At 35.5% G+C, this 72089-nt stretch overlaps 2 protein-coding genes and 1 long non-coding RNA gene across 3 annotated transcripts; all 3 read left to right on the top strand.

The window, feature by feature from the left end:
* Positions 1–11922: 11922 nt before the first annotated feature.
* LOC102801828 (uncharacterized) lies at positions 11923–38178 on the top strand. Its single transcript, XM_085495038.1, has 15 exons — positions 11923–11932; positions 12812–12844; positions 15337–15387; positions 21156–21590; positions 21980–22195; positions 22374–22553; positions 24045–24260; positions 24681–24872; positions 27306–27380; positions 28069–28251; positions 29291–29509; positions 30134–30346; positions 31951–32391; positions 34976–35176; positions 37727–38178. The coding sequence occupies exons 1-15, from the start codon at positions 11923–11925 to the stop codon at positions 38176–38178; spliced, it is 3117 nt and encodes a 1038-aa protein (XP_085351164.1).
* Positions 38179–49203: 11025 nt separating this feature from the next.
* Positions 49204–51854, top strand: LOC146729641 (uncharacterized). Its single transcript, XR_014928033.1, has 2 exons — positions 49204–49295; positions 51738–51854. It is a non-coding gene; the product is annotated as an uncharacterized LOC146729641 (long non-coding RNA).
* A 230-nt stretch (positions 51855–52084) lies between these two features.
* Positions 52085–60003, top strand: LOC146729642 (complement decay-accelerating factor-like). Its single transcript, XM_085495039.1, has 5 exons — positions 52085–52133; positions 53326–53535; positions 54802–54981; positions 59584–59631; positions 59894–60003. The coding sequence occupies exons 1-5, from the start codon at positions 52085–52087 to the stop codon at positions 60001–60003; spliced, it is 597 nt and encodes a 198-aa protein (XP_085351165.1).
* The last annotated feature ends 12086 nt before the right edge of the window (positions 60004–72089 follow it).

Genomic DNA, 72089 nt, shown 5'->3' on the forward strand with positions numbered 1-72089 from the left:
CAGGGCGACAACAGACAAGACAGACCGTCTTGGCAATGGACGGGAGGCGTGGAGACGTCGAAGATCTGGAAACCACCGGACGATGTTCCTGGAGTAGAAAAGAGAGAATCGATGTTGTTCGATTCTGAAGTCTGAAGTCTGAAGTTCGATTCTAATTCTGAGTAGAAAACTGAGATCGCAATATTTTTCTCGTTTATTTGATGTAACATTAACGTAAATTTACTTATACTAATTCTTAATACATCTACAAATTTGAATTTTTCATGGCTAAATTTTACATTCTAGACATTCAATTTACGAACATTAAGTAATGAAATTGTTGTTTTAATTACTGAGATTTTTAATTCAAAGAAAGTATTATTAATTATATAAGCATTATCCAAGTCATCTTATGTGTATATTACCTGTATTGCAATACATATTGAATACATCTTACATATGCATACTACTGTATTCCGAGTTTTTTATGGCATGGACCATTTTAGTAAAAGGTGCGGTGGTTGTCGTGCATAGCGCGTTGTCATTTCGTGTAACGAACAATGTACTTACACGCGTTGAATAAGTCACATGGGACTCATATCAAGTTCCGGCGTCAGAAAATAAAAAATAAAAAACTGTTGATGGCATTTATTACATTGTTAGCGTGGTACAAGAAATTATACGAGACTTGCTTTGCTGATGTATGGTTAAACCCACCAAGAACTGTATATTGATAAACAACCGTCGGTTTCGACTTCTGATTCCGTTCACATGACACACGACATCCTAGTGGTATCACACATTTGAGAATGAATCACTCACGTCACAACACATACACATATTGCGTTGCGTGCGCATAATCACAACCTTAGAAAAATTGCACTTCCGTCATTTCGTTTTCACAGCATTTGATATCAATGTGTTATTTAATTTTCATTACAACATGGAAGGGTTAAATTTGGCTAGAGTCGAGGTCGTGGTTCATGTTATGTATATTGTTTACTGTTGTGTGTTACATAGTTATGTGCGTTACGCAGTTAAACCTATTATTATGGCATTGTCATACAATGACATTTTGCATGTCATACAACGGTAAACGATATAGTATTCTAATTTAACGCCTTCATGTTATACAGTTTTAAAAAAAGAACGCGGAAAAAATTGTGCGATGGTACATTATTGTCGGACCAAGCAATTACTAACGTGACAATTTTTTCACCAACTCATAACACGTCCACTAAGAAAATATTTTGAACATGTGTTGCTAAAAAAAAACGTAATCATTCTGATGATTATCACATTCAATTTTAAGTGATATCAAGTGATATCGTTAATCGGTAAATGGTGTCGGGTAGAGGACAAAACAGAACAGCCACCCCCACCCTCATCGAACATAAAGAAAGTACTAGTATTTCAAATTGCCTGTGTCTATTTTTTTACACTGCAGGTTTCTAAGAAGAAGTTACTTTTTGGTTGTAATCCTCTCTATAATCGGCCTAAACGACGGGTATTAAAATTTTTCGTTTGTAAAAGATATTGGGAGTTGAGTATACCCTATATTTCAGCCCTCGTTATCCCGTATATAATATAGATTGTTAATCACAATTGACAATAATTCTTATGTACAATTCTTCATTGATAACCCCATTTACTGCTAGTCGGACACACCCAAACGCCTGTATAACATTATTGTGATTCGCAACACTGGTGGTCGACGATATACATCGCCTGCGGAATTACCAATGGCAATAATATACAGAGACTTGAAATGATTGATTTTTTTTATTTATGCTACTTTAATTCTGTTGGCAATAAAGGATCACTACGTGCGGCGGTGCTAGGTAGTAATATAAATAAGGGTCCTTATTGCGGATACGACACATACGCGGAGGCGTTAGATGAGAGACTGGAAAACATACTAGTAATCGGAATGACTGAATTATCAAATAACCGCATATTTAGGTGGAGAATCTAACTTGAAGTGGCACATGATTGAAAATGAATGATCTGATTGGACAATGTATTGGAGATGCCCAGTATGGTTCCACAACCACTAAATAAACGAAAACTAGTGAGCCTAACACACTCACGGTGTTGTGAATGACTTTGACGTGTGCTAATGTGAGACATCTCCCCGTACGCGTGTAACTCACAAGTTTTGAAAGCATTTGCAATATCTAAATGATATAGTTTCAATATCGACGCTTGTGTTTCGGTGAGAAGTATAACATCTATATGTCATGCCGAAGTTTGACAGCTGAACGCATTATAGAATAGACACGCGTATTACATCGGTCCCTGCAGCTATAGAATACTAAGCATGATGGGTGTTTTATGTTTGGGAAATAAAAAGATACATATGGGTATTATGAAACACGTGTTCGTGAAAAAAAGGTGGACAGTTTCATCGGATATAAGTAAAAAAACCTGTATACATGACAGCTAACACAGTATCCGTCAGAATGATCACGAAACTTCAAACTTGAAATCTTAGTGTAAATATCCCATTTGTTTTTATCTCTTTTTTTTTACATTCAATATCTCCCGAAATTGTATTGCGCCATCAAAAGGACTCCATAAATTAATGACGCATAATAAAAATAATATTTCTCTTCATTACTTTGTTTGCATTTACTGAATACATTCGTTTCAGATTTGATGTATAGGTAGATCTATCTTGTTCATCAACGTCGCCCTGATCAATGCCTTCACTGTTTCTGCAAGCCATCATTGTGTAAACGCATCTCGGATTCCAAAACCGAAGGTGTTCACATGAAGCAAGAGCATTCCTATATCAACCACACTATGAAAAAAGAGCAATTGTATTTGATTGGTTAAACTGCGGTAATAATAACAAAAATTGCGAAATCTATTGCTTAAATATTCGTGTTTTCTCTGCATATTTGGCGCATACGAGTTACTCAGACTTAGGACTAGATAACTTGTTTGTTTTTTTAATTAACGTATTGCTGAATACAAACCAATGTGTTTATTTGTTTGCTGACAGCTCGACATGCATTTTACCGTGACAATGGTCAGACAAGTACAAATTAACAAAGGGATTCGTAGTGCCATCGTTATAAGAACCGACGCCCTTATTGTGTTAATCTGAATAAAAAGTACAGTCTCTATTGAAAACATATGTCGCATTGGACATCGAACTATATGCATCATTATTTGCTACATAATTCATTTACTCATATAAATATGATTACGAATATTACTATGAATTGTCATCTAACGTAAACACGATTAACGGAGCTATATCGTTCTATTGTGTCGTAAATGTGTCGAATTTCCATTTTATTGCCCACTCTTCGATGTATAACTGCAGCATCATGAACTACGTCAAGATAACAATTAGATCGACCAATCCCTAAACTTCTATTATATTATGTTCGTCATGGTGATCTATCTAAATGTTTATCTCCTTGCTATTCACAGGGTTAGATGCATTGAATTCGCCGTGGAAGAATTGTTTTGCTCACTTAACCAGTTTTAACATGCCATGTATTGAGCAATAAGAAATGCGAAATGTCAGCAGAACAACGCCCAATACGTATGAGTACACGGCCAGATGAATGGCATGCAAAAAATAGTGATCCCAATTTATAATACATATGCATTGACCTGTTCAGATCAGAGCGATCGGAATAATGTAAAGCCTAGCAGTTTGAAACAACACACAGTAAATCTAGACGATAAGGATTTTAAAATCGTTCAACGAGCAAGCATTTTATTAGGACTCTCAAGGGTACAATTCTTTTTGTCGCAGTAGGAAGGACGCGGTTTACTGTAGATCGTGATACACGTTTTCACACGATGAAACGTTCGCGACTGCTGGGACTGCATCGTAAGGCTATACGAATACTTATAACTACGTATATATGTTTGATTCTGTATCACTGCAGTTCAGGTAAGGAAAACTCCTTCAATACACTTTTCAACAACCTTGAATATCTGTTGTTAGAATTCAACACAAATACATTGGTGAAATTACTTAATTTGTTTGATTTGGACTTTCAAGTTTGATATTCCGACTTTTGTTTTCCGCAGCCGTGCAGGTATTAACTTTACGTACGCTGAATTCAACTGTCACCTTTCAGAAAATATTTTAACCAAATCGTTTTTTCCTCAATTTTTCAAAAAATCGTGAGCGGAGGAATGTGAAATTATGTTCATTTGATTCAAAATTAAGATTAAAAAAAATAGAGAAATATATAAAAATGTGTAAAATCTTGACAGGAAAAATGAACATGTAACAGCCCCGTGTTTGTATCAAAATAATATCAGTGTCCAAACATAATATTTAAGTTTATTGCAGAATGTATACAATATTTGCGAATTAGTGATGATAGTCATGATATAAGTCATCGGTATTTGGAAACTGAATGAACACATAATTTTGAGCATCCAATCCTAGCTTATATAAAGGTATACATCTCGCAACTAACATCGTCGCATTCAAATTATGCTGACTCTTCTGATTGTATGTGTTAATTTCTGACATGCCGTACTCTAATCAGCCACATATTCCACGTTGCTGACTAAATGGTGGGGCATTGTGACAATCTTTACATCATAATTGCAGTATAACAATGTGATATCTCAATCTCAATCACTCGACTCGGAACATAATCACCTAATGGGCCTGGCAGAATTATTAGTCGCAGGTTTAATTGAATGAATCTTCACCAGAAATACTAGCCTTACTATTTGTACCTGGTACATTCGGGATATGAGTCGATATTCGGTGTTAAACCTATCAAAGACGTAAATGTACCGACATGCACCCGAAGGAATGACCAACTTGCTGTCGTTTAATATGCGTTTATTGTTATTATCGCTTCTTTACGGTTATACCACCTACTACATTAAGCCGTTGCGTGGTATTTGTCGCTAGTTGTGTCCGATCATAGAGACACTGTCGTGGTCCAGGCGTTAGCATCTTATGTAATCGCACATAAAATCCAAATGCATCATTATGACAGATTATCTGTCTGTTTTATTGGAAACAAAGTCTCCACCATCCTCGCATTCGATGGCCGCGGCATCTGACGATGACACCTGCTTATAGTCTATTAAACCTACGGGTCTGTAAAAACAATTAATCTATTCGTTATATTTAATGATTGTTACCAAACATATTCCCACCTTAAAGTTCTTAAAGGGGAACCGCTCAATCCCATGGATTGCACCAAAGAATCATGGGACACTATTGTTTATATTGTTACAAAGTTAATCTATCTTTTGTTATCTAATGTAATTTTAATCCAGAAAGTAAATTTGTTGTGAGATTACGCCATTACATAAATGTTGAGAAAAATATACAATTTATATTGTTGCGGAGCCTTGGGGATTAACGATTTAAGTTTATAGTGTATTGTGCACGTGTCAATGATTTCCAAAGCCGTATATTACACAGCTCATTAGTTCTGTGCGTACTAGTCTTCAACCTACTGGAGTTCAATAAATTGTTAAATCAGGGAAACTAGGTAGGGCTAGACTATTGACAACACTGAGCCAACCATGTATTCAATATTCTTGTCAATCGACACTTAAGGTAGTTGGCTATCATGGAAACAGATAGTCAGATTTCGTTCGATGACTGTCAAAATATATGATTTAATATCATACTGTTTCCCACAAAACCCAGATATAAATATATTGCCACAGAACTAATTTTAACCCAAACTATGCATCACACATGATGGGAATGGCGATTGTTTTAGCAATTTATCATTGATTTCCATGGGCAAATTTTCTGTCTGAAAATTACATTCGGTTACATATTTTAAATATGTTGTTATATTTATAGTGTTCGAGATATGTGGGAAACTTTGTGATAACTACTTTGTATTTTTAATGAAATGTTTTAACATGGTTTTCTAGGGAAATTGCCCATCTCATTTTCATGAGATATGGGTGTAGAACCCCAAATGCTGACGAATTGGGTCCAAATCAGTATCTATGAATGTATATTTTGAAGATTAAAATGTATGATGACTGTCTCGTCCCCACTTATAATGCCTGAAACGAACTTAAACATTGGTCACTCAACTTTCGTCCAACCCACACAATGCGACACTATACATTCGGTGAATGGCAGCGTTAACGCCTTATATCTAACTGTAGCTGTTCAAAAGAATATTATCACATACCACGAGAAAAAAAGATTCATAATACAAAGATAATATCAAATACACTACACGAAAACAATACAATCACACAGAGCACGGATGAATAATATCACACATCACATGAAAAGAATGTCACACAACGAACGAAATGAATATCACACGCATGAAATGAAAAGATAATCACATACAGCACACGACGAGAATGCCACGAACCGCACAACAAGAATATCACACACATGAAATGAAAAAATAACCACACACAGCACACAACGAGAATATCACACACATTACATGAAAAGAATGTCACACAACGAACGAAAGGAATACTAGTATCACACACATTACAAGAGCAAAATATATAACACATCACACGAACAGAATATTACATATCACACAAAAATGAATATCACAGACACCACATAACAATAATATTACACATCAAACGAAAAGAATATCACATATCACACACAAAAATATCACATACACCACATAACAATAATATTACACATCAAACGAAAAGAATATCACATATCACACACAAAAATATCACATACACCACATAACAATAATATTACACATCAATATCACATATCACACATCAAACGGAAAGAATATCACATATGACACACAAAATTATCTCATACACCACATAACAATAATATTACACATCAAATGAAAAGAATGTCACATATAACACACAAAAATATCACATACACCACATGACAATAATATTACACATCAAACGAAAAGAATATCACATATCACACACAACAATATCACATACGCCACATAACAATAAAATTACACATCAAACGGAAAGAATATCACATATTACACATCAAACGGAAAGAATATCACATATCACACACAAAATTATCTCATACACCACATAACAATAATATTACACATCAAATGAAAAAAATGTCACATATTACACACAAAAATATCACATACACCACATAACAATAATATTACACATCACACGGAAAGAATATCACATATAACACACAAAAATACCACATACACCACATGACAATAATATTACACATCAAACGAAAAGAATATCACATATCACACACAACAATATCACATACACCACATAACAATAAAATTACACATCAAACGAAAAGAATATCACATATCACACAAAAAAATATCACATATACCACATAACAATAATATTACACATCAAACGAAAAGAATATCACATATCACACACAAAAATATCACATACACAACACAATCATGTCACACAGCATTTAAAATGAATATCACACAGCATCACAAGACTGTCACATGAAAATGATGCACAAACTGCACAACAAGAATATCATACACATTACAAGAAAAAAATATATAACACATCACACGGAAAAAATATCACATATCAAATTATGTGATTATATGTGATTACCTTTTCATGTGATGTGTGATCATTTTTCCGTGCTGTGTCATTCACCGAATGTATAGTGTCGCATTGTGTGGGTTGAATTGTGTCGCATTGTGAAAGTTGAGTGACCAGTGTTTAGGTTTGTTACAGGCATTAAATCTTATACAACACACGCTAAATACGCAAAGGCTCATGGGTAGACGCTTGTTTGTAAACAATGACATGCTATGGCCATCTGACACATGCGAAGGTGACGACACCCCCGCTTTAAATTATGTAACCGAACGAAATCTTAGGATTGGATGGAAAGATTATTGTCCCACAAGGCTATTCGAAGAGATTTTGAAGAGTTGAGTATTACTCCACAATCACACACCCCCATTTGAGCATGTTTGTTAGAACTTTATACCTTTTTATAATCACTTATTAGCGTCTGTCATAATTACATGAATTTTCACTCCGTGGCACGCACACGCTACCGTTCTTATCTTCACAGTGATTGACGTATGTAGTCACATGATGTAATGCATTGTTGGAAAGTAGTGCATAACTTGCATTTGGAAGAATACATTAAATAGACCCATCTGGCAGTAAGCTGCCAGAGTTGATACCACGTGACGTGTTTGGTGTCTGGGCGGATTGTGCTCTGGTGTATACTGCTGCGTGAACATTTGCATAATAATCATATCCGGGTCATGACACACAATTCAATTCTTGATAGCCCATAAGTTCAAATGAAGGTATTCACTTTGCCAATTTCTAGTCGTCATTTTTAATCTCTCAGTGTCTGTCGGAGATTCAAATTTGAACTTTTCTTTAACGATTTGTCGATACTCCAAAATCATGCGCTATGTTACTTTTATATATGGTATAGTTGCATTGGGTGGTTTCCTCTCAACTAGAGTTTAAAAAGTATGTTTTGATTTACTTAATTTGCGAAATAACAAATTTAAAGTATTTCACCATTGCAAATAGCTACCATATTATAGTTAACTTTTCAGAGATTTTTGATTTGTGGTTATAGAACAAAACTAGTTACTATAAGCTCGGTGCCAATTAATGATTGGCTGCTGTGTTGTTAGTACATTGATACCAAATTGGAGTTCAGTAGACCATTTCCCGTCTTTCTCGACATCCCGCGTTATGCGTGAAATTGAACGTAGAACAGGACAACAAGGTTCATAGCGTCGTGGTAGTGTCACCAAATTGCGTAGGATTTGAAAGTAATTTTTTTTTGTATTTTCATGCTAAATAGCTTGCTATACACATTTGAAGATGGGCAATTCTGATGAAGAAACAGTACCTCAACGCTACGTCTCTCTCTCTCTCTGAAGAGATCGGTATATTGACATTGAAGTGTAAGGAAACAATTGAAGTTCAAAATCAAATCATTAGACGTTAGAGAACAGTTGAGACGAACAATATAGGCAGAATTTGATACGTCGACAAAACCTGTCAACAAGCTGCCCCCCGATTGGTCTGACTGTTAGGTGTTGGGGTTGGGTAGCCAATCAAGTAAAAAGGTAGAATTTGATACGTCGAGAACCACCTGTCGAAAAGAAGCTGCTCTCTAATTGGTCCGACTGTTGGGTGTTGGGGCTGGGTAGCCAATCTTGTAAAAAAAACTTTTAAGTAGCTTCGCAATGACTCGTTGTTCGTTCCGGCGGACAAAGTTCAGAATGAACGGAAAATTACCATTTGGTGGAGCACTCATCAAATATACTGGCTCGTCTATTCAAATTAACTGTCTACTGTCATTTGGGCCCTCGGAAAATGTAATTCTATTACATTGCGTGTGTGGTGAAATAATAGTCCGGTAAATGAGATAAAACGTGAACTATCTCAGGCTTCAGCGCTTCTATTTATGTGGGAAGGTTGTTGTTTGTTGATAACAGTGTTGTTGGGACTCCTATTAAAGGTTTTCTTTTGAATACACACACAATAAAGTTAAATAGGTGAAAAGTCCTAATGATGTTGTTAAGAAATCGCACACTGAATACCACGGCACACCCAAGGCGTGTAGATCTGCGTAGACACTAGGTTAACTGTTCCCATTACCTTATTTTTAGCATGTAAATAAGACGTCTGGCATCGCTCGCTTATAATCTTATTTCCTAATATATATATATAAATATATATGTATCATGTATGAGCATACTTGATTAGTATGCAGGACGCCCTGTCATATTATTCATGGAGAAGTTTGATTCAGACCGGGGATTCAGACAAAGAAGAAAGAAACGCAAACGATAAAGTATGTCCGTGATTGTGGAATTTTGTGTCGCGTCTCACTTAAACAAAACAAATTCTGCAACGAAACAACACATTTGGTTTCCCCAGACAAACTGTACTCCCGGGCAGCAAAAGGATATAAATTTAAAAAAGTTGGGGTCACCAACCTAATTTTCGAGAAAATGATGGTTGTATTTTATTGACTATTTACCATAAGTTCCTATGGCACAGATATTATGCCATGTCTCAAATTGTCGGATGGTGACATAAGCTGAAGAAAATCATATACTAGTCAGTAATGTGAATGATGGGGTACATTTTGTTATCAAAAATGCAATTTTTCTTCAAAATTACGTTCTATGGAATTGTTCTAAAAATCTCATGGTGCCATGGGACAACACACAGTCAGCTGGCGCACAAATGATAATAAAATAAATGCGATATTTACTATATGGGGGGGGGGAGCACCTTGAATAAGAGACAAGTTGTGGTGAAACGCGTTTTTCAGATTCCTACAAATCAGTACAAAAATGCCAATCTTTCACAGAAATATGACTCTTTGGGGTTATATTAAGCCAACTTTTTAAAGTGACGTGACTTTGCTAAATTTAATAATTGATCCAGCATTTGCTGTCATGCACACAACAAACGTGTTTGCCATGTTCGCTACCGCTGTACACATCTACGTACACACGATGACAAACCCGGAAGTGATAGTTTTAATATAAAATGTCACGTTTTGTAGATTCAATAAAAATGTTTGCATTTCATGTATTAAAAATTATATTTACTACAACAAACGTATATTGTGCGGCGATATTTTTAATATTGTGCACCAACTATCCGTCAAATCGGAAATGTCAAAATGGCAAAAGACGTGTTTGCTCTTCAGACTTCATAGTATTCGGAACATGTCAGAGAAATACAGATAAACCCTAGGATAAAAGAACGGTCCGGGATCGTTAATTTTTAGAGGAAACACTTTTTACTGCTTAAAATGGTGAGTTTTCAATATTTGGGCCTAAAAAAAAAAAAAAAAAAAAAAAAAACGGACTCGATATTTCATATTTTTCAGTCGGTCGCTGAGGGCAACAAAACTATTTTTTTGGCCTTACCGCCAGCTCCCATCCAATAACAGATTAACAGTGAACCAAAACATTTACATACTGTGACTTGGTGAGATTCGAAAGCCAACTGTTCAGTCAAAACCTAAACATTTAGCCAATTCGCTAGCGAGTTTGGCTGAGACTTGCTGTAAAATGCTTAGAAAATGATGCTAAAATATGTCAAATCTTGTCTTTTGTTGAGTACAACAATTTGCAGTAGCGGATCTTAGGGTATGCGTGTATTTGTCTGTGGATGGCGAATGGCTCAGGAACACCCTTCTCTAAAACGGTAAAATAGTAAAGATGTTAATATGTGAAATAACATAACACAAAGTAAACCAATTGCATTTAAAACTGAGAATATAAAAATGTCTGTAACAAAACTCTAAGATACCAAAGAATTCGCTCTTTTTCTATTTAAAAATTAAAAAATGCACATTTCACATCAAATGTATTATTGTTTTCGAACCCCCTATTCAAAAGCGCTGACTGCGGGCCTGAAAGTACATCGCGTACATTAGAGTTGAATGTTCAGAAGTGTCAAAAAATAAAATGAAAGTAAATTGTTTTCACTAAATATGAGACACATAAAGATGATATACACTGTAACCTGAAATATTGAAATTGAAATTGGCTGTGTCTCGACTGTATCTACTAAAATCGCCGCATCCCAGTATTGACCCTTGACCTTGTTCAAACAGTTGCCATAGAGAGGTCACGCTTCCTGACTGCGCGCGATTCACTTGAAGTTGAACACATGGCGAACTTATATATGCAGACGACACCCTAGACGTATTTTGTTTCATTCAAGTTGTCATCGTAAGTTTTAGACTTTCTTAAGTGCTCAGACCATGTTCCACTAATGGTACGAGATTAAATGTGTCTATTCTGGGTCTATTTAGCTCCGAGCACTGCCGGCACTGTTTCCAGTGACTTCTTTCGTCTGTTTACTGGTTATCGTAGATGGGGGGGGGGGGGGGGGGGGGGTCGATGAATGGCTGCATGTGCTTTATAATGGATGGCTGAATGAAAATAGTGATTGTTCAACCACACGGACTTTAAATTTATGACCGTGATGGCTGAAAGTAAAGCAGAAATGGCACAGCATGAAAGTTTTGTTCACTGATTTACCCAAACGAGCTCATGAATAAAAGGGCGCCATATTTTAAACTGCAAGAAACGAGATCGAACTACATAAATAAATTATGTATTTTGTTAAAAATTTCTCATTTCTCCTGATTTGTTGTCACTACATCGTGACATTTGTATATACTAGTGAAAATAGTTTGAGGATCAGTGATAATAATAATAATAACAATTAAACTGTAATGATAAAAAACAATGTTCAATTCATCTTAGTAATTCACCAAAGTAATAAAGAAATACTTCAAAATAATATGTATAATTATTTTAATTTTTGTTTTGAGGATATGCAGCCTACTTGGTTGTCACCGAGTGTGTGCGAAAAAGCAAGTGAACAGTATTGTTAGCTATATTAAAGTGCAAAGGTCATAGAATGGAATATGCATTTACAATCATGTTGATTATAAACTTGCTAGTAACCTGGTCTCTGTATTAGTTGTATCTTTAATGACTGCTATATTAAAGTGCAAAGGTCATAGAATGGAATATGCATTTACAATCATGTTGATTATAAATTTGCTAGTAACCTGGTCTCTGTATTAGTTGTGTCTTTAATGACTGCTATATTAAAGTGCAAAGGTCATAGAATGGAATATGCATTTACAATCATGTTGATTATAAATTTGCTAGTAACCTGGTCTCTGTATTAGTTGTATCTTTAATGACTGATATTTAGTAGTTCAGTACAAATTTATTTTAATTTTCATTTTTTGACACTACTTAACCCCCATGCTTTTGACTTAAGCTTAAAAAATCCAATCTACTGAAAACCCACAAAGTACGATTGTTTTGATATATTTTTTTTTTTTTTTTTTTTTCAGGGGTTGGTGCGCAAACAACGGTAGAAGGAGAAGGTAAGAAATGAATGACACTGGGTGCAGCTCAGACATTTTCTACTACCTTAAGAAATTTTCCAACAGCTTTGCAAATTATGTTTTTGAGGCGTTGTATACAAGATACTGTAGAACAGGTTATTTTGAAAGCAAATTTTCTCTAATTCGCACATTTTATTATTCGCATTCTCCTTGCAAACGAATTACTAGTATTTCAACTTTGAACTTTCATTTATACGTGTTTGTGAATAAATTTAAAACAGAATTTTATTATTCAATGCCTGTTACTAATTCACACTTTCACTAGCCAACACATGTCCAAGGATTATCGCTATTATTACTGCAGTTCACACTCAGCGTGACAGCCGAAAAAAATACAGAAAACAATGCATCGGTATTTAGACACTGTTATCATTCCGTATGTGACATCAACACTCCAGAAGCTGAGTCACTCAAAAAAAACAAAAACCGCTGGCAATATTTGATGTATTCAGAGCACATCGACGTGAAAATTTTTGAAAAACTACTCGACAACAACATCACTACTGTGTTTGTTTCGGCCTGTTGTACCAATCAGCTGCGACCCCTTGATCTTGCCGTCAACAAAGCTTTCAAGGAGTCGCTGAAATCTAACTTTCAAACGTGATACACTGACTGTATTTTGAAGGAACTGCAGAGGGAGAAATATTTCTGATGTCAAAGTCAATTTTTGTCTTTTGGAATTAAAACCACTTCATGCTAAATGGTTAGATGAAGCCGTGCAATCCATTGAAAATTGCCGGGAATTGTGTACACAGGGCTACCAACTTGCTGGCATTACAGATCCACTGAAGCCACTTCGCGAACTAGTGGAATAAGTTGACAGTCACATGAATATTGCTGTTGTTCTTAAAACCAGAATTCAGATGAATATGTAACAATTTCATTCATTAGTCTTGTGTTGCTAGTATAACATATTCAGATGGAAAACGGAATGTTTTTATAAATTTTACGGTGCTGTCACCTATTTTTCAGGTTTTTAACTATTACCAGATTCTGCCGTAAATTCACCCATCTGAAAAATCGCCCTTATTTGGGGTTCAAAATTTCAAGAAATTTCAAATAAAAACGAACGCAACTAGTGGTAGCGCAATTCGGTTATGCTGCGTTTCACAATTGTTAATTATTACGTAGTAATGATTATAATATATAACGAGCAAACAATAAATTCATTGAATTGTTATGAAATGCAAACAAATTCAACTTATTTCATCGCAAGCGCATCATTCCGGTCGCATTTTAAACGCTTGATGCTTGAGTTTTGACCTGGAACGATGTTCTTTGACCAGACAGGTCAAATCTCTAATTAACCAATCAAAATGATGGATGATACCAATGTGTTCAAATTACTATTAATAGCTCATTTAAATACTAGTATGTTAATGTTATTGAATGCAGCACGGAAGGGATTTGCCGATGTTGTACGATCTTTTTGCTTGGATTTTGATGGGAAAGAGGCATGATTTGTTTTTAAATAAAAAAATTGGTTGTTTTCAAAAGATAAACTGAGCATTTGAAGAATAATTTAATATTGTTTACAGTGATAACAGCTCATTGTCGAAACGAAGCTTACCCATTCATGCTAGTCAATAAACATCATACTCTTGAATAGGCGTCAATGACTACGGTACTACTTTTGGGCATCAGAAAAGCTTAAAATAACACGTTAAAAAACTGCCGAAAAATCGCCCTGGGATTTTTTGATCCCATTTTATTTTTTTTAAAACCCAAACTGCTGTTTAATGACCCAGGGCGAATTTACGGCAGATTCCAGTATTTGTGTAAAAAAAATAGTTGTTGGCTGTAAATACATTTTTTTAACAATGAAATAAAAACATTAAATGAATACTTAATGAATACTTGAATAATGAATGCAAGTGTTGTGTGGTGTGCTATGTACGTCGGCAGTAATACAAAATTAATAACCAAAATCAAAATAAATAACCACTAAACAAAATTTTCAGGCATTTTAATTTTAGCGCAGAACCATGCAAAAATTTAACTGCGCAAATAATTTCCCGTTCTACAGTAATATGCAATTGGTAATCATATGCTAACCACAGAAAACTTGGTACCTTGTATAATAATAATATGAAGTTATTACGAGGATACCGAAAAGTATACACAAAGACAGTACAGCAGGAGTGTCTACGGATGTGCACTGGAGGTCATTGCAACTGCATACTGTCTGAGTGCATACCTTGCACTAACCTTAATAATATACATCTTTTCCTCCCTTCCTTATTTGCCACTTCTGTTCTTTAACATCATTAGAAATATCAACACACCAAACATCCTGATTCTCCCAAACTTTGTCCATATCGCCTGATATCAAAAATTGCCTCCTATCATAAGCTCAGCAATATTAAAAAACATGTAAACGTAAGGTATGAATTGCCCTGTAATGTATCAGTAGATATGTTTGTCAGAGAAATAAATCCACAAACTCTAATCAAACATAATTTTTCCAACAGGAACAACATCCGAGGAGTTAACTGCAGTCACGCTGGTAGTCGACCCTTCAGGTGAGTACAGGGGTTAATATTCATGTTAGCAGGATGATATATTAGCATTACACACCAGGACATTTTGTTTTTTCCAAGGGGTTTTCGGTCACCTTTTGCCTGAGCTAAAATATTTGTTTTCGGTGACCCACTTCAGAGGGATGCAGACGTTTTGATTTTGCTACATTCAGGCCATGGGTTACAGCGAGACTCTATTCAGCTTGACAATTCAACATGAGCAGCGTACAGCATTTTGTTTGGATGATGATTCACTGAAACAATAATTACAATCTTGTCAGAAGTACAGCCAATATAATATTGTAATATTCAGGATCTGTCAACAAATGGATGGTATGTGTTTATCAACATTGGTCAGTGTCTAAGCAGGACTACATGTACCTCAAAAATGTTTCTAGTAATTATTGGCTACCCTTTCTTTGGAGTTCACAGATTCATACTAGCGATTATCATTTTCCAAAAAAATTATTAATATTGTTCATATTTAAAGGGTGGCAGTCGTCGTGTCTCGTCCTGTTCGATATGGGACTCATAGCGACGTATACAACACATGTAAAATACATTGTTTATTTACACGAAATTCGAACACAAGATGCGCAAAGAGCATCGTGCTTTAAATTTCATTGCAACACCTATCACATCCTGAATGTCATGCTACGTCACTTTTCTGATGATATAAAAAAAATACATATGTCAAATTTATTTCTAACATACAATTTGCTTTTCAACTAAATCTTAAGTTATACTATGTATTACAGCAGCAGCATCGCAACCTTCGCTGAATACTCCAATTGACGAACCCACAAGTGAATGTAATAAGGATTCTACCTTTTGATATACTAGTAGTTTATATTGCTTCCATCTGTATTGTTTAGTACTTTGCCAAGTCATATGTCACTTATGTCCAGCAAATCAATCCAATGCCAATTTCCCATCGGTTGTGAGATTGCAACAGATGTATAAATTTGATGAAAAAGGATGTCAATTATAAAAAATTATAGAATGCCTCTAAAATGTAACAACTATAGAATGTTACGTCATTGGTTGGGAATGTTACACATAAACCTTGTTTAGAATGTCATAATTTAGTATACTGGAATGTTACTTGAATTGCACAACTACTGTATACAACGTAACAATACAGCGTCAACAAGGAGAGAATGTGACAAAACGTTAAACTTAATATATACAAGTACACAGGGCTGCAATATTGTCTAGAAAATTATGAAATGGTTTGAAAACCTACAATAACAACACAATGGGCCATTCCAGTTTATATCTGCACCCCCCCATGTTGATGTGGTCGGATTTCCAGCACTGTATGATGGGGAAAATACCCCGGAATTCCAACTGTATATGGAGAAACAGAATCTGGAAATCCAGACGAGTATGGAAAAAAAAATCCTGGAAATCCAGGCAGTTATGGCTACTAAATAAAATATGGCCTAGTTTATCTCGCCACATACCGGTTGATGAGGTTGGATTTCCAACAGTATGACTAAAAAAACTTGGAATTCTGACTGTATATGGTAAAAAAATTGGGCCAGTATGAAATAGTTATTACTGAAATTAGATAAGGATGGTGGCACGAATGAGCTCATCAATACCGTGAATCAGGACCAGTTTGGATTTCCATTATGAAATATAAAATTTTGAACTTGGTAAATTAGCATATGATGAGAGTTATATTTGGAAATCCTACTCTGTATGGTGGCACAATGAAACTCATCAACACCATAAGTAGGAACTATAGTTTTGGATTTCCATTACTGTATGGTGAATGGTGATTTGGAAATAAAACTTTGTATGACTTATACACCCATGGAAATTATACCCTGTATGAAGTAAACACACAAGCTCATCAACAGGGGGAGGGGGGTGCAGATATAAACTGGAATGGCCCAATGTCAAATATAATTTTTCACATAGGGAATGTTAAAGTGATGTAACAACTATGGAATGTTACAATAATCTAACAAGCATGAAACTGACAATAGTGTAACAAGTGTTGAAATGTTACAATAATAATGTAACACATATGGTATGGAACAATATTGTCACACATAAGAAATGTTCCAATGTAACAAGCATGGAATATTACAATAAAGTAATGAGCCATCTTCCGCAATCTGCGAAATCATGCGGGACCTTGACAACCAGTTTAGTCATGTGACACAGGTCAAGCTTTCAGTTCAATATTGTGGCAACTACATTGCCCTGCGAATTGTAAACATCATCAAGAAACAAAATCTGTGATACTTGAAGCTACGATGGGAGTTAAACAGTGCGCTTACGGCGAATGTAAGAGTGATTCTCGCTTTAAGCACAAATATTATATGAATGGTGTTTTTTTTATGATTCCCTAACCAAAAACACTGTTTGAAAAGTGTGATCGATGGATCAGTGCCTGCTCTCAGGTAGACAATTTTGTTCAACACTGAATCATCCAGAACATGTATGTTTTTTTCCTGCACCTTTTTGGAGGGAGGTACTACAGAGTTGCTATAGAATTGCATGATATTGTAATTTCAGAATTTATGTAGTTACTGTGGCTATCACATTAGCCATTTCAAATCTCCGTTAGTATATGCATAGCTCCATATGGTATGCTAAGGTGGCTAATGCAGAGTGCTAACACAGAATAGTTGAAAACATCAAACAAACCAAATTCCGGAACATTAAATCACTAGAGTAACCAGTATAAAATAACAACCAAGTTTTCTAAGACTTGTAGCGACATTGTTTCTAGGGTCGTGGTGTACTGTAAAACCATTTATTTTCACTGTCATTTAATTTCACTATTTTGATGTTTGAATATATGCACTATGTTTCTTGAATTTGTCAAGGAAACACTGAGTTTTATTGTTATTTTACATGTTCACATAGATTTAATTTAGCAGATTTTACACATACGCAAAAAATCGCAAAATTAAAACCCAGCAAATAATTAATGCATTTACATTTAACAAATCAGGTTCAACATAATGCACAGCTTTAAATTAGTGATTGCAAGAAGAATATTCTTTTTATAGTTGGACAATGAAACACTGAATTCATGGAGAAAGTCTGAGCTGTGGCACAATCATTCTATTAAAGTCAGCCATGGCCCAAAACAGATGCAAGAAATCACTCAGTCAGAAATTGAATGCATGACACTAGGTACACTCACGATTTAGCTCCATTTTGAATCAAAGCTTGACCTGTATCATGTGACTAGCAACCTGTGCTAAGCAAATTTAACAGTCTTGCGGAAAATAGGTTATTAGTATGGTATGTTACAATAATGTCACACATAAAGAATGGAACAATAATGTACATGTACAGGGTGTATGTGAAATTATTTATAGATCTAACATATAATCCAAGGGTTTATATTAATTTTTATAGCAACTGCTGCCCTGGTTACTCCTGCCGTTACTGCAGACATTGCAACATTTGAACCCATAGGCAAGTATTTGAAATTATCAGTAATTAGACCAATACAACATATTTATAAATCGTATCCTTGAGTGACAGAGACTGTTTATGACATCATATGATGTATTCAGTGAAGGCAAAGTAGCTCTTTGCCTGTAGCGGGCACAATTCATAGACAAGTTCTATTTCATGCTGTGTTGCATAAATATAACCAATATATTAGTCATGTCAAATTATTAAACAATATGACAAAATATTTTACAGGTACTGTATGGTTAATTAGTCCCCGTTCGGACGCAGTCCGAAAACGGGGACTTATGTTTTGCCCTGTGTGCGTCCGTCCGTCCGTGCGTCCGTGCGTCCGTGCGTCCGTGATCACCTGTATCTCGAACATGCATGGACCGATTAAGTTCAAACTTCACTCATACATCACACATTATATGGGACATATGCACATGCATTTTTTTCATGATCCGATTAACGATAGCCGAATAGCGGCCATTTTAAGGCCGAAAATGCATCAAAATCGCACATTTTCACCATTCCGGACCCGGATCTCAGTTATGCATGGACGGATTTTGTTCAAATTTGGTACATACATTAAACATAATAGGACCTTGATGCACGTCATTTTTTTTTTTGGATCGGGTTCGAAATGGCCGACTGGCGGCCATTTTGTTTTAAAGAATTCAGTTCTGGATCCGTATCTGAGACATGCTTGGATTGATCGAGTTCAAACTTCACACACACAAGATACATCATGTCACAAATATGTATGTGCATTTGTTTCATGATCTCATTAACGATAGCCAAATGGCAGCCGCTTTAAGGCCGAAAATGCATTGAAATCGCACATTTTCACCATTCTGGACCCGGATCTCAGTTATGCATGGACGGATTTCATTCAAATTTGGTACATACATTAAACATAATAGGACCTTGATGCACGTCTTTTTTTTTTTCGGATCAAGTTCGAAATAGCCGACTGGCGGCCATTTTGTTTTAAAGAATTCAGTTCTGGATCCGTATCCGAGACATGTCTGGATTGATCAAGTTCAAACTTCACACACACAAGGTACATCATGTCACAAATATGTATGTGCATTTGTTTCATGATCTCATTAACGATAGCCAAATGGGGGCCGCTTTAAGGCCGAAAATGCATTGAAATCGCACATTTTCACCATTCCGGACCCATATCTCAGTTATGCATGGATGGATTTTGTTCAAATTTGGTACATACATTAGACATAATAGGACCTTGATGCACGTCATTTTTTTTTTCGGATCAAGTTCGAAATAGCCGACTGGCGGCCATTTTGTTTTAAAGAATTCAGTTCTGGATCCGTATCCGAGACATGTCTGGATTGATCAAGTTCAAACTTCACACACACAAGGTACATCATGTCACAAATATGTATGTGCATTTGTTTCATGATCTCATTAACGATAGCCAAATGGGGGCCGCTTTAAGGCCGAAAATGCATTGAAATCGCACATTTTCACCATTCCGGACCCATATCTCAGTTATGCATGGATGGATTTTGTTCAAATTTGGTACATACATTTAAACATAATAGGACCTTGATGCACGTCATTTTTTTTTTTCGGATCAAGTTCGAAATAGCCGACTGGCGGCCATTTTGTTTTAAAGAATTCAGTTCTGGATCCGTATCCGAGACATGTCTGGATTGATCAAGTTCAAACTTCACACACACAAGGTACATCATGTCACAAATATGTATGTGCATTTGTTTCATGATCTCATTAACGATAGCCAAATGGGGGCCGCTTTAAGGCCGAAAATGCATTGAAATCGCACATTTTCACCATTCCGGACCCATATCTCAGTTATGCATGGATGGATTTTGTTCAAATTTGGTACATACATTAAACATAATAGGACCTTGATGCACGTCTTTTTTTTTTTTCGGATCAAGTTCGAAATGGCCGACTGGCGGCCATTTTGTTAAAGAATTCAGTTCTGGATCCGTATCCAAGACATGTCTGGATTGATCAAGTTCAAACTTCACACACACATGGTACATCATGTCACAAATAGATATGTGCATTTGTTTCATGATCTGCTTAACAATAGCGGAATGATGGCCAATTTAAGGCCGAAAATGCATCAAAATCACGTATTTTCACAATTCCAGAACCGGATCTCAGTCATGCATGGATGGATTTTGTTCAGATTTAGCACAATGTGTTGTACATATGCAGGTGCATTTCGGTCATGATCTGCTTTGAATGTATATGTCACTCAAATATGAACGGAACGGGGACGTGTCATTGACAATGACTTGTTTATTTTTAATTTTGACAAATTTAACTGTTTTGATTAAATCTAGTTTGCCTAGCCGACGAAACCTTTTTTAATGATTCATGCTACTTTGTATCGGACTATTATGACGATAATGCAAGAAAAGACTTTGAAGAAGTGTTGGCAGCTTGTGCTGAACGAGGTGCTTACCCAGTTGTTATAACAACAGAAGACGAGCAGACATTTCTTGGAAATTTAGTAAATCAGTATAATAACGAGAATTATACCGAGCAGTACTGGACATCGGCGACTGATGACACATCTGAAGGAACATGGCGATGGGAATCTGGTCATGTCTGGGGTTTTCCAGTAAATGAAACACCATGGAGGGAAGATAAAACTGAGCCAAATGATGGTGAACTCGCAAATTGTGGTATTTTTAGCGAGCAAGGTAGAGATGTTGCCATATATAATTTGATAAACACTCCATGTGATCGTCGAAGAGGTTACATATGTGAAAGAGGTAAATTGTAATCATGGACAGTTATTAAGTTAAGCATTACCCCCTCCCTGCCAAAGGCAGATATACTACGTTATAATGCACAATTGACAAATCTGTATAGAGTGAATTGTATAATATTGAGATCTATATGATGGGGCTATTGCTACTGCAGTAAATCTGCTTCACTTTTTAGTCAGAAAGAAAATTCAAAAACGCCCATAATCAGGAAACTTAAATTGTCCTGTAACACCGCAAATTCTAACCTGTCAGAGTCGTAATAAGTGTCTTTCTAAATGAAAACATTAATGGATTTGATGCCATAAGAATGAACTTTTTTTTGGAAGATATCAGTTGCTGAACAATATTAATACCTTAGATGCCGACTAATATAAACATATTCTCATTTTTAGGGAATTGGCCGACTTGTGAAGATCCTGGGATTTTCGAAAATGGAGTATTATTAACAGCTGTGGAATTCCCTGCAAGTCTCGGCACAGTCCTTGAGTTTGACTGCATCCCTGGTTACAGTGTGTCTGGCAACCAGTATTTAGAATGCGTTGACGCACCTGGATGGTTGGGCTATATGTGGGATATCACACTGCCTCTACCCCAGTGTATACCTTCAGGTTTGACTTTCCTTGCACTATATTTTATTTATAGGCGAAACATATGTTATTTTTTGTAGTTCAAATGCTTCATTGTATTTATGTTATAGATCGTAAAAGGAACAATGAAGAAAAACATTTTATATAAGCCTACAACTATATTCCAAGAGTTAATTCATTGAAATTATTCTTTCCTTAGGACACAGCTGCGAAGATCCAGATGCATTCCTGCCTCTTGTCTGGGAAAACGATTTCCTGCCTTTTCCTGTGGAAAATGGTGTTACATTGACGTATGGTTGTGATACTGGATCGTTAGTTGGTAGTTCAGTATTGATGTGTGTGGATGGTAACTGGAATGCTGACCTTCCTGTCTGCACAGGTAGTGACAAATTTGAATTGTAAAAAATTCCTACCGTTAAAGTCCTATTATAAACCGCGGTTTATATTACAATGTATCAATTTAAAAATTGGGATCAAAAGCTCAAGTTCGGGGTGCGGTTTCTATTACGTACATATTGCAATCACTAAATGGGCGTGGTCATTTTTTGTCCACAACACATGCACAAAACAAACAATACACCGTACAATCTCTTGAATAGGCGTCGGGGAAGAGTGAAAGGCCTTATTTTGGTTCTAAAATAGGCGTTACGAAATGTTGAAAAATTACAGTCAATCAAAAAAAAATTCTATATGATACAAAAAATACTCAGTATTTTTAACGTAATATGCATTTATTTTTTTTAATTTTCTTGGTAACGAAAAGTATATTCTAACAGAAGTTTCAAATAAAAACACGAATGCACTGCTTAGTAGCAAATGATCACATAACGGTAGCTCGATCCGGCCATGCTGCTGGTCACAAGTGAATAACTTACTTGTTTTCGAAGTGTTGATATTGGTGATTATTATTTAGTAGTGATTACAATAACGCACGAAAAATAAGTTCGTTGAATTGTTATAAAATGCAAGTAAAATTCAACTTAGTTTCCCCGTAAGCGAATGATTTCAGTCACATGTAAACAGCCGATACGATATCCGCCATGCTTTTGAATGCTCACGTGACGTATTATTGACCGGATGGGTCAAGTCGCTAATTAACCAATCAAAATGCTGGATGGTGCCCACGTGTCTAAATTACATAGCTCATTTAAATATGTTAATGACAGTTCAGCGACCTCATGGTGAACGCAACACGGAAGAGATTTACCGATAATGTAGTGCGATCTTTTGCCTTTGATTTCCATGGGAAAACGGCATGATTTTTTTTTTAAATCAAGAAATTATTTGTTTTCGAAAGATAAATTGTTCTTCAATGCTCAGTTTAACACTTTTACGGTGATAAAAGCTCATTGTCTAAAACTTACGAAACACAGACGTATTCAGAAAGAGTATTGACAGAGGTCGCCAGAACAAAAGCAGTTTCATTGCCTGTCTGACATCTTATCACCGCTGAACAATAAATAGGTGTGAATATTTTTAGGCATGTTGTCGAAACAAAGAATAGGATTAGGAACAATGCCGTTTTGGAACAGCTGGTTGAAACAATGAAGTTAGTCACGGTCTTGTTGAATTGGGGGTGCGGTTAGTAATAGGTACTTTTCAAGTTTTCAATTTTTGTTAAGAACTCTTTAACCCCGAAGCCGGAATTGGGGGTGCGGTTACTATTACGTATGCGGTTTATATTAGGACTTTAACGGTACTCCTGCAAAATGTACATATGTTTACTCTCTTCCTTCTTGGTAGAAATGAATAATTCCTTCGACCAAGTATATATAATAATTTTAGTGCTCTCCACAGATTCAAATTATGACATAACATTTTTCATAGTTTCATTGCATCTTATGCTCTATATACTCAATATTTGTTCTAGAATCAGTAAATATTGCCTATAACCAGAGTACTTCACAGAGTAGTACAGATTATGGTGGTATGTCATCATTAGCAGTAGATGGCAACATTGACAGTCGCTACAGTGGTGGCAGCTGTACACACACTGCCCAACAGGATAATCCGTGGTGGCAAATAAATCTTGGTGATGTGTACGATGAAGTAACTGTTGTTATCTACAATGGGGCAGAATACGCAGGTATCACACTATTTATTAAATTGTCAAATGAACATGGCCATGGCACTACTCTAGATATCACTTACATTGTAGTTACATGTATATGTTCGGTTCCTGGATAATACAAATTATTTGGTATTCCATGTCAATTTAACTTATAGCATTAGCTTAAATGTCATACATCATGGTACCTTCGGTGTGTGTGTGTGTTTTGTTTTTCTTTATCAGCAACAGTTTCCAATTTTACAAGTTAATGGACTTGAGATGAAAATGCCAGCCGAGATATCATTGACAGTGAGAAAGCCTTAAAACTGGTGTTTGCCCCTCTAATAAAGTTTCATTCACTTGTGGCTCACTCTCTCTCTCTCAAAGAGTTGACATGTCTATATACAACTACCAGCCAATAACAGGTTTTATACATATATTGCATTATTTCAAAAGATCGTCTTGATGGTGCAGATGTCAGTATTAGCCCTTACGAGAATGGTCAGTTCACAACATGTGGTACTGCAACATCAGATGCAGTGGTGACTATTACTTGCCCTTCTGGGAAGATTGGTCAGTATATTACAATTGACAAAAAGGGATCTAATGAAATTCTTACATTGTGTGAAGTTAAAGTATTTGGTACAGGTAAGTGATTCCAAAGAAATGTTCATGTCAATCTCTACTTATGGAATGCTACACGTGACTGGCATGGGTGGTGCAACAATAGACCATTCTCCGTTCACTGCGAGAATCATGCGTTATGCGTGAAATCGAACGTAAAAACAGGACAAACAAAGGTCATAGCGTCGTAGTCGCGTCAAACATCGCGTGGGATTCGACAAACGCGAAAGTATTTCGGGGACATTTCCATGCTTAATAATGTGCTGTCCAAATTTGATGATAGGCAAGTTCGATTAAGTGAGGGTATTCGGAAGCAATATTCCTCTGTCGAAGATCGGCCGGTCAATGTAAGCTACGAAATAAAGAAATTCTAGTTCAAAATCAAATCGTTCGATTTTTGCGGCAGACGTTCGATGCGCGTCTTTCATGCATCTTGCGAGATCTCGCAATTGTACGGAAAATCACCTATTGCCTCATAAAATCAACATATGATACGAGTGCAATATTATAGATTTATACAGTATTTTTGGGAACGAAAATCAGTGCATCTTTATCACCTGGCTTCCATCACCAGTGAAAACAACGATCAAAACGTCTCATGAAAATGTACTTCAAGCTAGTTGTGGAGGCCCTCTTGAAAAGTGTACTTCATGCTAGTTGTGGAGGCGCTCTTGAAAAGTGTACTTCATGCTAGTTGTGGAGGCTCTCTTGAAAAGTGTACTTCATGCTAGTTGTGGAGGCGCTCTTGAAAAGTGTACTTCATGCTAGTTGTGGAGGCGCTCTTGAAAAGTGTACTTCATGCTTGTTGTGGAGGCGCTCTTGAAAAGTGTACTTCATGCTAGTTGTGGAGGCTCTCTTGAAAAGTGTACTTCATGCTAGTTGTGGAGGCTCTCTTGAAAAGTGTACTTCAAGCTAGTTGTGGAGGCTCTCTTGAAAAGTGTACTTCATGCTAGTTGTGGAGGCGCTCTTGAAAAGTGTACTTCATGCTAGTTGTGGAGGCTCTCTTGAAAAGTGTACTTCAAGCTAGTTGTGGAGGCGCTCTTGAAAAGTGTACTTCATGCTAGTTGTGGAGGCGAAAAGTGAAAAGTGTACTTCATGCTAGTTGTGGAGGCTCTCTTGAAAAGTGTACTTCATGCTAGTTGTGGAGGCGCTCTTGAAAAATGTACTTCAAGCTAGTTGTGGAGGCTCTCTTGAAAAGTGTACTTCATGCTAGTTGTGGAGGCGCTCTTGAAAAATGTACTTCAAGCTAGTTGTGGAGGCTCTCTTGAAAAGTGTACTTCATGCTAGTTGTGGAGGCTCTCTTGAAAAGTGTACTTCATGCTAGTTGTGGAGGCGCTCTTGAAAAATGTACTTCAAGCTAGTTGTGGAGGCTCTCTTGAAAAGTGTACTTCATGCTAGTTGTGGAGGCGCTCTTGAAAAATGTACTTCAAGCTAGTTGTGGAGGCTCTCTTGAAAAGTGTACTTCATGCTAGTTGTGGAGGCTCTCTTGAAAAGTGTACTTCATGCTAGTTGTGGAGGCGCTCTTGAAAAGTGTACATCATGCTAGTTGTGGAGGCGCTCTTGAAAAGTGTACTTCATGCTAGTTGTGGAGGCTCTCTTGAAAAGTGTACTTCATGCTAGTTGTGGAGGCTCTCTTGAAAAGTGTACATCATGCTAGTTGTGGAGGCGCTCTTGAAAAGTGTACATCATGCTAGTTGTGGAGGCTCTCTTGAAAAGTGTACTTCATGCTAGTTGTGGAGGCTCTCTTGAAAAGTGTACTTCATGCTAGTTGTGGAGGCGCTCTTGAAAAGTGTACTTCATGCTAGTTGTGGAGGCTCTCTTGAAAAGTGTACTTCAAGCTAGTTGTGGAGGCTCTCTTGAAAAGTGTACTTCAAGCTAGTTGTGGAGGCGCTCTTGAAAAGTGTACTTCAAGCTAGTTGTGGAGGCTCTCTTGAAAAGTGTACTTCATGCTAGTTGTGGAGGCGCTCTTGAAAAGTGTACTTCATGCTAGTTGTGGAGGCGCTCTTGAAAAGTGTACTTCATGCTAGTTGTGGAGGCGAAAAGTGAAAAGTGTAACAAGATTACAGCTACATGTGCAGCATATATAAATTTGTTTGTTCAGGATTGTCTCATAGTTTAGTTTGTTCTGTTTTCCAAACTTTAGCTTTCTCACTGGCTCTTTCGACCTGCATTCCACGGCAGTTAGCATAGAGCCCATGAAAAAACCTGGTAATGTGTAGGGGATTTGTTGTGGGGGATGATGCAAGGTTATACATGTATGATAATTTTTGGCAATATTACCATTGTCATATTCAAAACATTGGTGTATTTCAACTCTGTATGTTGTATGTCATATTTATCAAATATACCATATAGCGTTTGATATTTCCTGCATAATGTGCAATTATTGATGTTTATTATTTATTTATTGTATGAATAAACTGCACATGAATTCAACTTATATGTTTATTGTTGCAGTAACTACTGAAGCGTTACCATCACAGCCAGGGACACCTGCACTGAAAAACATTTCAGATCCTGTACCATCAGCAGGTAAAACATCAGAACTATTACACTACAATTTCAACAACTCATGTCATATAATGAGATTTTACTTTACTATGATAAAGACTTCCTGTTTCTGACATTGTTTTTGTTATATGGTGTCCAAGTGCAGAGTGGCACGCTCAACAACATTATACATATATTGAAGGAAACTTTTGAACTGTTAAAACTCCTGAGGGAACGTACAATTGCTCTTTAACTAATTTGTTATTTTTATTTTTTTTACTTAATACTTTTATGTTATTTTAAATTTTATTATCCTTTTTTTTTCTATTTTACTTGACTATGTTCATCTTCTATAGAAAGAATAATGTCAATAAAGTTATATTATAATCTTATCTTAAATTACAATACAGTCACATACATGTACCATATACTTGCATGGGGATAGGAAGACGATGATCGCTGCACCAAGTCCTGTTTTATTCAGTATCCATGTCACTGTGTACAACGCCTGTAATATAAAAAGTCTGTTTACACAAAATTCTATGCACGTTGTGATTTCTGTTTTCTCCTGAACAAAAAAAGCAGTGTTTCCAAGAATACAGCATTGGCCTTAGCCATGATTTGAACCCACAACTCATTGCCACTCCAGAGTGATTAGTATAGTACATACCATGATGCCATTAACATAATTCATCTTACGATAATGCAAACACTTTCTTGTTTTTCAAAGGATGTGATCTAGATTTCAGCACTCTGCCAAATATGACCTACATCAGCCCACCAAGTTTACCTGTATCCAATGGTTCAGTGATAACATTCGCATGTGATGAAGGATTCACGATGATTGGCCCATCAAGCTTAGTGTGCATGAATGGCGAGTGGACTGGTGGAGACTTTCCAAAATGTGATGAAGGTACCTCTACACTAATGTGTCATGATGTCACAATACTGATTTTAGTTGTCTCACTAGCACATTACGCGTTCGTTTACACATTTTTTTTTGTGACATCCTTATTGTTCATTACTTCTATGGTTCACCTAATTTAAGGAACTAGCCAAGCCTACATGTTTGGTTTCTTATATATATATATATATAATGTTTACACATAGGTGAAAAAAAACTTTGAAATAAAAGTATATACAGATGAAGCCACACTAGAGGTGGTGGTCTCAAGCTTGACTCTGATCTAAACTAAACTAAACTAGACCTTGAAATATGTGTACACACTTAAAGCCGGCTTTGCATACTGGTGTTCAACTTTAAAATTCAACACGGTAGCTATATAATGACAGCGTGAAAAAATATTATATAAATAGCGCATCTGTGCATATTTTTTTTAGAAACAGTGATACATATGGTATGCAGAATCTAATATGCTGCTCATTTAGTAATCTTTCGAGAGTATGTGTTATATATTATCAATTGTCTTAGTGCATAGGAGATGTTGACATACTGCAACATTTTCAACAGGCTTAATTTTTCTAACTGATTCTATGATATTAAAAATGAATCACAGTAGCTCAGTATAGATGTTACAAATGCAAAGTAATTAGATTTTTCCCATTTTGTACAGATCATATAATGATGAAGTCATAGTGGGGTTGAATTAACAGATATCAGTGTGCTCAGTGCTCACTCTGAAACACTGTTGCTGATGTATTAGACATCACAGACTGACAAGCCCCTCTATTTCTCCCAGTGCTAGACAGATCTTGGATGATGATCATTGTAATCCCACATCCATCCCTCTGTCTATACAATATATGCCGCCTACATGCCAGATATAGTGGACATCTTAACCTGCCTCATCAATATGACCTGGAAATAAAGATTTATTAACAACAACATTTGTAATAATGTACACAGTTGAATTCATGAGCGTTCTGGTGAGACAATTTATTATATTCTCTTCTGCATAATCTGAATGATATATATATATATATATATTCAGATTTTCCCGGGTCACAACTTTATGACATTTCCACTGGACAGCCTGCTGGTCAAAGTTCCCGTGTGTTTGGCAGTGATCCTGATAGAGTTACTGATGGCAATACGAATACAAACTGGGATGCCGGAACATGTACCCAAACAAAAGTGGAAGACAACCCCTGGTTGAAGTTAGATGTGCGTTTGAGACCACGCGAGTATATATATTATATTGTAGTTACAGGTAAGGCGATATTGAATACTAGTATACAATAATTTATTGTGCTTGTAAAATGGCACACATTATGTATTACTGCAACATAGGCCAAACCAATTTTCACACCATTCTATTTTCATTTGATCCTAGCAAATTTCGTTTGGTATTTATTTATTTCCATTGATAAGAATAATTTCCAACATTTCAGTAATTGGAGGAATCTAACATGCCTCAAAGATGAATTTAAACAGAAAAGAATACTATGGAACAAAATGCAACTTGAGCAATAATGATCCAAAATCTTATCTTATCTTATCTTATCTTATCTTATCTTATCTTATCTTATCTTATCTTATCTTATCTTATCTTATCTTATCTTATCTTATCTTATCTTATCTTATCTTATCTTATCTTATCTGTCAGTGTAAAAACACAATTATATAGCTCAATTTCCCTCATATTCATACAAATTGAAGGGTACCAAAAATTCACACCATTCTGATTTTAGTGACTGATTTATTCCAAGGGTAATGTGATCATTGTGATGTTTACCATACTATACCATTAATGATATTTTACTGTAAAAGTCACAACTATTGTGATATATGTCATATGATAGTGTAATAATCATTTATGTTGGTTATTTTACAGTCCCGGCAATGGAAGGAGGGATTATAAAAACGGCAGCAAGGAATACATATGCTCCGGATGTGGGTGAAACGTGTGGCGAACCTATCACAGTGACATCGCCCTCTACCGTTGTTATTGAATGTGATCCACCTGTTAGGTCTGGCCATGTCAGCATCTATGTACCAGGCTCAAACCAGACACTAAGCGTGTGTGAGTTACAAGTATTTGCTAAAAGTAAGTAATATATATGTGTTGAGGGCGATAGGCAGCAATTTACAAGTTAGTAAAAATGGTGACAAAATATTGCACTTAGAACTAGGCCATCACACTGTGATGTCATTTGTTCACAACTAGCACGTAAACGCCTGATAGACAAATATATATCACTGATTAGCTCTATGTCATGATCTACTATAACAATATTTAACACAAGTGTTTTATTAACAGGAGTCACATACATGTATGCTTAATAGCAACAGCAGCGAACGATTATTCTATCTTTGGTGCAACAACCAGTTCTTGCCAACAAGTAAACAAAGCAAATCGTAAACAAGTGTGGTCTTATAGCTGCAGATTCATGGACATTCTGTACCATCTAGATAGTCTTTGCTACACATTGTTAAAATGTCAGACTATGTATTTAATCTACAAATTATCTTCTTGTGATTATTTACAGTTGGTGAAGTAATCTCAAATCTGAACAGCCCCAAAAGTTTTTGTTCATTTGATTTGAAATTTTCAGCCTGTATAAGTTAGGAAAATGACAAATTTTAAAGACATGATAACATTGGCATAACTCTCATATAAATATTGTTTTGAAATGTTATTCATATCAAATTACAAGATGATTCTGGTAAATTATGTAGAAAATGTAGTTTTGTTGCTTTACAATGTGAAACCAAGACTTTTTAAAGAAATACAATGCAGACAATGTTTTACCTCCAAATGACTACAAATGTTGATTTGTGTAACATTGCTGATTTTGTGCGCTGCTTACTCTTCTAGTTTTGGATTTTGTTTAGTGTGCTGAAAATGTGACCACACATTTTTTTGCGAACATTCAATTGCAGGTCACTTTTAACTGACATCGTAAAATTGCCTGTTTTTGGTACTTGATTCAAAGTTTTCCCTGTGTGTGTTATATTTTAGACAATTCAATAGAAAATGTTCTTCATCTTCAATTGAATTTGTGTCACAGTTATTTCATTGTTGCAGTTATTATAATGAAACAATAAACAAGGATTGTTTTGTGGGCAAAAAAACAGTTGGAATTGGAATTGAACATTTCAAGTAAATAACACCAAATCCACAATTCAATTTACTGTGTAAACTTTTAAATTATTATTGATCGGGTATGACTGTTGAAACTGGAAATAATTGTATGCAGTTTAACCCCTGACATTTTAGTTCTTTTTGAGTTCACACATATTGTACGTGTTTGTCGGCAAGGAAATCCTAATTCAAATGATTCCTCACTGTTGATTTTTATTATTTCTGGTTCATTTGTCACATTATAAACTATTTTTGTTATACTTCTAGTGTTGCATATTGTTCATTTATTTCTGTTGCATATTTTCATTTGCCATTCTATTCCCTACCGCAGTTCGATCTGCGTGTTGTCAATTTTCGCGAATTTCCTTTTTTTTTGCAGGGGATGTCCGAGCATACACCCACCCCTATTTTTTGGTAAATGTCTATGTTCAGGACCCTGGGCGCTTATCTTGAAATCTATGGTAGCTTTATTATATACGCATATCATATGAGTTGTACTCAGGAATGCTCAAAATTTTGTTGGGTGTTGATTATGACATTCTTCAAATAATTTCTTTCTTGATTAGTCCCACCAGTATTGACAACTATTGAACCATTAACCACTGAAATAACGACTGAAGAAATAACAGAAACATTTACTGCAGTGACTACATTTGAACCAACCTATAATGTCTATACGACTGAAAAAACAACAGAACCACCCACGATGACTCAAAAAACGACATTCCAACCAACAAGTGAAGTAATTTCAACGACATCTCAACCAACAAGTAAAGTAATTTCAACGACATCTCAACCAACAAGTAAAGTAATTTCAACGACATCTCAACCAACAAGTAAAGTAATTTCAACGACATCTCAACCAACAAGTAAAGTAATTTCAACGACATCTCAACCAACAAGTAGTGTAATTTCAACAGAAACTCAGCCCATTATTACAAAAGATAAAACAACACCCCATACTGCAGCAGAGATGACAACTGAAGATAGCTATACAACAATACCAGGTAATTAAACATTGTAACAGTTATTATTTGAACAAAACAATAATAATGCTTGCTAAGTCTGTGTGTGTGTTTGTGTGGGAGCATCTGAAAACACGAAATACACAAAAGCAAAGCATACCTTTACTGCCCCTATCTATAGTGTACATGATTAGTCGAAAAAAAGGTTTCGATATAATGTATGTATTTATGATAGTGTATTAGGTTGTTGAAGCAGGGAGATAGACTGTCGACAGTCGATCGTATCTAATATTTATTATTAATAAATATTGTGTATAAACGTAATAGGCGTGAATAAATTGTGAACACCTGTACAGGAAGAATGTGTACCGTTAGGCACGACCGACTGTCCGGTGCTGAAATTCACTGGTAAGATTTCTTACCAGATCTGGGTACTTTCATATGCAAATGAATAGTTGCGCAGATGACTATCATTTTATCGTGGTCAATCATGAAAAGGGTTAGGGGTCGCTTGGCTACTAGGATTGCCCACGACTTACGCAAAGTTTGTTTTGACTGTACAGTATTATACGCGATCGCTACACTTTCCACAGCAGTTTTTGATATCATGACACAAACAAATTTTGACAAATGCATTATAAAAGTGTTGGAATGTTTAGACTACAATTTCTTGCAAAGAATACCAGCCAGACCAGGGGGGGATTGGCACGAGAGGGCGCCATCTGATCTGAATGGAACGTTTCGACGTCAGTCGTTCGTAGCCCATCGTCAAGCAACAACGTCCCGTTTACGAGCAGATAAAATAATTTCAGCCATTCCTTTACAGAATAATCCTCAACAAAACTTAGAAACATTTCATAGACAAATACAGGCTCCAAAATTATGTCTATTTCAAAACAATTCAACCAACAACCAGTTTGACGCCACAATTTCTTGCTGGAGCCCGAGTTCTACGCGTGATTTTATTGCGTTCAAATCTGTTCCATTTCAAACTGCGCATGCTCACACACTGTGGTTCATTGAAATGCATACTAATTAGGTAACTTGTCACTGATAAAAGTCACCGAAAACATTTTGAGCAATTTTGAGCAATAGTACTAGAGTGAAATATAAACGTGCCTCTGCATTCTCCATGAATTTCATAACTTGCTATGATCATGGTAAAGAGAAAACCTGTGTTTACTTTCAATAGTTAGCTGGAGTCTGATTGAAAATGTGTCTCAAAAATTACCTTTACATCATTTTTCCGATTATTTTTCAGCTCGTAACGATAGAATCAATCAATTTAGAACTAACATGTATGCTATCGGAAAGCATTTTGGCACAATTTTACTGAAAAGACAAGTTTTTCATTGCTCATGAATATTAATTTATGCAAATGAGACGAGTATTTCAACCAATCGTGTCATGCAACTCCCCCTCTGAGCCAGACACTCGCAAACTACACAGAGGGGACAGATGTGTTCATCTGCATGCCATGTTGACATTTGTCTTGTCAAAAAGAAGTCGTTTCGAATCCAGGGATCCCCCACTTTCAGTTGCCATTCTCTTAAGAGGAAAATGCCTGCGACCTTTCCAATAACTCTCGTTCAGTTTGTTGAAATTTCTTCCTGAACTCATCCATGTTTTTATGCAGAGTAGACGCTCTCAGTCCAGATTTTCTGCAAGCATACAAACTGACAAGATGTAGATCGATCGTCTCTGCCACAACAAATTCGATTTCTTCGCATGTCGTAGTTCTGTTGATCCTGCGATACAGTCTCCTCCGGTTATCTATATTTTCTATTTGACTGCCACAAACAATGCCCGTGGTTTCCTTGGTTCTAGGCTACTGTGACTGTATTCTAGTGACTGTATTCACTGTTCATAAACGTGAACAACAAACGCATTCAGGGGGTCATTAAATGTATAAATTTGCATAAACTATGTTAATATAATTTATTTTCTGATGTCAACGATGTATTATTCATATCAACTAGAAACCTGCAGATGGGGACAGTCTCTCGGGACTAAAGTACCCCGCGTGAAATGGTTCGCATTTCCCATCAAACGCCTTCGGCGTTCGAATGTTTAGGACTGTGGTCTGTTTAGGCTCGAGGACTTTCAACAGTCTAGCAGGGAGAGTACAATTATTATGTAGCTAATGTGGGTGCTTAATGACACAATTACATGTATGACGACTTCTAGAAACATTCACTTATATTGAAAAACATATTCGCTCATTTTGAAATGGATTAGATTATCCTCATTCATAGGCTATTAACTCAAAAAGATATTTCCACATAATAGTGAAAAATAATGGTTTAGGTGTGTTGAACCATCTTGGTCATAAAATTAAGATTGTATACTAACTATAAAGTGAGATGATTGTAAGGTAGGTAGAATATATATGGATGTACCGTATGTCGCCTTATCCAAACATGAGCAGTACAGGGCATTTGAATCACTATTCTCTAATTTTACCATGTGACTTATCAGTGCAGTATTTTGGACCAATTTACTAAGCGTTTCATCTATGAAAATACCCCAAATCAAGTTACATTTATGGTTATTTTATGTCTTTATTTGAACAAACCTTTGAACAAATGACATACTTCAATGAAATATGATTATGATATGTTTTCAGAACCAAGCGTCTGTAGCTTCCCTGGCTATCCTCCTAATGGTAATCTTTCTGATACCTCTGGTATATCGTTCCCTGCTGCGAATGGCACCATAATCAACATTGATTGTTGTACAGGATTCGAACAAAGCACTAGTACTTTGACATGTGTTGAAGACGAATCAGGCGCATCATGGCAACCACCATATCCAGTGTGCACTCCAAGTATGTACAATTTATTTATTTTTCCACATGATCATTCCATATCTAGCAAATATTCAAGTTGTTTAAAGGGCACCCAGCCTGTGGTCTTCCCGCTACACATATGCATGTGGAAGATTTGTGTTGATTATCCCACAATCCAGTGCGCTAATATATATATATATATATTCCAGTGACAAGCGCAAAATGTGTGCTTAGATTTTGATCTTGATGTATGCATGTACACTAAATACTGACTTTGATTCATTGGAATTATTGTCTTTCATTGGAATAATCTTGTTGAATCAGTAAATCACTTTGTTGCCATCTTTGTTTGTACAGTAATTTATTTTATGTCATCCTGTTCACTGTTCCCCTTAAAAATGGAAACCATGGTATTTGTAACAGTAGGTGCGATGGCGGTGGAAAATGGAACACTCATATGGAGGGGAGGGGGTAAAGAAAATCATATCATGGTGTTGTCGTTTAATAACCTCTTTAATATTAAACATGATTTAACTATTTATATATGCGATGTGGGACAAATAATTTTTTTAAGATGATTTAGCAGCAGATTTACCCATTTCCTTTCGTACACAGTAGATGTGTATAAGGGAGAATGGAATACTATTGAGGAAATTCAAAAAATCAAGTTTTTGACTCCCGTGTGCAAAGCACACAATGGGAGTCTTTGCAGTTAGTGTGTGTGTATGTGTGTGTGTATGTGTATGTGTTGGTGTAGACGTAGAAGTAGAGCCAGAAGTCCAGACATACACAAACAAAGTGGAGCCCTTTGTACAAGTGGAGCCCCAAACATGGGGCTCCACAATGTTTCATAATTTATATTAATATTTAATCGAATTTAAGTCAGGTTTGCGAAGCTTAGGTTTAGTATCGGGGAAGGTATCGTTCAGTTTATATTAATATTAATATAATTGTAACATACCTTACCCCGATACATTTCTATGTTCAGTCACAGGATATTCAACTCTAGGTAGTTTAATTAAACTTAATTAAAGTGCAATTCTCCATTGTATTACATTGTAATTGAGTTTAATTAAACTCCAATTAAAATGCAACCCTATATAGAAACGCTATTAATCGAGTTCATATCGCAAATATATTAAAAGTTAATTAAACATACTATATTAAAAGTTAATATCAATGGTGGCTCCACAATTCATGGGACACCTGTATGTGTGTGTCCATCTGTTCCACTGCTATCTCAAAAACCCTACATTGGTTTTTGATGAAACTTGGTGCATAGATGCTCTGAGCCAATGCGCAGATTTGATTACTAGTTTTTGGTAAAAATCCATGCATATTAATTACCTAATTTGCATGATAATTAGCTGATTTTTAGCTGTTCCATGACTTCACTGATATCTAAAGAACCACTCATTGGATTTTGATGAAACTTGACAAATATATGCTCTGAACTCATGCACAGATTTGATTATTTTTGGGTAAAAATCTGTGCAATATTAATTACCTAATTTGCATAATGATTATTCAATTTTTGGCTTTTCCACTGATATCTCAAGTACTAATCATCATATTTCAATAAAACTTGGTACGTAAGTATCATAGGACAATGCACAGACCTGATAGTTTTTAGTGTAATATCAGTACATATTAATTACCTAATTTGCATGATTAATTAATTTTCAGCTTTTGATATTTCAAGTAGGAATCATCACATTTCAATGAAACTTGGTACATAGATGTCATAGGACACTGCACAGACCTGATAATTTTTAGGGTAATATCAGTACATATTAATTACCTAATTTGCATAATTAATTAATTTTCAGCTTTTTGATATTTCAAGTAGTAATCATCACATTTCAATGAAACTTGGTACATAGTCACTTGAGGACTGTGCAGAGACCTGATTAGTTTTGGGGTAAATACTTGTGCATATTAATCACCTTATTAGCATAATTAGTTATTTTTTTCATGAATGTTCCACTGATATAGAAAGAACCACTAATTGGATTTTAATGAAACTTTTAAAGAGTATTCATCATCACATTTCAATGAACCTAGGACTATGCAGAGTCCTAATTAGTTTTTGGTAAATATTTATGCTTATTAATCACCTAATTAAATAATTAATTAACACTGATATCTCAATTACTGATCATCACATTTGAATAAAATTTGGTACATAAATGCTCTAGGACAATAGACAGGCCCGATTAATTTTAAATTTGAAATTTGTTCATATTAATTCTCTAATAATAATTCATAGTTTTTTTTGTTCTAATCACATTCCAATGAAACTTAGTACATAGATATTACAATACGCAGGCCTTATTAGTTTTACACTCAAATCTGTTCATATCAGTTACCTGATTTACATAATTAGTTTTCAGCTATTCTATCAATATCTCAAGTACAAGTAATTTTTAATGTGTCTTCAATACTCTCAGCACACTGGAGTTCTTTCTAAGCTTTCTTTGATTCATTTTGTTGCTCTCAACAAGATCTACATGTAGTTGACCATTTACATCTACCGACATTATTATTATTTCCTATTAAATATCAAATGGATATTCCAATTTTTTGCAGATTGTAATGATGATGAATTAAGTTTTGGAGACTCCTGCTACTATTTGGATGGTCCTGGGAGTTCTTGGTATGAAGCCGTCACATATTGTGCAGAAAATGGTTATTACCTATCAAAAATTGAAACTCTCGAAGAGCTTGAATTTATTCAAGAAGAACTCTATTCATTGCCAAAATCATATTATAGATTCTGGGTCGATGCTTTAGAACGTCCAGAAGGCAACTGGTTTTGGAGTGATGGTGAACTATTGATAGATGGCATATGGGACAAAAACCATCCAAAAAACGATGGATTTGAGAACTGTGGTGCTTTGACTAGAGGTGGAGCCAATAAAGATGTGCACTACAGAATGCAAGATACATCGTGTGATACAAATCGCTATGTTTTATGTGAAAGAGGTATAGTGTTTAAAACGAATGGTTTCGTTCACTTTAAGGTCTCTTGTAATGCATGAAATCTACTACAAAAATAGAATGAACTTGACTTTGTTTTTGTAATGTTGAAATGCTGAGTGGTCAGTCAAAAGCAACGTGGCATTGAAATATCGTTAAAATTGACCATCATCAAATGTGTAGAGCACATTATTAGATTTGGAAATAGCCAAAAAATACTTTTGCGATTGTATGTGATATTTCTAACTTTTCCACCACCAGTTCCCTCTTTTCATTACAAAATAGTCCAGGATCTGTTTATAGTCTGCACTTTCCCAGAAGACTGGGAAAAAAATAGCCAAATATTTTGAATACAAACTGAAAATGTACTTAAATTTTTTCTGTTTGCTCCAAAATTAGCGTTCTTTTCCAGAAATATTGAAGAATATAAGAAAAAAGTGCAGAAAAATTTGTCAAGAGAGCTGGTGGTGAAAATGTTAATAGACTATAGCGCTGTGACCCTTGATTTCACCCATATAGCGTGATCTTACAGTGAATGAAGACATGTTTATTGTATTGCTATCAACAAATATGTTTACTAGTAGCCATACTTTCATCAAATTTTGGTAGGGAATCAGGGTCAATCAATCTTGATAAATCCCTTGTATGAACTATATGTGCTTTTATTTGCAAGCATTCTGTGAGTTAAAAAAGAATTGCTGAACAAATTTTTGTATTGTCTGACAAGATACATGTATATGACAAGATATATTTACGAAGTTAAAGTTATTAGAGTCTGTTGGAGCACAGTCAAAACAATAAACACCATTTTTCCTTTATGTGTATTGAAGATATGCTTCTAATATAGTTAATATTGTAGCAGTATTCTATATTTGGACTTCAGACATGATAGTGCTTTTTAAGCTTTCTTTGATTTCTCTTTCTTTTGGATGAAAGTAAACTTTATTTGAAATTAATCATCAATGTTCTTCTCAAATATTAATATCTATTTGGTCAATCAGAATTTTAATTATAATTATCAATTGTTAGGAGATTGGGACATTTTATGCAGCTGATTTACAGAAATAACCAAGCACTGATTAGACTGATGGATTGAGATTGTAACAAATACTTGATGTTTGTGCCACAATAATGTCACTATTTCTGTAGATTTCTTTTGACCTTGAGATCGTTTGATTTGCTTTAGGTGGTAAGATCATATGTAGCAATCCTGGCAACCTGGCGAATGGTACAATATTCCCAGATATTGAGTACCCAGCTGCGTTTCTACAAATACTGAACTTTACATGTGACCCTGGATTTGATTTAGTTGGACCATCTGCTATAATATGCAATATCGAAGCATGCGACTCAGGTTATAGGTGGAGCGATAATATACCAGAGTGTGTACCATCAGGTAAGTGTGACATACTTACAAAAATGTATGTCTGAATTATTTTAATTGTTGGTATCAAGAATATTTGAAAAAGCTTTTATTACAATACTAAGTGGTGATCTCATATTCAAACACTTGGGTCAAACCTTGGTTAACCCAAACCACCCACATAAAACCCAATTTTTCAGTTTCAGAGTATAGACAATGGACATTGCATCCCAGAATGACCGCACAAATTTGCATAAAACCAGCAGTTCAAACCGACTTTGTTCACATCCTTCAAGCTGTTGTTTTTGGGATTGAGTTATCTTTACGTTGATTAGTCAAGACCAGAAAGAATTGTTTGAAAATTGAATACGCAACAGTAGTAACGCTGGTAATGGCATGAACACAGTAGTGCAAGTCTCAAGTGCAACTTTGTATCAACAAATGGTCACCTTCTGATTCATGTCCTCTGCTCAATTTGCGACTCAAGCGTAACAGTTTATAAAAACAAAACAATATATTCAGAACTCTTTCAGCACTCTGTTCATCGGTATTTGGCAGAGTGGTTTTTTAGGCAAGACGCACTGTAAAAAGAAGCTTGCACACAAATAAATCGACACATTTTAGAGACAACTCTGTCAATCCTAAAAATAAACAACAGCTTTGAAGGTGTGATCAAGATCGGTTTGAATCGCAGTTTTTTTGAAATTCGTGCGGTCGTTCTGAACTGCACTGTCTATTGTTCAGACTTCCAAACTGCTAAACTGGGGTTTGTTCCGGCAGTTTAGTGTGGTTTGGGTTTTCGTAGGTTGACTCCACACTCAAATATGCCACAACATACAAATATGTTCCCACAATATTTACCTCCACACTCAAATATGCCACAACATACAAAAGAACACTTCCTCTTCAATTGTAACCTGTACAAATCTGAAAGAGATGCTTTGTTTGAAAACTTAAACTTATCCTGTAATCTGAAAGCACTATTCAATTCTGAAACTGTCCAAGCAATTGCCAAGTTTATCAGCGACTGTATCACTAAAAGAGAGAACTTCATGAAAAGCAATTTACCAGCTGGTTCAAAATAACACCAAAAAATATTTATATAATAATATTTTCACAGTATTACTATTTATTTTACTATTTCTTTTTTATTATTATTATTATTCCTTATGTATTTTATTGTTCCTTATATCCTTATTGTATTCTAATCTAGATCCCAGAGGGGATACAATATCAATAAAGGTTGTTATATATATACAAATATGTTACCACTTTGACAATATTTACATGTACCTGCACACTTAAATATGTCATAACATACGAAAATGCTCCTCCCATAAGCTTTTACACTCAAATGTCACAACATACACAAATACTGTAAAACATGTTTTTTTCACGAGCATGTCTTTTTCGCAAATTTAGCGAGAGAACTGATTTGCTAATTCAAGATGTTGCTAATGACTTCATTGTCAATTCAAAATGGCTGCCAAACAAAGAAATCAACAATGACAAGAGAGATTTGCTAAATCAAGATTTCGCTATTACGTCACTTTACCACAATTCGCTAAAATTGCATGCTGCTTTTTCAACATGTTTTACAGTATATTATCGTGTTATTTACTTCCACACGTATACCACAGCAAACTAATATGCTACCAGAATATTTACCTCCACACTCAAATATGCCGCAACATGCTAATATATTACCACAATGGTAAGGTAAATTCTATTTTCAGGTTATTGTGCAACACCTACTTTTCCTGAATATGTTGGCATTCTAAACAACTCTGTTATATTTCCTGCGGAGAATGGTACAACAGTTGAGTTGAAATGTAATCCGGCGTGGTACTTGATGGTTGGAGATCCAGTGACACAGTGTTTGAATATGACATGGACAACGATGCCCAATTGTACAGGTGAGTTGAAATTATAAAGTGGCTTGATAATTTTACCAGCACATTTGTTTTCCAGAGAATTTTCATAAAATGTAATATGTTCATTGTACAGCACAAATGATGAGACCTGTGGCCGTCAGTGTCAACAAATGTTGTAAATTAAAAATTTATTTAAAGTATATGTTGATGTATAATTATGTTTACTTTGTCTACTATTTTAAATTTAATTCAAGCAGCCAGTGTATAAGTATAGATTAGAGCATGAGACATTGGTGTGTTGGTTCAGGCTATGCCCATACAACATCTCTGTATCCCATCGTATTACCTCAACTTCTTCACAACACATACATGAATGAAAATAGAAATATAATTCCTTTCAACAAAATTAATTTTTGACTCCTGTGTGCAAAGCACACAATGGGTGTCTTTGCAGTTAGTGGGTCTGTATGCGTGTGGTAAGGGGAATAAAATAATATGATCAAGAGTAAAATGACATTTTAAAAAGATATCTTGTTTAATTATTTTTAGTATTGGGCACCAAAAACTTTGTGAAGTACATTACAATCGGAAAGGTGACGAGTGTCATATTAACTGCAAAGAAAATCGTAATAAATTTAAATCACAGGATGCAATCGTCGTTCGGATACAACACAATTTGAAATGAAACTGTTCTTGTTATAAAATTACCTTTTTTTCGCTCATTTTATTTGCTGGTAAGAAAACAGATTCAGATTCCTCATTTCGGTGGTATTTTTCTGTGTTTCGTTTAGTTTTAGTTGAGTCCGATCCCATGCCCGGACTACTAATACATGCAAATCACACGTACGCCTCCAGGTGCGTCGGCTTTGTCGCCAGTCATCTTTATAATACAAAGTTCCAAAACAAGTGCGTAAATTTCCAACTATGATTGGATTTGACATCCAATTTTCAAAATTAAGTCACGATCAGTGACCTGAGCTTGATCTATACGTACTTTAAAAGTATTTTCACAAAAAATATTTTCGAATAAAAACGAGCCATAAACGATATGGATAGTTGAAGTTCCATCGATTTCAAGGCAACTGTTTCACCGTGATAACTCTACGCTCTGTTTCGCAAGGTATATAAAAAAAATATAATAAATAGTACTTGTTTCATTATTTGGTTTTACAGCCCGCAAATTACGGGACATGATCCCCATGAATTACGATAAATAAATGCTGATTGTGTTGAATGACAGACGTCGGGACCGTTTGGAGAAACCAACGGGGATCGATATTCCAAACAAAGTATTGGGACACAGTCGGTAGACATTTCAAACAAATGAAGTTATTTAACGTAAGACAAGATTTTTCTAGATCATTACGAACATAATGTCATACCAAATATATGCAAATTTGACAAATACACAAAGAGGTGTAATATTAGGTTTTATTTTAGCCTTAGAAATATTTTCTTTCATGCATGGGAATACTATTTAGCGTCATGGTCCTTCAGCTTGTCTTCTCCTTGGGGGGGAAAACAACAATAATTATACAAATCGTAAACTCAACACAATCAGGAAAAGAAACCAGACAACCATGTCGTAAGACATTTTGTAGCAGTACATCACGTCGGAATATTGTCTAAAATATTCAATCCCAGCCAAATCTAGGTCAAAGGGTAAGATTGCGTGCATATAATTATAGATAGTTAAAACAAAAAGTATTTGAACTTTTGACTGTTGTTCAACATCTACACACGGTTACTAAACTAGTAATCTATGAAAACAAGAAAATTTTTAGTAGGCTGATGAAGCGATGCTGATGCCACATTGTTGCCATAATGAGGCCACAATGAAGCGAAGCGATAACCGCCTAACTTGTTAATGTCGCGACATTGATGCGACGATGAAGCCATAACAATGCCATAACGATGCGATGCTGAAGCGAAGCTGACGCTGAAGTGAAGCCAAAGCTTTCGCGAGAACTATACTGTATGCTCTGAGATAATGCACAGACCTGTTGATTAGTGTTTTGTTGAAATTTGTGCTTATTAATTACCTAATTTTCATAACTGTAATATCTTAAGTACAGTTGCAGTTAGGAGTATACAACTGGTGCTATAATTTTGTTGTCTGACAAAATATATTACCAAAATATGAAGTCATCATATATGGTCATTATTTCATTAAAGATTCTTAATTGTTAGACCATAGTTACTTGGAACGACTGTCATGAATGCTTGCAGTTATATTCTTAAATGGTGTGTTTGCTCTAATAGAAGCATGTGTATTAACTGTAAATGTATACATTATACAATATTGCTTATTTGTACTTCAATAATTTCAGCACACAGTAAGTTCTAACTTACTAACACCTTGCAATTTGTTTACTCTTTACTACAGTAACAACAATGGAGCCTTATACTACAGAGCTAGTAACTACAGTAGAAGGTAAACTTTTTCATGATACTACAAACATATCAATAGTTTTTTTCATCACTTTCAATATAACTAATAAAAACAAACATACACACACAAAAAAACTCACAAAAACTTCTATCAAATAGTGACAAACAAATATTATATATTGTTTTTCAATCTACATGTATTTAAACAGGGTACATAAGAAAGGTAGATTAAGTAGATGTCTCTCAAATAGTAACTGTTGAAACATTCTCTAGGAAAAGTATATTTGTTTTGTTTGACAAATAGACTGTTTTCTTTAATTACATTTAAAATGAAATTCTAACTTGTAAGAATATATATTATATTGTTTTATAATGATAATGCGGTTCACTTATTTTATACAGTGGAAATATATATTACCCGATTTCTTGTTTTTCATGTACCATTTAACAGATATTAATGGAACTTGGTATATTTATGCTATGGTATAATACACAGATCTGAGTAGTGTTTAATTGAAATTCATGCTTATAAATTACCTTATTTGCATATTAATTTGTCAATTTCAAGCATTTTCACCTGCTTAAACGAATTTAAATCTTTATACACATATTCTCTGGAATAATGCACAGACTTGATTGTTTTTTGGTTGAAATCAATGTAATATGACTAATGTTTCAAGATGGTCATGTGACCTCAATAATATGCATAACTGTAAATGTTTATAGGGTAGGTATGTATGACCTAAAAAAGGTACAGTATGTGAGTGCCAAGATGGAGTAGCAAGTAGCAAAATGTGCCATACGGAGTGGTAAAAATGGCCTATGCGAGGGGAAAATGTATTATTTGCGATTGGCAAAAAATGTGTCCACAATTGCATGGCATACCCTGGATATAACACCGTTTTCAAAAAGGATGGATTTTAACAACTACTTTTCAGCGTTTGCAATAATTTGGAGACTATGTTTGTCATTGAGAAATACCACTTTTGGCGACTTCTAGTATCAAACAATAGCATCACAGCCTTGCATTGTGTATATTTCCCCTGTCCTAATTCAGCACTAGATCACGGTTTCTAGAAATTGTTGAGTATTAAACATGGAGGTAAATAACAATAAAAATAACAAATACCCACAATCTTTTCATTTGAATATTAAATGATACTATTATACATGAATAATTATTGTAATGCAACATTTATCCGGCAAAAATTACGCAGTGCTACAATCACACAATACATTATTGACAGTGACAAATGTAATAACGATGCCCCTCATATTGTGTACATATTCACACTAGAACCAGTTCCATTTCACCACTAGACCTAGTACCATTTTACCAAAAGTTCTAGCACCATTTCTCAGAAGTGCTACTTGCACTGCCCACCCATTCTGTGTCCATTTCAACACTTTTAGGAAATCATATTTTTATCATCCGAAAATGATTCACTTCACATATGCCTGTTTTTCCGGGCTGTTTTTGCCACTCGCAAGGAATACATTTGACCTCTCGTATAGGTCTATTTGCCACTCACAAGTGACACATTTACCCCTCGCATATGGCACATTTTGCTACTTGCTACTCATATCTCGGTACTCACATACTGTACTTTCTTTAGGTCATACATAATTGTACCTAGGAATGCTTAAAATTTTGTTGGGGGTTGATTTTGACATTCTTCAAAAAATTTTGTTTCTTTATTAGTCCCACCAGAATTGACAACTGAAGAAATACTGACTGAAGAAATAACAGAAATATTTACTGCAGTGACTACATTTGAACCAACTTACAATGTCTATACAACTGAAGAAACAACAGAACCACCCACGATGACTCATGAAACGACATTTCAACCAACAAGTAGTGTAATTTCAACGGAAACTCAGCCCATTATTACAAAAGATAAAACAACACCCCATACTGCAGCAGAGATGACAACTGAAGATAGCTATACAACAATACCAGGTAATTAAACATTGTAACAGTTATTATTTGAACAAAACAATAATGATTGCTAAGTCTGTGTGTGTTTGTGTTTGTGTGGGAGCATGTGAAAATACCAAATACACAAAAGCAAAGCATACCTTTACTGTTTAAGTTTCGTTGCTATTTTTCAGTGCAAGTCATCATTTCACCTTTGCTGTATTTCCACTGGATATCCATGTATTTTTTTCATTCACAGTGTCCAAATATCGCTTTAAAATGGGGGTTTTAAACGGGAATATCCAATGATCTCTGTAGGTCAAACGACACTGTCATCAACTGTGACGTTGCCCAGGTAATTCCCGCCCTAATGTTCCATATGTATATTCCCTAATAAAGAATCCTGCCAAATAAGGAGTACTTCTTCCGAATATATGAATAAATTACACACTAATTTGACTGTGGCGGAAATATGCAAGGTTTTTCAGTGGTTGACGGGCACTATCATTCAGTTGACCTCCACTACGTATTTGCATTTGTTTGTAAATACAGCTGACTTGTAATTGAATGAATTCAATTTCTGTCAAGTATTTTTGGATTTTTTATGCAATCATTCACACGTGTTTGTGTGATACTTTTTAAGTTTTAACTCTGTGATGAATTCCCAAACTGAGTGAACAGCAGACTGCAGGCCCCAGTACCGAGATGCCACAACAACCGACCGCCTCGGAGCTGTCATCGCAAACTGATAGTGACACAATTCTGGGATTTGTTGATGAATCTGATTCAGACACTGAGTTTGAAGGCTTTACAGTGGAGGAAATAGACGAAGAAAGGTTGAGATAAGAATTGCTATGCCAAAATACCAATTGTGGAAGTGACATCGATCCTAATGAACTGTTAAACTTGCTGAATGTCAGTGACTCGCACTCTGATGCCGATGACATTGCCAATACACCAAACATTTGGTCAAATGAAAAGACCGACATGAACATTCCAACTCATGACGACCATTTTTCAGGACCAAGACATAGTGTTGCTTTTGATGGGGAACCACTGTATTTTTTAAAATTATATTTTACGGATGATTTTTTGGATTGTTTGGTTGAGGAAACAAATAAATACGCTAGGCATAGACAGGAAGTTACCGGGCACGTAGACTGTCACTGGTATGGAACGAACAGAGATGAAATGAGTGCCTATTTCGGTGTTATCCTGATGGGGGTATATCCGCTTCCAGAAGTACCGGATTATTGGTCTTCAGATGACCCTCTCCAAGTTTCCGGAGTGGCAAAAACCATGCCACGTAACAGGTTCGTCAAAATTAGCCAGTATCTTCATCTCAGTGATTCTGTTAGCGAATCTGATCGGACTGACCCAAACCGCGATTGTATATACAAAGTTCGTCCTATCATCGACCTTGTCCGTAAGACATTGTCTGAACATTTCCATCCATTCAAAAAATATCTGTTGATGAGGCAATGTGTAAATTTAAAGACAGGTCTCGTATGGTCCAATATATGCCCGGGAAGCCAGTAAAGTGGGGCTTCAAAATATGGTCTGTCGCATGTCCCAGAACAGGCTACACATTTGATATGTCCCCGTACACGGAAGAAAACACCCCCGAGAAAGGTCTTGGTTACCAGGTTGTCTGTGATTTAACATAGCAATATTTTAATTTTGGTCACCATATTTATTATGATAATTTTTTCAGTTCTGTACAGCTAGCATTAGATTTATATTCCAAAGACACATACATTTGTAGCACCATTCGTAAAAATAGTAAAGGGCTGCCAGGGGAAATAAAGAATTCTGTGAAAATGAAACAGGGTGACTATGTTGTACGTCAGAGTCAGAAAGTTGTTGCTTGTACCTGGTATGATAAACGTGAAGTTCGAATGCTGACAACAAATTGTTCACCAGGTGGGAGAGATGTCATCGGGCTGGGTGGGGGGATGTCATTTTTTACTCCTTTGGATCTGTGGATCTGAGTGACCAGTTGGCATCTTACTATTCCATTTGTAAAAAGTATATGGAATATTATTAAGTATCTTTTTTTCTTCTTTATCCAACGATTAATTATAATAATGATTATTAATTCTTTTATTTTATATTCAATTGCTCACTCCCCTAATCCAAGAAAAAGGTATAGGCAATTAGATTTTCGTCTTGATTTATCTAGTCAAAAATCTAATGGGTACTGTAGTCATAAAAAACGTGTACCACAACTACAGTCACTTGGTGTTGAAAACAGCTTGAGTTACGCCAACCTTCCTACTCATAAGTGTGAATGATGCAACCAAATGCCAAGCGAAAGAAGCGTTCTTGTAAATATTGTTCTAGAATTAGTAAGAAAACTCCCAAGGGTTATTCTGTGGAGACTTCATTTGGGTGCAAGTTTTGTAATGTATTTCTGTGTAAAGATGACTGCTCCATCAGGTACCATGCCTGTATGCTACAGCATTGAGTAATAATTAGACACCAAGTGAATTGTAAATAAAATGTTTTTTTTTTAAATGAAATAAAACTAGTGTCCTAGTCTTTTTTCCTGTGTACATGTCAACCTACCTGGCTGACAATGAATTGGTAAAAAGTATTCAGAAATTAGTAATGGGCCCTGCAACAATGCTGCAACAAAGTACATGTATCTATGGTGTGCAAAGGGTTAAGCAGGGAGAGTACAATTATTATGTAGCTAATGTGTGTTAAAACAAAATTAATAATATATGGAGAGGACAGAAGGTACTTAATGACACAATTACATGTACGATGGATGACCTCTGGAAACATTCACCTAATTAGTTGAAAAAAACAAATTCGCTCATTTTGAAATGGATTAGATCATCCTCTTTATCCTCTTTGACAAGGATTTTTATTTAAGAATCATATTTCTTAAATGCCAAATATAACAGCTATTAACTGAAAATGACATACAAAATACGCCCATGTTTTTGGTCATAAAATTAAGATTGTATACTACTAAGTGAGATGATTTTAACATTTAGTAAACTAGTCCAGCATACTTAATAGGTAGAATATACTGTATATGGATGTATGTCACCTTAAGCAAACATTAGCGATAGAGAGCAATTGATTCACTATTCTCTAATTTTTGCATGTGACTGCGTGTGCGATATTTTGGACCAATTTACTAAGCATTTCATCTATGAAAATACCCCAAATCAAGTTGCATTTATGGTTATTTTTTTTATTTTATGACTTTATTTTGACAAACCTTGTCAACATTTCAAGACATATTTATGATGGCAGAACAATTACTGTAATGTTATTTCTATAAATTGCGAGTGCTTTGTACAATTTATAGGAAAGGTGTTTGCCATCTTTAATGATTGCATGTCTCTGTATATAGTTAATTGTTGTTGTTAAAATGACATACTTCAATGAAATATGATTATGATATGTTTTCAGAACCAAGCGTCTGTAGCTTCCCTGGCTATCCTCCTAATGGTAATCTTTCTGATACCTCTGGTATATCGTTCCCTGCTGCGAATGGCACCATAATCAACATTGATTGTTGTACAGGATTCGAACAAAGCACTAGTACTTTGACATGTGTTGAAGACGAATCAGGCGCATCATGGCAACCACCATATCCAGTGTGCACTCCAAGTATGTACAATTTATTTATTTTTCCACATGATCATTCCATATCTAGCAAATATTCAAGTTGTTTAAAGGGCACCCAGCCTGTGGTCTTCCCGCTACACATATGCATGTGGAAGATTTGTGTTGATTATCCCACAATCCAGTGCGCTAATATATATATATATATATTCCAGTGACAAGCGCAAAATGTGTGCTTAGATTTTGATCTTGATGTATGCATGTACACTAAATACTGACTTTGATTCATTGGAATTATTGTCTTTCATTGGAATAATCTTGTTGAATCAGTAAATCACTTTGTTGCCATCTTTGTTTGTACAGTAATTTATTTTATAATGTCATCCTGTTCACTGTTCCCCTTAAAAATGGAAACCATGGTATTTGTAACAGTAGGTGCGATGGCGGTGGAAAATGGAACACTCATATGGAGGGGAGGGGGTAAATTTAATCATGATATCATGGTGTTGTCATTTAATAACCTCTTTAATATTAAACATGATTTAACTATTTATATATGCGATGTGGGACAAATAATTTTTTTAAGATGATTTAGCAGCAGATTTACCCATTTCGTTTCGTACACAGTAGATGTGTATAAGGGAGAATGGAATACTATTGAGGAAATTAAAAAAATCAAGTTTTTGACTCCCGTGTGCAAAGCACACAATGGGAGTCTTTGCGGTTAGTGTGTCTGTATGTGTGTGTGTATGTGTATGTGTTGGTGTAGACGTAGAAGTAGAGCCAGAAGTCCAGACATACACAAACAAAGTGGAGCCCTTTGTACAAGTGGAGCCCCAAACATGGGGCTCCACAATGTTTCATAATTTATATTAATATTTAATCGAATTTAAGTCAGGTTTGCGAAGCTTAGGTTTAGTATCGGGGAAGGTATCGTTCAGTTTATATTAATATTAATATAATTGTACATTGTACCATACCTTACCCCGATACATTTCTATGTTCTGTCACAGGATATTCAACTCTAGGTAGTTTAATTAAACTTAATTAAAGTGCAATTCTCCATTGTATTACATTGTAATTGAGTTTAATTAAACTCCAATTAAAATGCAACCCTATATAGGAACGCTATTAATCGAGTTCATATCGCAAATATATTAAAAGTTAATTAAACATACTATATTAAAAGTTAATATCAATGGTGGCTCCACAATTCATGGGACACCTGTATGTGTGTGTCCATCTGTTCCATTGCTATCTCAAAAACCCTACATTGGTTTTTGATGAAACTTGGTGCATAGATGCTCTGAGCCGATGCGCAGATTTGATTACTAGTTTTTGGTAAAAATCCATGCATATTAATTACCTAATTTGCATGATAATTAGCTGATTTTTAGCTGTTCCATGACTTCACTGATATCTAAAGAACCACTCATTGGATTTTGATGAAACTTGACAAATATATGCTCTGAACTCATGCACAGATTTGATTATTTTTGGGTAAAAATCTGTGCAATATTAATTACCTAATTTGCATAATGATTATTCAATTTTTGGCTTTTCCACTGATATCTCAAGTACTAATCATCACATTTCAATAAAACTTGGTACGTAAGTATCATAGGACAATGCACAGACCTGATAGTTTTTAGTGTAATATCAGTACATATTAATTACCTAATTTGCATGATTAATTAATTTTCAGCTTTTGATATTTCAAGTAGGAATCATCACATTTCAATGAAACTTGGTACATAGATGTCATAGGACACTGCACAGACCTGATAATTTTTAGGGTAATATCAGTACATATTAATTACCTAATTTGCATAATTAATTAATTTTCAGCTTTTGGATATTTCAAGTAGTAATCATCACATTTCAATGAAACTTGGTACATAGTCACTTGAGGACTGTGCAGAGACCTGATTAGTTTTGGGGTAAATACTTGTGCATATTAATCACCTTATTAGCATAATTAGTTATTTTTTTTCATGAATGTTCCACTGATATAGAAAGAACCACTAATTGGATTTTAATGAAACTTTTAAAGAGTATTCATCATCACATTTCAATGAACCTAGGACTATGCAGAGTCCTAATTAGTTTTTGGTAAATATTTATGCTTATTAATCACCTAATTAAATAATTAATTAACACTGATATCTCAATTACTGATCATCACATTTGAATAAAATTTGGTACATAAATGCTCTAGGACAATAGACAGGCCCGATTAATTTTAAATTTGAAATTTGTTCATATTAATTCTCTAATAATAATTCATAGTTTTTTTTTGTTCTAATCACATTCCAATGAAACTTGGTACATAGATATTACAATACGCAGGCCTTATTAGTTTTACACTCAAATCTGTTCATATCAGTTACCTGATATACAAGATCTACATGTAGTTGACCATTTACATCTACCGACATTATTATTATTTCCTATTAAATATCAAATGGATATTCCAATTTTTTGCAGATTGTAATGATGATGAATTAAGTTTTGGAGACTCCTGCTACTATTTGGATGGTCCTGGGAGTTCTTGGTATGAAGCCGTCACATACTGTGCAGAAAATGGTTATTACCTATCAAAAATTGAAACTCTCGAAGAGCTTGAATTTATTCAAGAAGAACTCTATTCATTGCCAAAATCATATTATAGATTCTGGGTCGATGCTTTAGAACGTCCAGAAGGCAACTGGTTTTGGAGTGATGGTGAACTATTGATAGATGGCATATGGGACAAAAACCATCCAAAAAACGATGGATTTGAGAACTGTGGTGCTTTGACTAGAGGTGGAGCCAATAAAGATGTGCACTACAGAATGCAAGATACATCATGTGATACAAATCGCTATGTTTTATGTGAAAGAGGTATAGTGTTTAAAACGAATGGTTTCGTTCACTTTAAGGTCTCTTGCAATGCATGAAATCTACTACAAAAATAGAATGAACTTGACTTTGTTTTTGTAATGTTGAAATGCTGAGTGGTCAGTCAAAAGCAACGTGGCATTGAAATATCGTTAAAATTGACCATCATCAAATGTGTAGAGCACATTATTAGATTTGGAAATAGCCAAAAAATACTTTTGCGATTGTATGTGATATTTCTAACCTTTCCACCACCAGTTCCCTCTTTTCATCACAAAATAGTCCAGGATCTGTTTATAGTCTGCACTTTCCCAGAAGACTGGGAAAAAAATAGCCAAATATTTTGAATACAAACTGAAAATGTACTTAAATTTTTTCTGTTTGCTCCAAAATTAGGGTTCTTTTCCAGAAATATTGAAGAATATAAGAAAAAAGTGCAGAAAAATTTGTCAAGAGAGCTGGTGGTGAAAATGTTAATAGACTATATCGCTGTGACCCTTGATTTCACCCATATAGCGTGGTCTTACAGTGAATGAAGACATGTTTATTGTATTGCTATCAACAAATATGTTTACTAGTAGCCATACTTTCATCAAATTGTGGTAGGGAATCAGGGTCAATCAATCTTGATAAATCCCTTGTATGAACTATATGTGCTTTTATTTGCAAGCATTCTGTGAGTTAAAAAAGAATTGCTGAACAAATTTTTGTTTTGTCTGACAAGATACATGTATATGACAAGATATATTTACGAAGTTAAAGTTATTAGAGTCTGTTGGAGCACAGTCAAAACAATAAACACCATTTTTCCTTTATGTGTATTGACGATATGCTTCTAATATAGTGAATATTGTAGCAGTATTCCTTATTTGGACTCAGGCTTCAGACATGATTGTGCTTTTTAAACTTTCTTTGATTTCTCTTTCTTTTGGATGAAAGTAAACTTGATTTGAAATTAATCGTCAATGTTCTTCTCAGATATTAATATCTATTTGGTCAATCAGAATTTTAATTATAATTATCAATTGTTAGGAGATTGGGACATTTTATGCAGCTGATTTTATTATACAGAAATGACCAAGCACTGATTAGACTGATAGATTGAGATTGTAACAAATATTTGATGTTTGTGCCACAATAATGTCACTATTTCTGTAGATTTCTTTTGACCTTGAGATCGTTTGATTTGCTTTAGGTGGTAAGATCATATGTAGCAATCCTGGCAACCTGGCGAATGGTACAATATTCCCAGATATTGAGTACCCAGCTGCTTTTCTACAAATACTGAACTTTACATGTGACCCTGGATTTGATTTAGTTGGACCATCTGCTATAATATGCAATATCGAAGCATGCGACTCGGGTTATAGGTGGAGTGATAATATACCAGAGTGTGTACCATCAGGTAAGTGTGACATACTTATTAATTGTTGGTCTCAAGAATATTTGAAAAAGGTTTTATTACAATACTAAGTGGTGATCTCATATTCAAACACTTGGGTCAAACCTTGGTTAACCCAAACCACCCACATAAAACCCAATTTTGCGATTTCAGAGTATGGACATTGCATCCCAGAACGACCGAACAAATTTGCATAAAACCAGCAGTTCAAACCGACTTTGTTCACACCCTTCAAGCTGTTGTTTTTAGGATTGAGTTATCTTTACGTTGATTTGTCAAGACCAGAAAGAATTGTTTGAAAATTGAATGCGCAATAGTAGTACCAAAGGTAATGGCTTGAACACAGTAGTGCAAGTCTCAAGTGCAACTTTGTATCAAAATATTTTCACCTTCTGATTTATGTCCTCAATTTGCGACTCGAGCGTAACAGTTTATAAAAACAAAACAATATATTCAGAACTCTTTCAGCACTCTATTCACCGGTATTTGGAAGAGTGTTTTTTTAGGCAAGACACACTGTAAAATGAAGGTTGCACACAAAAAAATCGACACATTTTAGAGACAACTCTGTCAATTCTAAAAATAAACAACAGCTTTGAAGGTGTGAACAAGATCGGTTTGAATCGCAGTTTTTATTTGATGCCTTTGCCTAACGCTCGTGAAACGTATTGAAACAATTGAAATACTTATAGGAATTAAAAGGAAATCAATTGAATTCTGGATGTTCAGAATTTTGAATTACTAAATTATTATATGAATTATCCAAGCAGTTGCTCTGTCGTGAAGTTGAAAGCATCGGTAGTCCTGAACCGCACTGTCTATTGTTCAGACTTCCAAACTGCAAAACTGGGGTTTGTTCCGGCAGTTTAGTACAGTTTGGGTTTTCGGAGGTTGTCTCCACACTGAAATATGCCACAACATACAAATATGTTCCAACAATATTTACCTCCACACTCAAATATGTCATAATATAGAAATATGTTCCGACAATCTGTACCTCCACACTCAAATATTTCATAACATACGAATATGCTCCCACAAGCTTTTACCCCCACACTCAAATGTCACAACATACACAAATATATTACCATGTTATTTACTTCCACATATATACCACAGCAAACTAATATGCTACCAGAATATTTACCTCCACACTCAAATATGCCGCAACATACTAATATGCTACCACAAAAGTATTTTCCTGTACACTCAAATAAACCACAGCATACTAATATATTACCACAATGGTAAGGTAAATTCTATTTTCAGGTTATTGTGCAACACCTACTTTTCCTGAATATGTTGGCATTCTAAACAACTCTGTTATATTTCCTGCGGAGAATGGTACAACAGTTGAGTTGAAATGTAATCCGGCGTGGTACTTGATGGTTGGAGATCCAGTGACACAGTGTTTGAATATGACATGGACAACGATGCCCAATTGTACAGGTGAGTTGAAATTATAAAGTGGCTTGATAATTTTACTAGCACATTTTTTTTCCAGAGAATTTTCATAAAATGTAATATGTTCATTGTACAGCACAAATGATGGGGACCTGTGGTAGTCAGTGTCAACAAACGTTGTAAATTAAAAAAGTACCGGGTATATGTTGATGGATAATTATGTTTACTTTGCCTACTATTTTAAATTTAATTCAAGCTGCCAGTGTATAAGTATAGATTAGAGCATGAGACATTGGGGTGTTGTTTCAGGCTATGCCCACACAACATCTCTGTATCCCATGGTATTACCTCAACTTCTTCACAACACATACATGAATGGAAATAGAAATATAGGAATTCCCTTTTCACAAAATTCATTTTTGACGTTCCTGTGCAATACACAATGGGCGTCTTTGCACTTAGTGGGTCTGTATGCGTGTGTGGTACCAATGTTTTGACAATTTCAATTTAACTTTACACCGAGTTGTGATGACAGGATCTACATTGTGACGACCCTGACTATTTTCATAATTTATATTAATATTTAATCAAATTTAAGTCAAGTTTGCACAGCTTTGGTTTAGTAAAGGGGGAAGGTATGGGTCAATTTATATTAATATTAATATAATTAAACTTAATTAAAATGCAATTCTATGTTTAATTGTATTGTAATTGAGTTTAATTAAACTCCAATTTAACCCAACCCTGTATAGGAACGCATTTTATTCATATTGCAACTATATTAAAAGTTAATTCAACTATATTAAAAGTTATTCCATTTTGTGTATGTGTATGTATGTATGTGTGTGTGTGTGTGTGTGTGAGTGTGCGTGTTTCTCTCTGTTTCACTTATATCTCCAGAACCATATGTTTGGTTTTAATGAAATCTAATGCATAAATGCTCTGGGCTAGAGTTGATTAGATTTTGGTTGAAATCCATGCATATTAATAACCTAATTTGCATGATAATTTGCTAATTTTTGAGCTGTTCTATGACTGTTCCATGGATAAAGAACAACTCATTGGATTTTGATGAAACTTTGTACATAGATGCTCTAGGACAATGCGCTGCCTGGTTAGTTTTGGGTATAAATCTTTGGATAATGATTAAGTCAATTTGCATTTTAATTAACCAATTTTAAGCATTTTCACTTGTTTCTCATGTGCTATTCAACAGATTTCAATGAAACTTGGTACATAGATGCCCTAGAACTTTGCACAGACCTGAATAGTTTTGGTTGATGTCTTATGCATATTAATTGCCTTATTTGGATATTAATTTACAAATTTTAATCTTTTTTCCTTGCTACTCATGTACCATTCAATAAATTTTAATGGAACTTGCTACATTTATGCTCTGAGATAATGCACAGACCTGATTAGTGTTTGGTTGAAATTTGTGCTTATTAATTACCTAATTTTCATAACTGTAATATCTTAAGTACAGTTAGGAGTATGCAACTGGTGCTATAATTTTGTTGTCTGACAAGTTATATTACCCAAATATGAAGTTATCATATACAATGTATGGTCATTATTTCATTAAATATTCATAATTGTTAGACCTTAGTTACTTGGAACCACCCTGATGAATGTTTGCAGTTATATTCTTTGCGATGGTGTCCTTAAGAATTTGCATTAGTGCAATGGTGAAGCACATGTACTAACTGTAAATCTATAGTAAATACAGTATTCAATAATTTCAGCACACAGGAATTCTTTCTATAAACATTTCTTTGATTATATCTTAGTTTTTCATGTCATGGTAAATGTTAAAGCGTCATGAATGTTTGCTTAGATTATGTTCGATACATGTTCCATGCGACGTTTGTAAAACAATATAACAATGATTCAGAAACAGCTTCTTCAGATTTTGAAAAAATCATATTATCTCTCACAGACTAAAATGTTAAAAAAATCACTCCAAAGTGTTTTAAAAAGAAAAACAAAACAATACTAAAAAAGAAAAAAATGGTTTGATAATGATTGCTGGTTGCTTCGCGTAGAATTAAAAAATATTTCAAATTTACTGCAGAAACATCCACTAGACCCAATTATTCGTGGTAGATACTTCAAAACAAAAAAGCAATTCAAAAATTTAGTCAGGAAAAAGAAACATGCCCTAAAACAGTTAAAACTGAATGAGCTTGAAAAATCAAAAAGTGATACATCTAAATTTTGGAAAATACTGAATGATTTAAACAATGACAGTATAACACATTCAGATAATGAACCTATTTCACCTGGGGACTGGTTAATTTACTTTAAAAAACTGTTAAATAAAAACAACACTGTTCACTCTAATATGAAAACACATCTAGAAACTTTAGAGAAAAATGTGGACGCAGTCAATACAGAATCTTTGAATGGTCCTATTCAAAAAAATGAAATTAAAAAAGCAATTAGCCAATTAAAAAATAATAAGTCATCAGCAGAAGACAAAATCAGTAATGAGGTTTTTAAATGTGGTGGTTATTACCTGTCAGACGCACTACAAAAACTTTTTAACATAGTGTTCATGTCTGGCAAATTCCCCGATTCTTGGAATACTAGTCTTATTGTACCCTTGCACAAATCTGGATCAAAATTGAATCCTTCTAATTACAGGGGAATAGCAATTTCAAGTTGTTTAGGTAAATTATTTAATAGTATTTTAAACACAAAACTAGTTTCATATCTAGAAAAAAATAATATCCTCTCTAATAAACAATTTGGATTCAGGAAAGACTGTCGGACAACAGACAATCTGTTTATCCTGAAAACTATTATTAATAAATACCTCCATCAGGACAAGGAGATCATCCATCAGGCAAATGATAAATATAAATTGAAAACATCAAATAAAATTTATGCCTGCTTTGTAGACCTCAAAAAAGCCTTTGATAGTGTTTGGCATGAAGGTCTTTTTTATAAATTGTTGAAAAATGGTGTAAACGGTAATATGTACAAAATTATAAAAGATATGTATGGTGATGTGAAATATAAGGTAAAAACAAAAAATGGTTTAACAGAATCATTTTGTTCAAATATCGGAGTAAAACAAGGATGCAACCTTAGCCCAAGTCTGTTTAATTTATTTATTAATGACCTGCCTGATATTTTTGATAATGACCATTGTGACCCTACACTGTTACACAACACACCCATTAATTGCCTTCTTTATGCAGATGATATTGTGATTCTTTCAAAATCCAAAAGGGGATTACAAAACTGTTTGGATAAACTATCAGCCTACACATCAAAATGGCAGTTGTCTGTCAACACAGATAAAACAAAAATAATGATATTCAATAAGTGTAACAGACTCCTTAACAAGGAAATATTCTTTTATGAAGGAAAAGAAATCAATATAGTTAAAGATTTCAATTATCTTGGCTTAACTATGAGTCCAAATGGTAAATTTAAAGATGCAATGAAAAACCTAAAAAGAAAAGGAATAAAAGCCTTATTCTCATTAAAGACCAAAATTGGATCTGGTAATCTGGACATGTCCATACTACTGTCACTATTTGATAAACTTATCAGACCAGTTATTGTGTATGGGAGTGACATTTGGGGAGAAGAAAGCTCTACAAAATCAATTGTAGAGGATGTTCAGCTTACATACTATCGGTACATTCTTGGTATCTCAAAAAATACACCAATCATGGCAATATATAGTGAATTGGGAAAATTACCTCTTGACTCTTTTATTAAGAAACAAATGATAAAATATGCCAATAGTATTGCAAATTCCACAAATACTCTACTTCAAGAAGCATACTATGTCAATAAAATTATTAAAAGTAAATGGTTTAAAAAACTTGATCTGATATTAAAAAATATTAACCATTCTTATCTTTTAAATGAAACAAATATTATCTCATTATCAAAATTAAAAACAATTGATGAGAAATTAAAAGAAGAGTTTACAACTGAGTGGAAAAATGAAATAAATAATGACAATAGGAAAAAATCAAATTCTAAAAATAAACTAAGAACCTACAAACTTTTTAAAACCAAAATAGAACAAGAAAACTACTTAACAATTATGAAAAACAGTGAACTTCGCAAATCCTTAACAAAATTTAGACTTGGCAACCACTGTCTGAAAATTGAAACAGGCCAGCATACAGGATTGGATTTTAAAGACAGAGTCTGCAATATGTGCGACAATGACCATGTTGAAAATGAACAACATTTTGTCACAAATTGTCCTCATTACAATGAAATAAGATTAAAACTTTACATTGTAGCTAATAAACGTATACCAAATTTTGACAAATTTAGTAATGAAAATAAATTCATATCATTACTAAGTGACGAGAAAATGTCTATTCCTTTAGCGCAATATTTAAAAAACTGTTTTAATACAAGACAGCAGCACCTACATAAACTAAGCCAGTAATACATTCCTTGTATTCAAATTATTATCTTTTTTTTTTTTTATGCCTTTTTGTTCCCTTACTTTTTATGTGGTTATTTTGCTTTTACTAATATCTGATTTGTAACCCTTTTCATCCCCTCCGGGGGGGATGTTGTGTGTTAATAAATAAATAAATGTAATGTAAGCAAGACATTGTTTAAAAAAATTCTAACACCTTGCAATTTGTTTACACTTTACTCTAGTAACCACAATGGAGCCTTATACTACAGAGCTAATGACTACAGTAGAAGGTAAACTTTTTCATGATACTACAAACATATCAATAGTTTTTTTTTATCACTTTCAATATAACTAATAAAAACAAACATACACACACAAAAAAAACTCACAAAAACTCCTATCAATTAGTGAAAAACAATTATTATATTAATAGTTTTTTAATCTACATGCTTGGATTATGTTCCTTACATGTTCCACGTGACGTTTGCAACGTAAGTAAGACATTGTTTAAAAAATTCTAACACCTTGCAATTTGTTTACTCTTTACTCTAGTAACAACAATGGAGCCTTATACTACAGAGCTAATGACTACAGTAGAAGGTAAACTTTTTCATGATACTACAAACATATCAATAGTTTTTTTTTCATCACTTTCAATATAACTAATTAAAATAAACATAAACACACAAAAAAAAACACAAAAACTCATATCAATTAGCGAAAAACAATTATTATATTAATAGTTTTTCTATCTACATGTATTTAAACAGGACACATAAGAAAGGTAGATTCTCAAATACATGTAGTAGCTGTTGAAACTTTCTCTAGAAAAATTATAATTGTTTTTTTGACAAATACACTGTTTTCTTTAATTACATTTAAAATAAAATTCTATTAACTTGCACGAATATATATTATATTGTTTTATAATGATAATAATGTGGTTTACTTATCTTATACATTGGAAATATATATTCCCCGATTTCTTGTTTTTTATGTACTATTTAACAGATTTTAAAGGTATTTAATTGGTATATTTATGCTCTGGCATAATGCACAGATCTGATTAGTGTTTAATTGAAATTCATGCTTATAGATTACTTTATTTGCATAATAATTAGCCAATTTCAAGCATTTTCACCTGCTTAAACGAATTTAAATCTTTATACACATATGCTCTGGAATAATGCACAGACTTGATTGTTTTTTGGTTGAAATCAATGTAATATCACTAATGTTTCAAGATGGTCATGTGACCTCAATAATATGCATAACTGTAAGAGTTTATAGGGCAGGTATGTATGACCTAAAACAGGTACAGTATGTAAGTGCCAACATGGAGTAGCAAGTAGCAAAATGTACCATATGGAGTGGTAAAAATGGTCTATGCGAGGGGAAAATGTATCATTTGCGAGTGGCAAAATAGGCCCATGCGAGGGGTCAAATATATCTTTTGCGAGTGACAAAAACTGCTCGTAACTTTCAAAATTTATGTCCACAATTGCATGGCATACCCTGGATGACACCGTTTAAAAAACGATGGATTTCAACAACTAATTTTCAGCGTTTGTAATAATTTTGGGACTATGTTTGCCATCGACCAATACCACTTTTGGCGACTACTAGTATCAAACAATAGCATCACAGCCTTGCATTGTGTATATTTTCCCTTTCCTAATTCAGCACTAGGTTGTGGTTTTTAGAAATCGACGAGTAATATAAAGGTAAATAGGTATAGAGGTAAATAACAATAAAAATAACACACATTCTCAATCTTTTCATTTGAATAAATGATACTATTTTAAGTAAATATTTATTGTAATGCAACATTTATCTGGCAAAGATTTCCCAGTGCTACAATAACAGAATACATCGTTGACAGTGACAAATGCAATATCGATGCCCCTCACATTCTGTACATATTCACACTAGAACCAGTCCCATTTCACCACTAGACCTAATACCATTTTACCAAAAGTTCTAGCACCATTTCGCAGAAGTGCTACTTGCACTGCCCACCCATTCTGTGTCCATTTCAACACCTTTAGGAAATCATATTTTTATCATCCGAAAATGATTCACTTCATGTCCCTTCACATATGCCTGTTTTTCCGGGCTGTTTTTGCCACTCGCAAGGAATATATTTGACCTCTCTTATAGGTCTATTTGCCACTCACAAGTGACACATTTTACCCCTCGCATATGGCACATTTTGCTACTTGTTACTCATATCTCAGTACTCACATACTGTACTTCCTTTAGGTCATACATACGTCAATAGGGACATGCAACTGGTGCTATAATTTTGTTGTCTGACAACATATATGACCAGAATATAAAGTCTTTGTATATGGTCATTATTTTATTAAATATTTTTAATGCTTCAATAAATGACACAAGACACAAGGTTTTGGCAAATATGGAAGGGGGAGCGAGTTGCGGATGCAGGCGTCGCAGCGAACAGCTCCATGATGCGACTCTCCTGTGAATTGCATCATGACGCTAAACGTGTTGTACCTGGTCACAACCTTCCACCAGCAGAGACTGCACAGGCGGGAGCCTGCATATAGACTCGCAACCCCAGGGGGATGGACAGCGTGGGCACCCGTGAAAAGTCTGCTTGGTCTGTGGTGGAAACCCCCAAATTTAAAAGCAGGGTGATGCGTTGCAGGAGATGGGGGCTTTACATGTAGAGTAAAACAAACTGATAATTAGTCCCCGTTTTGACCTCCGTGTGTGCGTGCGTGCGTGCGTCTGTGCGTGCCTCTGGATCTGTATCTTAGAAATGCTGGGACCAATCACAATCAAACTTCACACACACATCATACATGATATTATACATATGCACCGCAATTTGTTTCACGATCTGATTCAAGATGGCCAAATGGTGGCCATTTATGAAATAACTAAAGCCATTAGACTTCTTAAAAGTAACAAGGCTTCGGCAGAAGATAGAATTTGCAATGAATTGTTAAAATACGGTGAACATCACTTATTAGATGCAATACATAAACTCTTTAATATTGTTTATAGTTCAAATAACTATCCACATTCTTGGAGCACTGGCCTGTTGGTACCAATCCACAAATCTGGGTCGAAAAATAACCCGGCCAACTACAGGGGAATTGCCATCTCTAGCTGTCTTGGCAAGTTATTCAATAGTATTCTAAATATTAGGCTGACATCATTTTTAGACTCTAATAACATTCTTTCCGGTCGACAGTTCGGATTCAGGCATGATTGTCGAACTACAGACAATCTTTTCATACTAAAAACCCTGGTAAATAAATATCTCTACAGTGGTAAGTCAGAGTGCGCCAATAAACAAAATAACACAAATATTAAAAAATCAAAAAAATTATATGCCTGCTTTATTGACCTTAGAAAGGCTTTTGACAGTGTCTGGCATGATGGTCTATTCAAAAAATTAATCAAATATGGTATAACTGGAAAAATGTATAAAACTATCAAAAACATGTACAGTAAAGTAAAATATAAAGTTAAATGTAAAGAAGGCATAACAAAACAATTTCAGTCCAATATTGGTGTTAAACAGGGATGTAATCTTAGTCCAACTCTCTTCAATCTTTTTTTAAATGACCTGCCCACTATTTTCAATCCTAATACCTGTGATCCTCCTTATTTAGAAAACTCGCATGTCAGCTGTCTACTCTATGCCGATGATATTGTGATACTTTCTAAAACTAAACAGGGATTACAGACATGTCTTGATAGTTTGGCATTGTATGCTAAAACGTGGAAGCTCTCTGTCAACACTGACAAAACCAAAATTTTAATTTTCAATAAATCAAACAGACGTTTGAATAATGATACATTTTTTCTTGGAGGTATCGAACTTGATACAGTTAAATCTTATAACTATCTGGGACTAGTCATTAGTGCCAATGGTAAATTTAAGGATGGCCTAAAAAACCTTAAACGCAAGGCTCAAAAAGCTCTGTTTTCAATGAAAGCAAAGCTTGGCTCAATACAAAACATAAGTATAAAAGTTTCAATTTCCCTTTTTGACAAACTCATCAGACCTATCCTCATTTATGGTTGTGATGTTTGGGGTGATGAGTTCTCCACTAAATCACCTATTGAAGACGTTCAATTAAGTTATTGTCGGTATCTACTGGGGGTGTCACAACACACACCAATTATGGCCATGTATAGCGAGTTAGGCAGATACCCCCTAGACGTATTTATAAAAAAACAAATAATTAAATATTACAGTCGGGCCATGAATTCTAATAATGCGTTACTCAAGGAAGCTTTTGTGGTTAACCAAAGCATTAAAAGTAAATGGTATCTAGAAGTGACATCATTATTAAACAATATCCAACTATATCATTCAGTTAACAACTGTGATAAACTAACCTCGGCACAAATGAAACAAATTGATTTAGGCATCAAGGATTTATTTCTATCAAGATGGAAAGGTGAGGTCTATAATGATAACCGCACCAAAGCAAATGAGAAAAACAAACTAAGAACATATCGGCTAATCAAATCAGATTTAAAACTTGAGCCATATTTAGTCAAGCTAAAAAACTTTGAACTGCGTAGTGTGCTTACCAAATTCCGTCTTAGTGACCATAGTCTCAAAATTGAAATGGGTCGTCATAAAAAAATCCCACTAAACAACAGGGTTTGTGACATGTGTAACAAAGGTCTAATTGAGGATGAAATGCATTTTCTGCTGGAATGCAACAAATATAATGAGTTGCGTGCCAAACTGTTCAATAAAGCTAAGGATATGATCCCAGCATTTGAAAATAAACCTGCAGAGAAAAAATTCATGGAATTGTTACAGAATGAAAACATTATTATACCAGTAGCACAGTTCATAAGTAAAAGCTTTGAAGTCAGGAAGCAGGGTCTTACTTGACATCTTAATGCCTGCTGTCAATTTTGTAATTTTATATTAGATTGTATTTTAGAGATTTTGTATTATTTAGTAATTTAGTGATTGTATTTGTTATTTGTTATTTAGTATATTGTGTTTTTTGTTTTTTGTTTTTTATATATATATATTTCTCCTTGTACTTTGTGACCATTTTCTTTCCCTCCGGGGATTGTGTAAGAGTCAATAAGTAAATAAATATGTGCTAAAAATCATCAAAGTCAAGTATTTCTCGGCTGTTTACAGATGGATCTTGTTCAAACTTGGTATATACATTAGACATTATAGGACCTTGATGCACATCATTTTGTTTTACGATCTGAATCAAGATGGCCGAATGGCGGCCATTTTTGTGCTAAAAAATCTTAAAAATGAAGCATTTCTCGGCTGTTTACAGATGGATTTTGTTCAAACTTGGTATATACATTAGACATTATAGGACCTTGATGCACATCATTTTGTTTTACGATCTGATTCAAGATGGCTGAATGGCGGTCATTTTTGTGCTAAAAAATCATAAAAATCAAGCATTTCTCGGCTGTTTACAGATGGATTTTTTTCATACTTGGTATATACATTAGACATTATGGGACCTTGATGCAAATAATTTTGTTTATCAGATAAGATTCAACCATTTTGTTTTAATGAATGTGGTTCTCGTGCCGTATCTCTGACTTGCTTTTACTGATTATGTTCAAATTTTAAATATTCATTATACATAATGTCATAGATAGACATATATATTGGTTTGACAATCCTATTCAAAATGGCCAAATGGTGGCCATTTTTGTGCTAAAAAATCATCAAATATCAAGCATTTCTGGCATTTATGGATGGATTTCGTTCAAACTTGGTACATATATTAGACATTACAGGTTCCTGATGCGCATCATTTATTTTTTAGATCGGATTCAAAATGGCTGTCTGGCGGCCATTTTGTTTTAATGAATGGGCTTCTAGACCCATATCTCTGATTGACTGATTATATTCAAATTTTATATATTTGTTATACATCATGTTATATATATACATGTATTCAAAATGGCTGATTTTGAATGCTGTTCCAGAGCAATATCTCTCAATATGGACAAGTACTTGTTTGACGATCAGATACAAATGTCAATCATTTTAATGTTAAAAAAATCATATTCCTGACATGGTTATATTCCAGCTATATTACTATAAACAAAACTATATATCTTAAATTTGATAACTAGCAAGGACTGTGCCATGCATGGCTTGTTCATCAAATGTTAGACCAAATAAATTGAAAAAACTTGCACAGCAAATGCTGACATAACGAACATACTGTAAAAAAAAAAACAAGCTAAAGGAACCGATTATTTTACAAAGTTTTTTCGCGATAAAATAAAACAAAGCATGGTTAGACTAATAGAACATCAAACTAAATACACTGCAAATGCATGTAACGAAAAATGAAATGAAATCTCAAAACTAATGATGAAGATACAGTTAATAGCAGAGTAGTCAGCAATCTGTCGTGGCTGCACCACTGCAAAAACTGTGATTAGTGTAATGGTTAACATATGGTACGGATGGGTGAGTGAGAAGGTCTTGAATGTGGTTGCTAACAGCTTGTCGCGTGAGGAAAGTACTGTTGGCGAACTAGAATGCAGGTAGGTGAGCGACGGAGCTCGGTATGCCTGGTATGCCTGCACACCGATGACTGAGAGGGTGCAATGATGATGTTACATGTACATCCCCGGCGGAATGGGTCTGTCTTGGAAGCCTTGTGTGCAACTACGAGATCTGTTTTCCATGTGATGTCTGCGATCGGTAAAGTGCGTTGTGGATCGAAGGTGGTTTAAGCGGGTGCGACAAATTCGCTGACTCTCAAGAAGCCGAAGAACGCCAGTGTAAAGGCAGACCACAACATAGCTCTGTCTTGGTTGCAAATAGTGGGATGGTTTGCGATGGTGTCCTTAAGAATTTGCATTAGTGCAATGGTGATAGGGAGTTTTACACGATTTGGCACGTTGTGATGTCTTTTAATGCCTTGCATATTGAAATGAAGCAGCAGGTCGTCATGTATTGATGAGGTGAAGCCAGCTTCGATGTGTGCATGGATGATAGCTGCGAGGTGAACTTTTAGCGACCATACATTGTAGGTAAGTGACGATGCGAGATGTGTCATAAACAGAATTGTTGAGCGTTGCGTTAGTGGATAAGGATTCATTCCATACATTCCATACGACAGAAGAGAAGATAGCGAGTTTGTCCCGCATGATATGTCCGTTGTGTACCTGTGCGATGCTCAGGTTGATGTCGTGGCAGGCTTGTTGTGTGAGGTTGATGGGACTGCGTCGCACATCAAAGCCGTTAAGTGCGTGCACAGGTCTGTTGTTTTGGTTAGGACCCTGTCTTGCCTGAGGTGCCAGTCGTTGAAACCGCAATATCTGTTGGCGGGAGAGAGAGTCAGCGATATCGTTATTAAACCCTGAGATATGTGAGATCATGACGTGAAAGTTATTAGATGCTGCAGTGAAGAACAGCAGTCGGGCAAGTTGCATAATCCGTGGACATGATGAGGAGCCTTTTTTTCCATATTTGGATGACTGATATGTTATCGCACTGAAACCATACCACAAGTGGCCCCAAATTAAGGAGGATAGTAGAATTGGGAGAAGTTCCTTCCAGGCAATATGAATAATTGTTAGACCATAGCTACTTGGAACCATCCTGATGATTGTTTGCAGTTGTATTTTTAGCTTCGCTGTTGACTTTAGCGAGCAAAGCTTATCATTTGAGTGATTGTCCGTCGTCTGTGTCAACTTTTTACTTTTTCAAATTCTTCTTGAAAACTCCAACTATTATTGCTTTGATACTTGGTGTATATGTATCTTGGGCAGACCTTTCTTATATGTGTTCATTTGGTGAATATTTTTGTCATTTTGGGTAAAAAGTTATATTTTCGACTTCATGTTGAAAACTGCAAGGCTATTGTTCATTTTCTATTGATAACTTCAGTTCTTTAATTCAAATGTGCATTGCTAACAGCGGAGCTATCTCAGCCGAGAGGCTGCTTGTTAAATGGTGAAGCACATGTACATTTGTACTACATGTAACTGTAAATAAATTTTCACTGATTTTGACGAGTTGAATCTAAAATATAGGAAAAAAGGTATATTCGCTGGATTTTATTTTCACTGATTCATGCCTTCAGCGAAAATAGTGAAAATTAATTCCAAGTGAAAATAAAGTAAATTGCAGTAATAACTGTTAAATTTTTCTCTAGAAAAAGTATTATTTCTTTTCAAATACACTTCTTTTTTTTAGTTAAATTAAAATTAAATTTAACTTGCAGGAATGTAGCATATTGTTTAATAATGATAATAATTCGGTTTAATTATCATCTTATACTGTGGGAATATACACGTGATTTTTCGAATGGTGTAAGTGGTATCATATAGTTATGCATAGTATGAGTGTATCAAATATTGATTAAAGGAAAAGTCAAGGCTAACAACAAAATACTTCCAGATGAAAGAGCTTGGCAAATGTAAGAACATGCAATTTACAGTTTTTTTTTATATATCTCTAGATATTCAATTTTTCCTCAATTTATGTAGACCGCCATCTTGATTCTTCAGCAAAAGATTATGGGTAAAGTATGACATATTTCATACTTTACCCATAATCCTTTGCTTGAGAATCAAGATGGCTGACTACATAGTACTGATGAAATGTTTAATATCTAGAGAATGAAAAGTGATATAAAAAAAATGTAAATTGCATTCTCCTACATTTGTGGAGCTTTTTCTTGGGTGGTCATTGTGTTGTTTGGCTTGACTTCTCCTTTAAGTTTCCACTGAAAAGTTTTGTTTCAGTTGTGACATTGAATGGTATAGTGAAGAAAGAATTATCTTTGAAATAGTGAAACAATATAGTTTTTTTTTTTCTTTTTAGATTCTAGTTTTTAAATTTCTTTCTGTAAGACCCTTTTTATCCTTTCCTAAGGATTTTATACGTCTAGTAAATATTATTGTATTTTGACTATTTTCATATCATTATGACAATGACAGTATTCGTGAATATGCTGAACAAAAGAGTAGTAGTATTATCAGAAGTCTCCCAGAATGCACAATGACAATGGAACAACCTTTCCACAACAAATTTTATGATTCTATATTTTAATTGAATTGTTATATATACACTTTTCAGATTAATTTATTATTTTGAGTATTATTGTCATGACAATTCTGATAAAAATATTAAAAACTGATCTGTGCAAATTATCAGACAGATGCTCACAGAATTTCAATGCCAGAAAACAAAGTCGAATTAAGCACCCTCTATTGTTGACTCAGTCTCTAACAAATCATTGAACTTCATGATAAATGTACATGTTCACACAATTAACTGACAACATTTTAAATTTCATAAAGTAATTCAATTTTTGTTTCACATGTGTTTGCTGCCTCTAGAAAAAGTTTTAATTTAATAAATGAGATAACATTCAAGAGCGCTGACACATTTAGCTTGTTATGTAAATATATAGATCTATTATTCAAGTATGTTGAAACAGAAACAGAGGCTGGACTCGCATATAATTCATTAAATGTATATGTATATTCTCACTATTTACCTGTACTGTTAATTCTAAATAGTTTGTCTCATCCTTAGTTTTGAAATCTTTCATTATGATACATACTTTTAATTAAATATTTCTCATTTAGAACCAAATTATTGTAGTGACCCTGGACATCCTCCCAATGGTAAACTGATAAATACAACAAACATATCATTTCCTGCCATACCTGGTACTAAAGTCAGCTATGAATGCTGTGATGGATTTGAAGCTGCATCTGATACTTTGATATGTGTGGAAGACAACACTGGCGCATTTTGGAAACCGGCGTATCCGGTCTGCATTCCAGGTATGCTCATTAAATTCACCAATTTACATCTACATAGATTGAGGGATATATAAGTGAACTTCTTATATAATGTAGACATACCTGACATTTGGGTTGATTGAGTAAAAGCTACGGGGAATGAAGATTGATAATGTGATACCATGATACTATCACAATAGAATACTACATGAAGACAGTAAGGGGATCTTATTCTACAAAATGCATAGCGAATATTAGAGTGGAAAATTTGAGGTATTCTCATGTCACAGTCTGTGTTTTCAGGCAGTGGTTTATCCAAATTTACCAGCTACAGTGTGGCTGTGCTCCTGGAAGACTTTCCTACTATGGGGCCTGTTGCGGTCCCTTTGTGGATCCATCCTCGCACAGTGCTGGGTTTGCCTCCGAGATGAGGGCTTTGTCGAAGGACTGTTGGGGCAAATTGCGTCCCTGGCAGGCCAGATGCAGTCGAGCGAGCTGTCTGCACTGTGGCTCCTCGGTCGGCAAGCAGGAAGAAACACAAAAGCATCGCTCGCATTCAAACATGTCTCTTCCGGGGAACCCCCCTGTTCCAAGTCACGACTCTGCCACTGATTTGGGTGAGGCCGAGGCTCAGGCTAGTTGCACCGGGTCTCCTCTGGGACTTCCGGCACTGAATGCCAACGGGGATGCTGGCAGCCAAGCCTCCAATTTCGGGGGCAGGGCTTTAGGATCAGGGCACATGTTGGGCCTCCCTCCTACTTTCAGCCAGCCCAGGTTTGTCACGCGGTACTGGACTCAGGAATTTACCCTTGAGTCCGGGCTCCACTGTGGGTTTTGACTTCCTTCTTACCGACCCACGGGCGTCCCCAGAGGGAACCGGCTCTGTCATGAGACGCACAGTCGAACACGTTCTTGCTCTCATATTTAAGTTGAATGGAGACAGTTAGCTTGTGTCGGATACAGCTGGTACCTTGGGCAGTCTCTCAGAGTTTTCCATTCGTCACGACTCGGTGAGCCACGCTGTTGGGTTGATGCGGAGTATCATCAATCCTAGTGATACGATGTATATACCCTTTATCCTAAAGCAACCACTTACTGTTGCTTCAACGCTTATATGATCACAGGCGTTGGGATCGCGTCTCCCCCTTTCTGGCCAAGTGCTGAGTGGGGTGCAGGGCACGCAGACGGTGTTGATGGGCTGACGTTGGTCAGCTGCAGAGGAAGTAACGCTTAAGGCCCCCGGGTGGGGTAAATCTTATGCAACACTTTCTGATGGACCAAACGCTACCCGGTCGGTGTGGTTTCAGGATCAGACCCCAAAGTGTGGGATGAGACCAAAACGTCCCCAACCGGATCCCAAGGCTCCTTCCCCAGACCCCGGTACCACAAATTTTCGTTTGACAAACCGGGTAAAGGGGGACGGCCGCGTGTGCAACGAGACGTGGTCTTAGACATGTGTGTTTTCGTCGACAAACTCAGGGGTTACGTCCCCACCTCAGTGACGCAGACTGGACATTTTCCACCCTCTTTGATGGGGAGATGGGGGGTGTAGTCTCGTAGCTTCAGAGTGCAACGAACCAGATGGTTCAGATCGAATCTGCTAGCCAGTTGGCCATTGCCAATGGTAAACTGAGGGCGCCCCAAGCACAGAAAACACAACGCCCTAAGGCGACGTCGGCTAGCCAGAGTTAGCCAGGAGGCAAGCGCTCATACCCTTCTACGGGAGACCCCAGGGAGGAAGGAACCAGGTGGTGGCTCCTCATCCTCCTCAGGCGGTCGTCCACCCCAGCAGGCGGGGAAGCATGTTTGGCGCTTACCTCTGCGACCAGGGGGACAGGCATGTGTTCGGCGAGTGGCCAGGTCACAACTTAGTGACTACCGCAGGCCTTGGGGAAACTCATCTCATGGGAGACAAGAGCACCCACACCTCGCAACTGCCAAACCCATGGCCACATATCCGTGTCGCACACAGATTGTGCCGGTGTAGTCCGGCTTGGAGGCAGCGGGTGACCAATCCCTCGACTTTCCAGGTGGTGACATACGGTTACAGGTTACTGCCGAAATCTCCATCTTCCCCGTCAGTGTCTCCCCTCACTGGGGGCACTGCCAGGAGACTCCTGCAAGGCGGAAGCAATCAGACAGGAAGTAGACAGTTTGCCGGAAAAGGGGTGCCACACACTAGGTAGATCAGCCAGCATTAAGTCCAGGCTTCTACTCAAAAGTGTTCGTAGTACCAAATCTACATGTGGCGGACGTCCAGTTCTGGACCTAGGCAGACTGAATCAGTATGGAGACGTCATTCAGCGCTCTTCTCTCCATCCATCGTTTCGACTGGCTAGTTTCACTCGACTTAAATGTGGCCTACCTGCACATAATGATGCACCTTTTGAGTCGCCCAGCTAGGCCAATTTTGGGTGCCTCTGCCCTTCGGGTTATTCACAGCCCCCTACGTTCAACCAAAATGGATGGAACAGGTGGTGCTACTGCTTCACCAAACGTCAACATCAATCCGTATCTAGACGACTGGTTATTACATAACTCTAACAAGGGGTTATTAGTTGAGCAAGTAAGGTTAACACAGGATTTACTTCACCAGTTGGGCTCTTTAGTAAATCAGACAAGTTCCATCCCTACCCAACGCAACAGTTGGTGTTCCTGGGCATGGAGTTTGACACAGAGGTAGGCATGGTATAGCTATTTCAAACGTGTTGCTTGGCGCTAAGCAGCCTAGCCGAATGCCTAGTCAGCGTTCCCTCAGTGTCCCTCCAAGAACTATCGATCATCGGAATGTTGACTTTGGTTCAAAGGGTAGTTCCCCAGGCCGCATTATGCAGCCGCCCGGTACAACGCTTGTTGCTACAACTCCGAGCTCTCCTACGGGAAGTAGACAGGTCAGTATTGATCTCGAAGCGAAGGAAGCCCTGCCCTGGTGGTTGTCACTGGCCAACCTCGGACAGGGGGTTCCCTTGGACCCCCTTGCCGCAGC

The sequence above is a fragment of the Saccoglossus kowalevskii genome, chromosome 21 (assembly GCF_978046115.1).
Source record: "Saccoglossus kowalevskii chromosome 21, keSacKowa6.1, whole genome shotgun sequence".
Taxonomy (NCBI): domain Eukaryota; kingdom Metazoa; phylum Hemichordata; class Enteropneusta; family Harrimaniidae; genus Saccoglossus; species Saccoglossus kowalevskii.

Bases quoted from the DNA above. Each gene is read 5' to 3' on its own strand.
- LOC102801828 (XM_085495038.1), top strand. The intron at 30,347-31,950 runs GTAAGTAATATA...TTTCTTGATTAG, and splicing joins GTTACAAGTATTTGCTAAAA to TCCCACCAGTATTGACAACT. The intron at 32,392-34,975 runs GTAATTAAACAT...ATATGTTTTCAG, and splicing joins TAGCTATACAACAATACCAG to AACCAAGCGTCTGTAGCTTC.
- LOC146729642 (XM_085495039.1), top strand. From the start codon at position 52,085: ATGCAAGATACATCATGTGATACAAATCGCTATGTTTTATGTGAAAGA. The intron at 53,536-54,801 runs GTAAGTGTGACA...TTCTATTTTCAG, and splicing joins ACCAGAGTGTGTACCATCAG to GTTATTGTGCAACACCTACT. The intron at 54,982-59,583 runs GTGAGTTGAAAT...ACTTTACTCTAG, and splicing joins AACGATGCCCAATTGTACAG to TAACCACAATGGAGCCTTAT.